The 72,089-nt window shown below is 38.0% G+C and overlaps 4 protein-coding genes and 2 pseudogenes across 13 annotated transcripts; all 6 read right to left on the bottom strand.

Annotated features, from left to right (window-relative positions):
* Nucleotides 1-13,511: 13,511 nt before the first annotated feature.
* On the bottom strand, nt 13,512-20,670 carry LOC141610577 (glutamate receptor 3.2-like). Of its 6 annotated transcripts, none has more exons than XM_074428736.1 (7): nt 20,280-20,670; nt 18,663-19,082; nt 16,512-17,848; nt 15,755-16,032; nt 15,611-15,642; nt 14,798-15,192; nt 13,512-14,356 (listed from the first exon to the last, which is right to left on the bottom strand). In XM_074428736.1, exons 2-7 carry the CDS (start codon nt 18,925-18,927, stop codon nt 13,931-13,933), a joined length of 2,733 nt encoding a protein of 910 aa, XP_074284837.1. In that variant the 5' UTR covers nt 18,928-19,082; nt 20,280-20,670; the 3' UTR covers nt 13,512-13,930. The 6 variants fall into 6 exon arrangements, with proteins under 6 accessions (XP_074284837.1, XP_074284834.1, XP_074284835.1 ...); XM_074428733.1 differs by having other exon boundaries at nt 18,663-18,933; XM_074428734.1 differs by having other exon boundaries at nt 18,663-18,921.
* Nucleotides 20,671-21,622: 952 nt separating this feature from the next.
* LOC141610578 (disease resistance protein RGA2-like) lies at nt 21,623-25,227 on the bottom strand (annotated as a pseudogene).
* A 2,089-nt stretch (nt 25,228-27,316) lies between these two features.
* Nucleotides 27,317-32,770, bottom strand: LOC141610576 (putative disease resistance protein RGA1). 3 transcript variants are annotated; one of them, XM_074428732.1, is made up of 3 exons: nt 32,621-32,728; nt 32,105-32,174; nt 27,317-30,961 (listed from the first exon to the last, which is right to left on the bottom strand). In XM_074428732.1, the coding sequence occupies exons 2-3, from the start codon at nt 32,137-32,139 to the stop codon at nt 27,565-27,567; spliced, it is 3,432 nt and encodes a 1,143-aa protein (XP_074284833.1). In that variant the 5' UTR covers nt 32,140-32,174; nt 32,621-32,728; the 3' UTR covers nt 27,317-27,564. The 3 variants fall into 3 exon arrangements, with proteins under 3 accessions (XP_074284833.1, XP_074284831.1, XP_074284832.1); XM_074428730.1 differs by lacking the exon at nt 32,105-32,174 and having other exon boundaries at nt 32,621-32,770; XM_074428731.1 differs by lacking the exon at nt 32,105-32,174 and having other exon boundaries at nt 27,317-30,953; nt 32,621-32,770.
* A 7,080-nt stretch (nt 32,771-39,850) lies between these two features.
* LOC141612552 (uncharacterized) lies at nt 39,851-53,787 on the bottom strand. Its single transcript, XM_074431363.1, has 7 exons — nt 49,024-53,787; nt 48,664-48,937; nt 46,687-46,884; nt 45,749-45,934; nt 45,410-45,620; nt 45,188-45,298; nt 39,851-44,218 (listed from the first exon to the last, which is right to left on the bottom strand). The coding sequence occupies exons 1-7, from the start codon at nt 52,363-52,365 to the stop codon at nt 40,702-40,704; spliced, it is 7,839 nt and encodes a 2,612-aa protein (XP_074287464.1). The 5' UTR covers nt 52,366-53,787; the 3' UTR covers nt 39,851-40,701.
* A 2,507-nt stretch (nt 53,788-56,294) lies between these two features.
* On the bottom strand, nt 56,295-64,601 carry LOC141610572 (putative disease resistance protein RGA1; annotated as a pseudogene).
* A 1,324-nt stretch (nt 64,602-65,925) lies between these two features.
* On the bottom strand, nt 65,926-71,707 carry LOC141610575 (putative disease resistance RPP13-like protein 1). Of its 3 annotated transcripts, none has more exons than XM_074428727.1 (3): nt 71,507-71,707; nt 69,487-69,804; nt 65,926-68,468 (listed from the first exon to the last, which is right to left on the bottom strand). In XM_074428727.1, exons 2-3 carry the CDS (start codon nt 69,784-69,786, stop codon nt 66,375-66,377), a joined length of 2,394 nt encoding a protein of 797 aa, XP_074284828.1. In that variant the 5' UTR covers nt 69,787-69,804; nt 71,507-71,707; the 3' UTR covers nt 65,926-66,374. The 3 variants fall into 3 exon arrangements, with proteins under 3 accessions (XP_074284828.1, XP_074284827.1, XP_074284829.1); XM_074428726.1 differs by having other exon boundaries at nt 69,487-69,801; XM_074428728.1 differs by lacking the exon at nt 71,507-71,707 and having other exon boundaries at nt 65,926-68,460; nt 69,487-69,797.
* Nucleotides 71,708-72,089: the final 382 nt, after the last annotated feature.

Below are 72,089 nucleotides of genomic sequence, written 5' to 3'. Positions count from 1 at the left end.
CATTATTTGAGGCTGAAATCGAACAGGTTGATTCCTGAAATGAGCTCGGACGCGTGATTGAAAAACAGGGAGAAAAAGAAACAGGGTCTGGTACGACGTTCCGAACGGCTGAAATTAAGTGTATAATACACGATTTTTCGGGATTCGGGGGTCCCGGAACAAAATTCTTCAGAAATCACATAGACAGTTCCTCGGGTCAGATAAAGCGGCCACGCAAAGTTTAAGCACCAACGGAAGACATTTGGGGTTGCCGGTGTGCCACAAACCAGCATTCGCCGAAACTCGGATTATCGTGAAAAATGTGTTAATGCTCGATATTTGAGGCTGAAATCGAACAGGTTGATTCCTGAAATCGAACAGGTTGATTCCTGAAATGAGCTCGGACGCGTGATTGAAAAACAGGGAGAAAAAGAAACAGGATCTAGTACGACCTTCCGAACGGCTAAAATTGAAGTGTATAATACACGGTTTTTCGGGATTCCCGAACAAAATTCTCCGAAAATCACATAGAAAGTTCCTCGGGTCGATAAAGCGGCCACGCAAAGTTTGAGCACCAACGGAAGACATTTGGGGGTGCTTGGTGTGCCTACAAACCAAAGATTCGCCAAACTCAAATTATCGTGAAAAATGTGTTAAAGCTCATTATTTGAGGCTGAAATCGAACAGGTTGATTCCTGAAATGAGCTCGGACGCGTGATTGAAAAACAGGGAGAAAAAGAAACAGGGTCTGGTACGACCTTCCGAACGGCTGAAATTGAAGTGTATAATACACGATTTTTCGGGATTCGGGGGTCCCGAAACAAAATTCTTCAGAAATCAAATAGACAGTTCCTCGGGTCAGATAAAGCGGCCACGCAAAGTTTGAGCACCAACGGAAGACATTTAGGGTAGCCGGTGTACCACAAACCAGCATTCGCCGAAACTCGGATTATCGTAAAAATGTGTTGAAACTCGTTATTTGAGGCTGAAATCGAACAGGTTGATTTATGAAATCGAACGGGTTGATTCCTGAAATGAGCTCGGACGCGTGATTGAAAAACAGGGAGAAAAAGAAACAGGGTCCGGTACGACCTTCCGAACGGCTGAAATTGAAGTGTATAATACACGGTTTTTCGGGATTCCGGGGTCCCGGAACAAAATTCTCTGGAAATCACATAGAAAGTTCCTCGGGTCAGATCAAGCGGCCCCGCAAAGTTTGAGCACCAACGGAAGACATTTGGGGGTGTCGTTGTGCCACAAACCAGCATTCGCCGAAACTCGAATTATCGTGAAAAATGTGTTAAAGCTCATTATTTGAGGCTGAAATCGAACAGGTTGATTCCTGAAATGAGCTCGGACGCGTGATTGAAAAACAGGGAGAAAAAGAAACAGGGTCTGGTACGACCTTCTGAACGGCTGAAATTGAAGTGTGTAATACACGATTTTTCGGGATTCGGGGGTCCCGGAACAAAAATTTTCAGAAATCACATAGACAGTTCCTCGGGTCAGATAAAGCGGTCACGCAAAGTTTGAGCTCCAACGGAAGACATTTGGGGCAGCCGGTGTGCCACAAACCAGCATTCGCCGAAACTCGGATTATCGTGAAAAATGTGTTAAAGCTCGTTATTTGAGGCTGAAATCGAACAGGTTGATTCCTGAAATCGAACAGGTTGATTCCTGAAATGAGCTTGGACGCGTGATTGAAAAACAGGGAGAAAAAGAAACAGGATCTAGTACGACCTTCCGAACGGCTGAAATTGAAGTGTATAATACACGGTTTTTCGGGATTCCGGGGTCCCGGAACAAAATTCTCCGGAAATCACATAGAAAGTTCCTCAGGTCAGATAAAGCGGCCACAGAAAGTTTGAGCACCAACGGAAGACATTTGGGGGTGTCGATGTGCCACAAACCAGCATTCGCCGAAACTCGGATTATCGTGAAAAATGTGTTAAAGCTCGTTATTTGAGGCTGAAATCGAACAGGTTGATTCCTGAAATCGAACAGGTTGATTCCTGAAATGAGCTCGGACGCGTGATTGAAAAACAGGGAGAAAAAGAAACAGGGTCTGGTACGACCTTCCGAACGGCTGAAATTGAAGTGTAATACACGGTTTTTCGGGATTCCGGGGTCTTGGAATAAATTCTCCGAAAATCACATAGAAAATTCCTCAGGTCAGATAAAGTGGCCACGCAAAGTTTGAGCACCAACGGAAGACAATTGGGGGTGCCGGTGTGCCACAAACCAGCATTCGCCGAAACTCGGATTATCGTGAAAAATGTGTTAAAGCCCGTTATTTGAGGCTAAAATCGAACAGGTTGATTCCTGAAATGAGCTCGGACGCGTGATTGAAAAACAGGGAGAAAAATAAACAGGGACCGGTACGACCTTCCAAACGGCTGAAATTGAAGTGTATAATACACGGTTTTTCGGAATCCCGGGGTTCCGGAACAAAATTCTCCGGAAATCACATAGAAAGTTCCTCGGGTCAGATAAAGCGGCCACGCAAAGTTTGAGCATCAACGGAAGATATTGGGGTTGCTGGTGTGCCACAAACCAGCATTCGCCGAAACTCGGATTATCGTGAAAAATGTGTTAAAGCTCGTTATTTGAGGCTGAAATCGAACAGGTTGTTCCTGAAATGAGCTCGTACGCGTGATTGAAAAACAGGGAAAAAAAGAAACAGGAAACGGTTCGACCTTCCGAACGGCTGAAATTGAAGTGTATAATACACGGTTTTTCGGGATTCCGGGGTCCCGGAACAAAATTCTCCGGAAATCACATTGAAAGTTCCTCGGGTCAGATAATGCGGCCACGCAAAGTTTGAGCACCAACGGAAGACATTTGGGGGTGCCGGTGTGCCACAAACCAGCATTCGCCGAAACTCGGATTATCGTGAAAAATGTGTTAAAGCTCGTTATTTGAGGCTGAAATCGAACAAGTTGATTCCTGAAATCGAACAGGTTGATTCCTGAAATGAGCTCGGACGCGTGATTGAAAAACAGGAGAAAAAGAAACAGGTCCGATTTACTTTCCGAACGGTTGAAATTGAAGTGTATAATACACGGTTTTTCGGATTCCGGTCCCGAACAAAATTCTCCGGAAATCACACAGAAAGTTCCTCGGGTCTGATAAAGCGGCCACGCAAAGTTTGAACACCAACGGAAGACATTTGGGGGTGCCGGTGTGCCACAAACCAAAGATTCGCCAAAACTCGGATTATCGTGAAAAATGTGTTAAAGCTCGTTATTTGAGGTGAAATCGAACAGGTTGATTCCTGAAATGAGCTCGGACGCGTGATTGAAAAACAGGAGAAAAAGAAACAGTCCAGTACGACGTTCGAACGGCTGAAATTAAGTGTATAATACACGATTTTTCGGGATTCGGGGGTCCCGGAACAAAATTCTTCAGAAATCACATAGACAGTTCCTCGGGTCAGATAAAGCGGCCACGCAAAGTTTGAGCACCAACGGAAGACATTTGGGGTAGCCGGTGTGCCACAAACCAGCATTCGCCAAAACTCGGATTATCGTGAAAAATGTGTTAATGCTCGTTATTTGAGGCTGAAATCGAACAGGTTGATTCCTGAAATCGAACAGGTTGATTCCTGAAATGAGCTCGGACGCGTGATTGAAAAACAGGGAGAAAAAGAAACAGGATCTAGTACGACCTTCCGAACGGCTAAAATTGAAGTGTATAATACACGGTTTTTCGGGATTCCGGGGTCCCGGAACAAAATTCTCTGGAAATCACATAGAAAGTTCCTCGGGTCAGATAAAGCGGTCACGCAAAGTTTGAGCACCAACGGAAGACATTTGGGGGTGCCGTTGTGCCACAAACCAGCATTCGCCGAAACTCGAATTATCGTGAAAAATGTGTTAAAGCTCATTATTTGAGGCTGAAATCGAACAGGTTGATTCCTGAAATGAGCTCGGACGCGTGATTGAAAAACAGGGAGAAAAAGAAACAGGGTCTGGTACGACCTTCTGAACGGCTGAAATTGAAGTGTGTAATACACGATTTTTCAGGATTCGGAGGTCCCGGAACAAAATTTTTCAGAAATCACATAGACAGTTCCTCGGGTCAGATAAAGCGGTCACGCAAAGTTTGAGCACCAACGGAAGACATTTGGGGCAGCCGGTGTGCCACAAACCAGCATTTGCCGAAACTCGGATTATCGTGAAAAATGTGTTAAAGCTCGTTATTTGAGGCTGAAATCGAACAGGTTGATTCCTGAAATGAGCTCCGACGCGTGATTGAAAAATAGGGAGAAAAAGAAACAGGATCTAGTACGACCTTCCGAACGGCTAAAATTGAAGTTGTATAATACACGGTTTTTCGGGATTCCGGGGTCCCGGAACAAAATTCTCCGGAAATCACATAGAAAGTTCCTCAGGTCAGATAAAGCGGCCACAGAAAGTTTGAGCACCAACGGAAGACATTTGGGGGTGCCGATGTGCCACAAACCAAAGATTCGCCAAACTCGGATTATCGTGAAAAATGTGTTAAAGCTCGTTATTTGAGGCTGAAATCGAACAGGTTGATTCCTGAAATCGAACAGGTTGGTTCCTGAAATGAGCTCGGACGCGTGATTGAAAAACAGGGAGAAAAAGAAACAGGGTCTGGTACGACCTTCCGAACGGCTGAAATTGAAGTGTAATACACGGTTTTTCGGGATTCCGGGGTCTTGGAATAAATTCTCCGGAAATCACATAGAAAATTCCTCAGGTCAGATAAAGTGGCCACGCAAAGTTTGAGCACCAACGGAAGACAATTGGGGGTGCTTGGTGTACCAAAACCAAAGATTCGCCAAACTCGATTATCGTGAAAAATGTGTTAAAGCCCGTTATTTGAGGCTAAAATCGAACAGGTTGATTCCTGAAATGAGCTCGGACGCGTGATTGAAAAACAGGGAGAAAAATAAACAGGGACCGGTACGACCTTCCAAACGGCTGAAATTGAAGTGTATAATACACGGTTTTTCGGAATCCCGGGGTTCCGGAACAAAATTCTCCGGAAATCACATAGAAAGTTCCTCGGGTCAGATAAAGCGGCCACGCAAAGTTTGAGCATCAACGGAAGATATTGGGGTTGCTGGTGTGCCACAAACCAGCATTCGCCGAAACTCGGATTATCGTGAAAAATGTGTTAAAGCTCGTTATTTGAGGCTGAAATCGAACAGGTTGAATCCTGAAATCGAACAGGTTGTTCCTGAAATGAGCTCGTACGCGTGATTGAAAAACAGGGAAAAAAAGAAACAGGAAACGGTTCGACCTTCCGAACGGCTGAAATTGAAGTGTATAATACACGGTTTTTCGGGATTCCGGGGTCCCGGAACAAAATTCTCCGGAAATCACATTGAAAGTTCCTCGGGTCAGATAATGCGGCCACGCAAAGTTTGAGCACCAACGGAAGACATTTGGGGGTGCCGGTGTGCCACAAACCAGCATTTGCCGAAACTCGGATTATCGTGAAAAATGTGTTAAAGCTCGTTATTTGAGGCTGAAATCGAACAAATTGATTCCTGAAATCGAACAGGTTGATTCCTGAAATGAGCTCGGACGCGTGATTGAAAAACAGGGAGAAAAAGAAACAGGGTCCGATACGACTTTCCGAACTACCAAATTGAAGTGTATAATACACGGTTTTTCGGGATTCCGGGTCCCAGAACAAAATTCTCCGGAAATCACATAGAAAGTTCCTCGGGTCTGATAAAGCGGCCACGCAAAGTTTGAGCACCAACGGAAGACATTTGGGGGTACCGGTGTGCCAAACCAAAGATTCGCCAAAACTCGAATTATCGTGAAAAATGTGTTAAAGCTCATTATTTGAGGTCAAATCGAACAGTTGATTCCTGAAATGAGCTCGGACGCGTGATTGAAAAACAGGAGAAAAAGAAACAGTGGTCTGTACGACCTTCCGAACGGGCCGAAATTGAAGTGTGTAATACACGATTTTTCGGGATTCGGGGTCCCTTAACAAAATTCTTCGAAATCACATAGACAGTTCCCGGGTCGATAAAGCGGTCACGCAAAGTTTGAGCACCAACGGAAGACATTTGGGGCAGCCGGTGTGCCACAAACCAAGATTCGCCGAAACTCGGATTATCGTGAAAAATGTGTTAAAACTCGTTATTTGAGGTCAAATCGAACAGTTGATTCCCGAAATCGAACAGTCGATTCCTGAAATGAGCTCGGACGCGTGATTGAAAAACAGGAGAAAAAGAAACAGGGTCCGGTACGACCTTCCGAACGGTGAAATTGAAGTGTAATACACGTTTTTTGGGGATTCCGGGGTACCGGAACAAAATTCTCCGGAAATCACATAGAAAGTTCCTCGGGTCAGAAATAGCGGCCACGCAAAGGTTGAGCAACAACGGAAGACATTTGGGGGTGCCGGTGTGCCACAAACCAGCATTTGCCGAAACTCGGATTATCGTGAAAAATGTGTTAAAGCTCATTATTTGAGGCTGAAATCGAACAGGTTGATTTCTGAAATGAGCGCGGACGCGTTATTGAAAAACAGGGAGAAAAAGTAATTGGGTCTTGTACGACCTTCCGAACGGCTGAAATTGAAGTGTATAATACACGGTTTTTCGGTATTCTAGGGTCCCGGAACAAAATTCTCCGAAAATCACAAAGAAAGTTCCTCGGGTAACATAAAGCTGCCACGCAAAGTTTGAGCACCAACGGAAGACATTTGGGGTAGCCGGTGTGCCACAAACCAGCATTCGCCGAAACTCGGATTATCGTGAAAAATGTGTTAAAGATCGTTATTTGAGGCTGAAATCGAACAGGTTGATTCCTGAAATGAGCTCGGACGCGTGATTGAAAAACAGGGAGAAAATGAAACAGGATCCGGTACGACCTTCCGAACGGCTGAAATTGAAGTGTATAATACACGGTTTTTGGGATTCCGGGGTCCCGGAACAAAATTCTCCGGAAATCACATAGAAAGTTCATCGGGTTAGATAAAGCGGCCACGCAAAGTTTGAGCACCAACGGAAGACATTTGGGGTTGCTGGTGTGCCACAAACCAGCATTCGCCGAGACTCGGATTATCGTGAAAAATGTGTTAAAGCTCGTTATTTGAGGCTGAAATCGAACAGGTTGATTCCTGAAATCGAACAGGTTGATTCCTGAAATGAGCTCGAACGCGTGATTGAAAAACAAGGAGAAAAAGAAACAGGGTCCGGTACGACCTTCCGAACGGCTGAAATTGAAGTGTAATACACGGTTTTTCGGGATTCCGGGGTCTCGGAATAAAATTCTCCGGAAATCACATAGAAAATTCCTCAGGTCAGATAAAGCGGCCACGCAAAGTTTGAGCACCAACGGAAGACAATTGGGGTGCCGGTGTGCCACAAACCAGCTTTCGCCGAAACTCGGATTATCGTGAAAAATGTGTTAAAGCTCATTATTTGAGGCTGAAATCGAACAGGTTGATTTCTGAAATGAGCTCGGACGCGTGATTGAAAAACAGGGAGAAAAAGTAACTGGGTCTGGTACGACCTTCCGAACGGCTGAAATTGAAGTGTATAATACACGGTTTTTCGGGATTCTGGGGTCCCGGAACAAAATTCTCCAGAAATCACATAGATAGTTCCTCGGGTAAGATAAAGCTGCCACGCAAAGTTTGAGCACCAACGGAAGACATTTGGGGTAGCCGGTGTGCCACAAATCAGCATTCGCCGAAACTCGGATTATCGTGAAAAATGTTTTAAAGATCGTTATTTGAGGCTGAAATCGAATAAGTTGATTCCTGAAATTGAACAGGTTGATTCCTGAAATGAGCTCGGACGCGTGATTGAAAAACAGGAGAAAAATGAAACAGATCCTGCATTTACCTTCCGAACGGCTGAAATTGAAGTGTATAATACACGATTTTTCGGGATTCCGGGGTCCCGGAACAAAACTCTCCGGAAATCACATAGAAAGTTTCTCGGGTCAGATAAAGCGGCCAGGCAAAGTTTGAGCACCAATGGAAGACATTTGGGGGTGCCGGTGTGCCACAAACCAGCATTCGCCGAAACTCGGATTATCGTGATAAATGTGTTAAAGCTCGTTATTTGAGGCTGAAATCGAACAGGTTGATTCCTGAAATCGAACGGGTTGATTCCTGAAATGAGCTTGGACGCGTGATTGAAAAACAGGGAGGAAAAGAAACAGGATCCGGTACGACCTTCCGAACGGCTGGAATTGAAGTGTATAATACACGGTTTTTTGGGATTCCGGGGTTCCGGAACAAAATTCTCCGGAAATCACATAGAAAGTTCATCAGGTCAGATAAAGCGGCCACGCAAAGTTTGAACACCAACGGAAGACATTTGGGGTAGCCGGTGTGCCACAAACCAGCATTCGCCGAAACTCGGATTATCGTGAAAAATGTTTTAAAGATCGTTACTTGAGGCTGAAATCGAACAGGTTGATTCCTGAAATCGAACAGGTTGATTCCTGTAATGCTCTCAGACGCGTGATTGAAAAACAGGGAGAAAAAAAAACAGGGTCTGATACGACCTTCAGAACGGCTGAAATTAAAGTGTATAATCCACGGTTTTTCGGGATTACGGGGTCCCGGGACAAAATTCTCCGGAAATCTCATAGAAAGTTCCTCGGGTCAGATAAAGCGGTCACGCAAAGTTTGCGCACCAACGGAAGACATTTGGGGGTGCCGGTGTGCCACAAACCAGTATTCGCCGAAACTCGGATTATCGTGAAAAATGTGTTAAAGCTCATTATTTGAGGCTGAAATCGAACAGGTTTATTCCTGAAATGAGCTCGGACGCGTGATTGAAAAACAGGGAGAAAAAGAAACAGGGTCTGGTACGACCTTCCGAACGGCTTAAATTGAAGTGTATAATACACGATTTTTCGGGATTCTGGGGTCCCGGAACAAAATTCTCCGGAAATCACATAGAAAGTTTCTCGGGTAAGATAAAGCTGCCACGCAAAGTTTGAGCACCAACGGAAGACATTTGGGGTAGCCGGTGTGCCACAAACCAGCATTCGCCGAAACTCGGATTATAATGAAAAATGTGTTAAAGATCGTTATTTGAGGCTGAAATCGAACAGGTTGATTCCTGAAATGAGCTAGGACGCGTGATTGAAAAACAGGGAAAAAAAGAAACAGGATCCAGTACGACCATCCGAACGGCTGAAATTGAAGTGTATAATACACGGTTTTTCGGGATTCCGTGGTCCCGGAACAAAATTCTTCGGAAATCACATAGAAAGATCCTCGGGTCAGATAAAGCGGCCACGCAAAGTTTGAGCACCAACGGAAGAAATTTGAGGGTGCCGGTGTGCCACAAACCAGCATTCGCCGAAACTCGGATTATCGTGAAAAATGTGTTAAAGCTCGTCATTTGAGGCTAAAATCGAACAGGTTGATTTCTGAAATCGAACAGGTTGATTCCTGTAATGAGCTCAGACGCGTGATTAAAAAACAGGGAGAAAAAAAACAGGGTCTGATACGACCTTCTGAACGGCTGAAATTAAAGTGTATAATCCACGGTTTTTCGGGATTTCGGGGTCCCGGAACAAAATTCTCCGGAAATCACATAGAAAGTTCATCGGGTCAGATAAAGCGGCCACGCAAAGTTTGCGCACCAACGGAAGACATTTGGGGGTACCGGTGTGCCACAAACTTGCATTCGCCGAAACTCGAATTATCGTGAAAAATGTGTTAAAGCTTATTATTTGAGGCTGAAATCGAACAGGTTGATTTCTGAAATGAGCTCGGACGCGTGATTGAATAACAGGGAGAAAAAGAAACAAGGTCTGGTACGACTTTCCGAACGGCTGAAATTGAAGTGTATAATACACGGTTTTTGGGGATTCCGGGGTACCGGAACAAAATTCTCCGGAAATCACATAGAAAGTTCCTCGGGTCAGAAAAAGCGGCCACGCAAAGTTTGAGCAACAACGGAAGACATTTGGGGGTGCCGGTGTGTCACAAACCAGCATTCGCCGAAACTCGGATTATCGTGAAAAATGTGTTAAAGCTCATTATTTGAGGCTGAAATCGAACAGGTTAATTCCTAAAATGAGCTCGGACGCGTGATTGAAAAACAGGGAGAAAAAGAAACAGGGTCTGGTACGACATTCCGAACGGCTTAAATTGAAGTGTATAATACACGATTTTTTGGGATTCGGGGGTCCCGGAACAAAATTCTTCAGAAATCACGTAGACAGTTCCTCGGGTCAGATAAAGCGGCCACGCAAAGTTTGAGAACCAATGGAAAACATTTGGGGTAGCCGGTGTGCCACGAACCAGCATTCGCTGAAACTCGGATTATCGCGTAAAATGTGTTAAAGCTCGTTATTTGAGGCTGAAATCGAATAGGTTGATTCCTGAAATCGAACTGGTTGATTCCTGAAATGAGCTCGGACGCGTGATTGAAAAACAGGTAGAAAAAGAAACAGGATCTAGTACGACCTTCCGAACGGCTAAAATTGAAGTGTATAATACACGATTTTTCGGGATTCTGGGGTCCCGGAACAAAATTCTCCGGAAATCACATAGAAAGTTTCTCGGGTAAGATAAAGCTGCCACGCAAAATTTGAGCACCAACGGAAGACATTTGGGGTAGCCGGTGTGCCACAAACCAGCATTCGCCGAAACTCGGATTATCGTGAAAAATGTGTTAAAGATCGTTATTTGAGGCTGAAATCGAACAGGTTGATTCCTGAAATGAGCTCGGACGCGTGATTGAAAAACAGGGAAAAAAAGAAACAGGATCCAGTACGACCTTCCGAACGGCTGAAATTGAAGTGTATAATACACGGTTTTTCGGGATTCCGTGGTCCCGGAACAAAATTCTCCGGAAATCACATAGAAAGATCCTCGGGTCAGATAAAGCGGCCACGCAAAGTTTGAGCACCAACGGAAGAAATTTGAGGGTGCCGGTGTGCCACAAACCAAAGATTCGCCAAACTCGATTATCGTGAAAAATGTGTTAAAGCTCGTCATTTGAGGCTAAAATCGAACAGGTTGATTCCTGAAATCGAACAGGTTGATTCCTGTAATGAGCTCAGATGCGTGATTAAAAAACAGGGAGAAAAAAAAACAGGGTCTGATACGACCTTCTGAACGGCTGAAATTAAAGTGTATAATCCACGGTTTTTCGGGATTTCGGGGTCCCGGAACAAAATTCTCCGGAAATCACATAGAAAGTTCCTTGGGTCAGATAAAGCGGCCACGCAAAATTTGATTAACAACGGAGGACATTAGGGGTTGCAGGTATGCCATAAACCAGCATTCGTGGAACCTCAGATATTCGTGAAAATTGGATTAATGCTCGTTTGATGCTCGTTATTTGAGGCTGAGTCGAATAGATTAACTCCTGAAATGATCTCGGACGCGTAATTGAAAAAATGGGAGAAAAAGAAATTGGGTCCGGTACGACCTCCCGAACGGCTCAAATTGATGTGTATATACAAGGTTTTTCGGGATTCCAGGGTCCCGGAACAAAATTCTCCGAAAGTCACATAAAAAGTTACTCGGGTCAGATAACGCGGCCACGCAAAATTTGAGTAGCAACGAAAGACATTTGGGGGTGCCGGTATGCCATAAACCAGCATTCGTCGAACGTCGGATAATCGTGAAAAATGTATTAATGCTCGTTATTTGATGCTGAATCGAATAGGTTAACTACTGAAATGACCTCGGACGCGTGATTGAAAAACAGGGAGAGAAAGAAACAGGGTTCGGTACGACCTCCCGAACGGCTCAAATTGAAGTGTATAATACACGGTTTTTCGGGATTCCAGAATCCCGGAACAAAATTCTCCGAAACTCACATAGAAAGTTCCTTGGGTCAGATAAAGCGGCCACGCAAAATTTGATTAACAACGGAGGACATTAGGGGGTGCAGGTATGCCATAAACCAGCATTCGTGGAACCTCGAATATTCGTGAAAATTGGATTAATGCTCGTTTGATGCTCGTTATTTGAGGCTGAGTCGAATAGGTTAACTCCTGAAATGACCTCGGACGCGTAATTGAAAAAATGGGAGAAAAAGAAATTGGGTCCGGTACGACCTCCCGAACGGCTCAAATTGATGTGTATATACAAGGTTTTTCGGGATTCCAGGGTCCCGGAACAAAATTCTCCGAAAGTCACATAAAAAGTTACTCGGGTCAGATAACGCGCCACGCAAAATTTGAGTAGCAACGAAAGACATTTGGGGGTGCCGGTATGCCATAAACCAAAGATTCGTCGAACGTCGGATAATCGTGAAAAATGTATTAATGCTCGTTATTTGATGCTGAATCGAATAGGTTAACTACTGAAATGACCTCGGACGCGTGATTGAAAAACAGGGAGAGAAAGAAACAGGGTCCGGTACGACCTCCCGAACGGCTCAAATTGAAGTGTATAATACACGGTTTTTCGGGATTCCAGGGTCCCGGAACAAAATTCTTCGGAAATCATATAGAAAATTCCTCGGGTCAGAAAAAGCGGTCACGCAAAAGTTGAGTAGCAACGGAAGACATTTGGGGTGCCGGTATGCCGGAGTTACCCTATTCAATTTCAACCCAAAATAACAAGCATTATAACATTTTTTTAACAACTATCCGATTTCCGCCGAAGATTGGTTTATCGCACACTAGCATCCTCAAATGTACTTTGTTGCTTGTCAAATTTTGTGAGGCCGCTTTGTCTGACCCGATAAATCATCCGTGTGATTTACGGACATTTTTCTTCCGGGACCTTCAAATCACAAAAAGCGTGTATTATACATTTCAATTAGAGTCGTTCGAGAGGCTGTACGGGGTCTCGTTTTTTTTCTCCCGGTTTTTCTACCATGTGTCAAGGGTCACTTCAGAAGTTACCCTATTCGATTTCAACCCAAAATAACCGGTATTATAACATTTTTAACGGGTCTCCGATTTCCGTTCAAGAATTTTGTGTTATGATGGAAAAAATCGAAAAGTTTGATGGAGTAATTTCGACAAAGAAACATTAGAACTAAATAAAAATTTATTATAAGAGTGATAATTACCGAAATTCTCTGGCACAGGCTCCCGGACCAAGCTGAGTAAGAGGGTGTCAGATGTAACGACAATTTCGCTGCAATTCACAGTAAGGATTAACACGTTAAAACAAGCTCACAAAAACATCCGCGCCTATAAGAGATAAAGAGAGAACATGAAGAAAACCGAATTTGCCAGAGAACTACAGCACGAGAAATTGAACATCAGAAGAGATGGCATCTCCTCAGTATATTACTCTCAGTATCGAGTAACCGCATCTTGTCAGCATATTATTGCAACAGTTACTGTCTTCCTGAAGACTGATCACAACATCTGACAGTAACATGAATCCACAAAAGAAATGATGCCAAAGGACTAAAGCAGTCTAATATTCCATAGCTTTTGAATGGCTTTATCAGCCTTTTAAGCTTTCCAAGCCAACTTCTGCAACAATACATACAAGATCAATCAACTCTAGTAGAATGCTCTCTTCATTTCCGTCACCAAGTCATTGTATGACCGGTATCTATGACCTAGGTTGAAACCCGTCAGCAGTAATTGTTAAACATAGCCGATATGATACAATTATACAAACATCAAGTCTTTCTACAGTCTAGATCAAGTCAATATGATCAGAATTCAGGAATATGAAGATTACAATTTTCATTTCTATTTCATCCCCCTAGTACAGTTCTGTCATTTACAGAGTTTAGTTGGTAAGTCGGTGCATGTAATTCAATGCATGTCACAATTGAAGCCCCAAGCCACTCCCTAGGCCTACTAATAATTACTATGTGATGACGACAAAGCCATAGTCCCAAAAATAATTTGGAGTCGACTATAATAAATCATAGCTTGGTACAGTCTGTGTACACACCAAATCTCTACATGCACCTATGCTATATATAAATATCCCCCACAAGAGTTACGGTTCTCATATATGTTGATGTTTTCTCTCTGAGATACGGAGTATCAACTCAAATTGTATCATGTATGTCAGTACCATTGACCGGCATTGACTCCGTGAATCGTTTCCTCTTTAGCCGTCTTTGTGACAGATCTTCCTTCTTATCAGCAAACGACAGAAACGTTTTCAGACGCACGGAACGAGAACTACCACTCATTGAAGGCTCCGCCTGTTGAGGCAAATGCCGCTGGAACTGGTAGAGCATTATGGAAAAGTATATGATTAGAGCCAGGATACAAGCAATCCCAGAAATGAGGAATAATCCAATGAAGTTGTCTAGCTTAAGCTGATCGGAATCATTTGTATTGCTCTTTGAGTTACACGCCTTCTTGCTACCGAGCCAATATTCAGTGATATTTTGTAGGTTGCCATCCTCCGATAATTCTAATAAGGCAGTTGACATATCCAGAGCTAAAGGAGAGTCTCTCGTAAAAGCCTGAGAAACAAATGAAATCCGTGTCATAATCAAAATTATTGCACAGTACACGGGACAAAGCTTCAGAATTTAGATAAAGAGGACACCAAGCAAAACTGACCCAACCCCAATAACTCAACAAGAATCCGAAACACAAATTGACCCCATCGGACTCGTAACTGGCCTACGAATTGTTGGACCTTTAATTGACCCGATCTAAAATAACTTGCAATGACTAATCTGAAACCCACTTAACTTTTTCGAAATAAAAAATGAAAAGCCTTGTAAAACCAGGACCCAAAATGACTAGAGACTCAAATTTGCCTAACCTAACCCACAACCATTGACCTGAAAATCATCCGGCCACAGGTATATAATATACCCTAACTGATCTGACTAGAATGTCAAGAATAACCAGATTGTCAGGTCGAGGAGGGAGTAATAGATTAGAAAGATACTCACAAAGCCCCAGCCGCTTTTAGTGAACTCCTGGCCTGCAACTGCAAACTCGCAGCGGTGCGAGAGGAACATATCTACATAAGGCTGTTCATCAACCACAGCAGCAACTCTTCGGCTTTGAAGAGCATCAGCGTACTCTTCTGGTGACTTTAGAGGTTTAAGCCTTGACTTTGGGATGTTTAGTTCGTCATGCAAATAGCTTTCTGCATAAGAGCCTACTTGGTATCCTATTGCCGCATTACTTGTAAGTAATGAGTCGATACCTTTTATTGAGGAGGATAGCTGCTGAACTGTGAGGAAAGAAGTCAAGCTAGCCGTGTAGCTTGACTGGATTATCAACACTACAAACAACCAGATGACTAGCACCACCCGACCAAGTGTGCTCACAGTATTTTCTCCTACAATTTGAAGGAATAAAGCAAGATATGAATTTATTATACAGTACTGGTCTCATCACTAAAATGATGTTGCATGACCCTGACTCCTGCATATATAACATGCAATTTCATAACGATAACGAACATATTTAAGTCAAGTAATATATCAAACTAGCAAAATTAATTACTCCGTGTTACTCAAATAGAAGTGCTTTGCCTCTTTGCTTTGTTAACTATAAGGCTTTTACTTCAATCCACTTATCCCGTCATTTGCGGGAGTTCTTGAGGCACTGATACAATGTTCTTGTTGATATAAATACTATTTGCTTAGTTTTTCCGTAAAACCGGGCAACTCTAGTTTTGGACCATTTCATGCTATAAGACTGTCGGGAGTGTCTTATTTTTCTAAATAACCATTCAAAAAGTCAAGCAAACTTACTGTGAGCAAAGAACAGGGTTGAGAAGCTGAACCTGAAAATACGGAGAGCAAAATATATCAGAGTTGTAGCAAAGAGGCGGATGCCACACACAGCCTAGAAATAAATTGACGATCAAACACAGAAAGACGAAAAAGAAAACATACCAAATGATAGTGATCAATTGGTTTCTAGGAGGGCCGCGGAATTCGTCATTTATTCTATGTTCTAATATCCAAATAACAGAACCAACAATGAGGAAAAATACAGCTGTGATCACCCACATGAGTGGAGTAAATGGTTTCAAGAAAGCCCAAGCACTCGAGGTCATCTTTTTAACCGGAGCCACCACAACAAGCCCTGAATCCGTAAACGGCTGTGTAAAGTCTGCAATTCTTGTCCGTTCAGTCACAATTGCAATGTCACCTACAGCAGCATCGAATTCCTACAAGCATCACCTAAATAATCAGTAACCAAAACCATTTATGCTTTATCTCTAGAACTGGCAAACAGGTTATTCGGAGTGGGTGCAGCCATGCAGGCCAGGTCAGTTTGGGGTATATTATGCACTTAGGATCAGTTGGGTCGAGTAGTTCTGGGTCACGTCATTTGGGTTTGGGTAGGGTTATTTCAGGTCATGCTTACTAAGATTTTTACCATTTCCTATGTGGACACATTTAATGTGATTTCAAATTAGACATTCTAGACCAGGTCATCTATGTGTTATATGGTTTTGGATCAGGTTATTCCGTAATAAGTCAATATTAAAACCAGTGAAGTTCCGTCAAGCTACAGGTCAAATTGGGCAAATCAGGTTTTGGGTCATTTTAGGATTCTTTATAAGTGTCCATGATTTTGTATTGGGCCTTGCTAGATCTACTGGTTTCTGTATCATGAAAATACCAAACAAATGTTTCTACTTACACCGACTGAGACTCTGCGCACGAGGTCAGAATAGTTGGGATTTTGATGCCCATCTCCAAATAATACGAACTCATAAGGAACTGCATAAGGAAGCCGTTTGACTGCAGCTTTGAAAACATCAATGCAATATCCAACGACAGCATGAGTGTGATTGTCTTGATAAACAAAGTACGGAAAGCTAACCCTACGAGGAACTCCAATCTGTAGTTTTTTTCCATCCCGTGAAAAAACCCATCCACGAGGCTTCTTCTTAGATCCTCCTGGCCAAACTACATTGGAAAGCTTCTGACTGGCAATTGAACGGTTCTGCTTTCTACTACGAAGTGTCTCAGGGGCCACAGTGGAAAATCCAGAATAGTTTGACCAGTACCCTATATGCTTCATTTGGCTACCAACTATGTTCACGATTTCATATGACGGATCAACAATTTGTCTCTCAGGAGTAAACCATAATGGGCCAGTTAGACCTGTCATATTTGTTTGCAATAAATCTTTAAGCAACTGGTTTCCTCCATCAAATACGCTTAATGCACTCAAGTTCATCTTCCCTCCTCCAAGAGCATTTAAAGTTGGGTTGTTGGAAAAAGAAATTTTGTTGCCACGATTTAGATATGACGTAACTGCGCGGGCAATTAACCAAACAGTGTCATAGGCATACAAACCATATACATTCAATCCAATTGAATTTTTGCTCAAGTTCTTCCACCTAGCAACAAATGCCCTTTTTCTTAGTGAATCACGAGTATGGAGTCGAAATGTGAGTAATCCTTGAGACATTTTGTAAATTTCCGGAGTTGGCTGAGAATCTAAGATGGAGGTCAGCCATGAAGCAGCTATCCAAACATACCCATCCCCCAGCATTCCAAGTTTTTCGGCTATTTTCAGAACCACTGGCCCATACAAAGCATAAGTTTCAAGAACAAAAACCCTAGATTCCATCATCTTCACCTTTTTTAGTTCTTCTTCTACTACATTATAATTTTCAGAAATATTAGGAGGGAGTACTGCCTTGTAAGATATCTTACAGCGCTTTTCTGCAAGCTTATCAGCCAAAACAGTTATCCCATTTCGACTTTGCTCTTCGTCAGTAAAAATAGCAATGACCTGAGACCACTGAAAGTAACAAATCATGTCAGCAATGGCAGTCATCTGAAATTGATCACTAGGTGCTGTTTGGAAAAAGTATGGGTATTGGATAGGAGAGAGTGTAGGATCAAGAGCGGTAAATGACAAAAATGGAACAAGGAGTTCAGTTGCTAAGTGTGAAAGAACATGCGCCATTGTAGAAGTCTGAGGGCCAATGACAGCAACAATATCCCTCTCCATGAACTGCAAAGCTGTGATCAACAGACAAATCACATTACAGAAAAAAAAAAAAAAAAAAAAAAAAAGAGTTCATTTGCATAAATAAATGATTTCTGTAACGGATATTTTTTCCAAGGATACCTAACATCTACATCACTTTGCACCAAGGTATCTAACATTATTTTTGCCCAAAGGTACCTAATGTTTACATTCCATTTGCTAACAATTGTCCCGTGCTATATGTGTCGGAAAAAAAAAAGTCAATATTCCATCTTGACATGACAGTGAATCCTTTTTTTCTTTCATAAAAATTTCCCCCTCCATTTTTTCCTCCTCATTTCTCTTCAATGATGGTGGGAAAAGGACAAATAATCGTCCTTCTATTTTGAATTATTTATAATCTTTTTCTCTACCTATTTCTTCTACCTAATCTCTCCTTCCTAATATTACTCGTCCCACGAGCCTCAATCTCCTTGTATTATCAAGCTTTACTGGAATTTGTGACAGTTTCAAAGTATAATTCATGTGAACCGACCCAAATCATTTGGGGATTAAGGCCTTGACGTTGTTGTACTCTAAATTCACCATATAAGATGAGCCGAAATATATACTTTATATAACAATCCAACTACATAATTTAAGACCATCACAAATAAGCAAACAAAAGATTGAACAAAACCAAATGCAATAACAAGCGAACAAAAGTATCAAAGAAAGAGTATTTACACATAAAAATTTGTACAACACCCCGGTCCCCAACAGGCTGGAAACGAGACCAAATACCCAGTTGGCAGGATGTTGGGGACAGGGATGCTGGAGTAAGAGGGAAAATTTTTCGGAATGTACCTCCCATTATGCTGATGAACCCACTATACATGGAATCATGAATGTCGAGAGACAGGTTACGGCCACCAAGTAAGCTCGGATCAGAATTTATATCTTCCACAGCAGCATTCATAGCTAATTTGGCAACCTTGCCGTGGATTGTATTCACAGTGAATATAGCTCCAATGTTCACTTTCTCTAACCCCGAAGTTTCTCCCAGATAAAACATGACATATAGAACTATAAACCAGGGCACAATACGAACACGTTTCATAGTGAACTGCATACGAAACTGTCCACAATGTCAGAAATGATGCAAAATTGGCATGCCTTCACTTCAGGGAACCGACAAATATATTCTTAAATCCTCATACAAAGTACAAATTAGTATATATTATCTCCCTAAGAATCAGCTTTCTTCTTCCATCAGTAACTTGAAACCTAAATAACAAAAAGAAAGTAATAAAATCGTTTTTGAAAAATATTATAGTTCAAAGGTAACAGAATCTAGTGAAAGGTAAAAACTAAGGCAACCCAAAAGCAGAACAAGAAACTGCAAACAACAAAGCACCATTAAACAAGTTTCTAAAGCAATAAATAAAATAAAAATTTCTGACTCAAAGTGCTAAAACTGCCCTGAGTAAAGCAAGGGATCAGCTGTATAAAATCCATATAAAAAGACAGCTGTTTTTAACAGTATACTATAATGTATCATGTATTTCCCATGTAACATTAAATATGCTTCATCTTGAACAACAAAAAAGTGATTATATCTGAGGCTTGTGAGTATATTAATTATAAAGTGTCATGAAATTGACATACAACCTTACATAAATTACTCAAGAAAAAGACCCTTTGGAGACCTATAGTACAGGAACAAATTAGACTACTTAGAGATAGTCATCCTCCAATATTAAACATTTTTCGAAAGTTCTTATATGAGACGGTCTCATACGTTTTCTTTTACTCCTTAGGTCTCAATCATTTATTGAACTTTGATTAAAATACTTCTCACAACAAATATAAAAGTTAAACAAATGACTACAACGGAAGGAGTACAGTCTTTAATCAAATAGGATAAAATATATAACTGAGGGTAGTTAGTCTTACTTAGGACAGACATATCCGTTTTACCCCTAAAATGAACTCAAATACTAGGGCATAAGGAAAGTAAAGACAACTTTTTGCTAATTCCTAAACAATTTACTTTATCAAATGGCATCTATTTAACCCGTCTTGAAAGTAAAACGAATATTTCTTGTCCTAAACAAGAATTTGTGAATAAGAGGGGGAAATAATCAAATAATTGACATAATTAAATCATTGACATGAAAGCAGTGAACAGTTAAGCACCTGGTTAATCAAGTTGCAAAACCAGGTTTATTCCCACAAAACACAACAAAATAATAAAATAAACTGGACCAATGAAACAACTGCAGCAAGCAGATTGTTGCAAAAGAGGGGCAACAACCACATGATTAAACAATTACATCCAACCACCTTAACCCGCAATTTGCAGGAGCCAATGAGTCATTGAGGCACGAGGATAATGTTGTTGTTGTCGAGACAACAGTCAATATTAAACAAAACCCAGTATGAAAAAAAAAAAAAATAAGAAAGAAAAAGTGAAAGACTCACAAGGGAAGCAAGAACCCACCATTTTAGCTCAAAAAAGTCGGCTTTTTTCATCACTTGAATCCTTAAGAACTTCTTAAAGTAAGAAAGGTAGCAACTTTTTGCAAACCAAGTTCATTTTAATGGTTAGGGAGTGTTTGATTCCTATTTAAGATTAGATTTGAGAGAAAATGACGAATTTTGTGGAGAATTATATGAATTGGAACTTGGAAATTAAGAAGGATACAAATAAGTTGGAAAAGGAGTTGTCTTTCTCAGTAATTTTTGTAATTATTTGTGTGTAATTGGCAATTGAAAAGGAAAGGATGTAACACTGTAGCAGTGTAACAGTAAGAGTCCCTTGTGTTTGGTGTGCATGAAATGAAATCAACAAATGTGACTTGTGTGTCCGACCTCATTGTGTTCTTACATAGTTCTATGCGGATTAATATTGGCAGAAATAGATTGCAAAAGCAGATTATGTCTAACAGATTATATTAGCGGGTTTAACAAAAATATATAATTAGCAGAATTTGTTAATGGTGTTTGGTAATTAGCAATTTAAGATTAACGGATTATTTTTTTATGTAAAATAAAAAAATAAAAATTGAAGCTTTTAGTTGCAATTTCCATATTTTTTCCTACTTTACACTATTAAGTTACTAATAGTTTGCCCCGCTGAAATTTCTCGCCCCTCTAATATAAAATCCCGACTCCCGGGCTTACTTGTGGCATGCTTATTGGAGCACACACTAATTTGTGGACTTGTGGTCCAAACAAGAGGTCTTATGTAATTGTGTTGCATTTTATCAGTACCATCAACAGTGCAGCAATTCATCATGCCATGCTTGCCCAACTTCCACAAGATAGGGCCCATTATATGGAGTATTTCACTAGCAAATGTCACATTTTTTGTAGGGATTAATAATTTCATATGCTAAGGAATTGTGTGGACAGAAATTGCTTATAGTATGTCTCATTTTGTCATCTACAGTCATGAATTTTGTCAATAATATAGAGAAGACTACAAAAACTAGGTGGTCAAGTGTTCAGGTCCGGTACGTGTATGCTCGTTTTATAAAAGATAAGTAGTACACAAATTCTCATTATAGACGGCAGATATTCGTCTATAGTTATAGACGGGTCAAATATCCACCTACTTTAAACATAAGACAAGCAACAAGTTGCATGATGGGGCCTAAAAATGTCACCACTTTAAGCATATTTGACCCGTATTTTACTTTAGACGGATATATCCGTCTATAGTGAGACTAATTGAAAGAAGTATGACCAAACTGTCTAGCAATTTCAAGATTCATAATAAACCAGTGTTAAGCATGATCATTGTATAATCACAATTGGTATACTATTAACAGACGAAATTTCAAAAATCATAGAATTTTCCAAAATTGTACACAACAAAAGAAAGACCGTCTTACATGTGAGACGGAACATTTATCATATAATTAAATGACAGATATACAAGTGCAGATAGTGCAAACTTACTGTGACAGTATGACAAAAGAAAAACATTTACTGAATACAGATGTGCTGAGCCAATTTCACTGGACATGAAAAACTCATGGAATTGATTACTTAATCTGCTCGGATGTCAGCCGAGGGTATATGTCGGAGCTCGTCCCAATCCTCCCCGTCAGGATCTTGGAATCTTTCAGCTATAAGCGGACATTCCCTCACCTCCAGCAACTGCAAGGAGGTAAGGGCCCGGACAATACCTGGATTCAGTTGTAACTTATGGCAGGTAAGTATGCGAAGGGATCGTAGAGAAGCCAAGGAACTTATCCACTCGGGAAGGGATATAAGAGAAGAACACCAGTCAATTGTTAAGTTTTCAAGGTAAGTCAAGTGTCGCATCCCCTTAGGGATAGTCTCCATGTCCAAATGTGATAATTGCAGGGATCGGAGTCTTCTCCCAATGGATCTCCATGGCATCCCATCATTATTATCATCACCACCGTCTTTTTCTTTTTCTGTTTCCAGGAATGTCAAACTGGGTATTTCACTTAATAGTAGTGCATCCAAAGCTGTTAGATGCTCCCACCCTGCTCCTTCAAGAGACCTTAACTTAAGACATTTCTTAATCGCAAAGCTCCGTAGGGAAAGACAGCTCCTGAATGTCTCCTCTAGTTCTGACAAACTCTCGATATCATCATTTCTGTTTATACAGATGCTAATTAGACCTTCTGTGGGCAATTATTTTAGGTAATCCAGGTCGTCTAAATCCACCTCCCTTAATTTGATCGAAACGTTGTTCTTATCCCAACTCATGATCTGTAATTCTTTGTGCACGCCACACAAACTCAGCTTTTCTAGGCCTATACAAGCAGGAAATGATGTCAGATTGCTACAGTTATAGATATTCAACTTAGCAAGCCGCGGAAAACAAGGTTGCCAACAATTGTAGCAGTCTATGTTTTCCCCTCTCCACCATCCTTTCAACTTGCTCATAGAATAAATGTTCAGTTCCTCGAGAGAAGGAAAAAACACTTGTGTATCACCGCCATTATGGGCTGAATCCTCTATGTACTCCAATTTACCCATACAATAAAGCGAGAGTGATTTGAGATGAAGCAGTTTGCTCATTGAAGGCAAATGCAGAAAGTTGGAACACATATCAAGCGTAACCCGGACAAGATTGGGAAGAAAGGTGGCCCAATTATCATCATTTCCGGCTCCACGCCACCTTGATGGAAATGCGGCTTCATTGTAAAAACTCATACTAAGTCCCTTCAGGGAAGGAGGTGGTTCAAATTTTTCAAGCAAAGTTGCATGGTTTCCAGTTCCCCACAACTCCATGGTTAATTTTTCAAGATGCTTCATGCTTCTTAAATATCCTTTTGTACTTGCCGTGGCAACCACGGAAGTTTCATGGATTTTAATTCTAATGCTTCCTCTTAGATTCTTCAATGCTTGTAAATTTTCAAGCAAACCAACTGAACTTCCTTCTCCGACTACAAACTCCGGAAGAACACATAGGCAGCTCAATTTTTCTAGCCCTGAAGGCATGTGACTCAACCTATAGCACCCAGATATACCCAAGTGTGTCAGATTTGCCAATTTAGCTAAATCCTTCGGCAACTCTTCCAAACCCGAGCACTCACATAGACTTAAGGTTCGCAGATTATACAGCTTAGTGATTGAATCAGGTAGTATCATTAGATACTTATTACAAGATAAATCGAGATACCTTAAATGTAATAGTTTACCAATTGAATTTGGCAAAGTCCGGATGTCTAAGTCATGCAAATCTAATGTCCTAAGAAAGGTCCAATTCTCTACCAGTTTTGCTACCGGAAAGCTGAACTCAAACCCATCTCGAACATAAGATCGGATCTTACACTTCGAAAAAATGCTTCCTTTACATTTACTTCTTATGTGATATAAGTGATGAGCTTCATCACCTAAATTGGATTGAAAAGAATTTAGTGTGACAACACTCTTCCCAGCTACCTTTTGAGCAACATCGTGAATCAAGTCATGGATGCAAAACGAAAAAACCCCTCCAAATTCATCCTTTTCTACATCTTGGAAGAAATACTCCTCCCCAGCATCTTCCAAGCTCTGGCCTACATGAAAACGAACTATGTATCCTTGCGCCATCCAAAGCCTGATCAACTTTTCCTTGTTTATTCTGAAATCCTTGGGAAACAATGCGCAATAGGTAAAGCAAGTCTTTAATGGAGATTCAAGGTTATCATAGCTAAGTTTCAGAATGGACATAATCTTATTATCTCCATTATTAAGCTTGGCTAATCCGCATTCTTGAAACAATCTCCACTTACTTTCATTCTGACCATACAAAAGTGTTCCCACAACTTTAATAGCGAGAGGAACATTGGAGCATTGTTCAACAATATTCTCACCAATTTTAATTAACTCAAAAAGAATTTACGTCTTTTCTCAACTTTTCCCCAAATGCTGTCATCTCAAATAAACGCCATGAGTTTTCAGGAGACAATCCTTTTAGCTCATATTTAATTTCCTCATCAACAATTGTTGCGGTCCTGTCAGAACGGGTGGTTACCAAAACCCTACTTCCTGCTCCACCCCCCATTAGGAATTTTTTTAAACCAAGCCATTTCTCACGATCTTCATTCCATACATCATCAAGTACAATCAAGTACTTTTTCCTTCCAAGGAAACCTAGAAGTTTCCTCTGTACCAAATCCATTGTAAAACCATCATGCTTGTCATCAGACGCTGATTCTAGAATCTTAGCAAGAATGGTTTTGACATCAAAATCTTCCCCGTTTTCATCAGAGACACATGTCCATAACCTTAAGGGAAACTCAGTTTTAACTCTCTCATCATTATACACAAGTTGGGCAAGTGTTGTTTTCCCCAACCCTCCGACTCCTACTATAGAGAGGAAAGACACACTATCTTGTGAACCAGAATCCAAAAGCATACGGACAACCTCATTAAGATCACATTCCCTCCCGATCACCTCATCCGAATAAACATACGAACAAGTCTCCTCCCTTCTCTCCCTAATAGGTTGGGAGTCGACACTAAACCCAAATGTGATATGATTACTAGCAATACCATCCAGTTTCTTCCTAATCTTCTTAACACCTTGAGACAGAGAGTAGGCAACACTAAGGGTATTTTTCTTAGAAGAAAAGAAGTCGCGTAACTTTTCAGAGAGTTTACCATCTTTGTTGTGCTGCTTAAGCTTAGCTAGAGTAAGAAACTCATCGAATAAATCATCAGCATCATAAACAGCATCCTTGAGCTTCCAAATATAGTCTTGTGCTTCGTGGGTGAGCTGATCTTTGGACTCAGCATCAAGGAGGACTTTCCTGATAGTGGTGATGGTTTCTTTGAGGTCATCAAGCTGAGAATTATAGCCCCGAATTGAGCAAATCTCTCTGATCGCCTCAGATCCCACCACTTCAATCAGTCTTCCTGCAAGAGTGATCCCGATTTCAGCCATTGTTTTTCAAAGTAAGAGTAGTTATGTTTTTGGGGTAGTAGTGTGAGGCAGTGGAGGGGAGATTTGAGTGCCAGTTTAAACAATTACTACCTCTTAACCCAAAAGACAGTTTAAACAATTACTGGAATAAAAAGCAGGTAATATAAAAATATGCAAGTTTTTCCAAACAATGAGGTTCACAGGTATAATATTATTGATTGATTACTCCGAAGAAAAGAGGGAACAAAGAGCTCAAAGAGAGGGCACACGCTATTAAAAAAGAATCAAAAAGTTGTTTGGGAAGTGGAATTCAGGGCATGTAAGAGCAGTGGTGTATTAAAAATGAGTCACTTGTACCTACTTAAGATTAATAAACAAGGTGAAAATTCAGGGCATCTTTCCAAACAACAAGATTAATATAATTGATTGATTACTCCCAAAATAAACGAATAAGTTGAGAGTGGTATTAGCCAAGTGCCAAGGATCTGAGTGCATCTGACCACTCTGACCATTAAGGTACTTAAACAAGGTGTGAAAACGAAATAAACAAGGAAAAGTTGACCTATGTTTACCCTTTTTTTTGGTTACCTTTTTTTTTGGTTTCACTCTGTCATGTGCAGGACGATACGAATGTATGACCTATGGTCCGATTAAATTCAGGTTTGTAAAGCCACTCAAAGAATGAGCGCTTCTGCTCCGTACCTAGAAAAACTAGGTGGGGCAGTTAATTTATTAATTTGCAGCGGTTTAAAAATGGCTCACTCTTGATTTTTGAAAGCCATACCAACTGCAGATCGCACTGCATTAAGTTCGAGTATATGCAACAAGAATAAAATAAGTAATCTTCTGAATAGAAATAGCCAAACCAAATACTCTTATAGAACCTTTGTTTCATAGTCTGAAGGTCAAACCTGGAAAATCAGATTCGGAGAGCAACACTGTTAATGTCATTAAACCTCATCTCATCTGCTTTACCCTTGGTCTCATCTGCAATCATCAATTTCTCCATATCAGCTTGTTCGAAAAATTAGCTTACTGGTGACCAAACTCCTCTACTTCAACCGCATGACAAGATAAACCTCACTCAAGACGCACAAGGATAAACATATTTTCTGCAGCTATTTCTGGTAAGAAATATCTTACCTGTCCACAAAACACTTGCTAGTTTAGAGTAAAATAAAACTCGCAAAAGAAGCAAACAAAATGATAAAAGACAAGTATCTCCATACGCAAATCTGGAATGAAGAAATTCTAAGAATGTGAACCCACTATAACTGGAATCATGAATGTGAAGAGACAGATTACGGCAATCAAGTACGCTGGCAATAGAATTGATATCATCAACAGCAGCCCTCTGTCCCGGCACCCTTGCCATGGGTTAAATTCAGTAGAATATAGCACAATGTTCACTTCCTCTGGAAAATGACAGTCTTAAATAACTAATCCAGGAAAAGAGCTTTTGAGGACATATAATACATACATGAACAAATTAACAACTAAGACTATATACCAATAAATGTACTTCCGCTATCTCAACTATATCGTCCCCATTTGTTTTACAGGTTTCCTAAAATTATTGTCCTCCATCAAACAAAACAGAAATCATCCCATATTACTCCATTTTGACAATAGTGATATAAGTACCAATGCTTCATCCCGATTCTATTGTCCCCATTTCATTAGCGGCAAGGCTAATGATATTTCATCTCTTTTTCTAGAATACAATCTTAACTTAAATACAATATTTAGTCAAATGAACAATATAAACAATAGGAAGATAGAGAAATGATTAGAAAATTAACACATGATTAATCAAGTTACATGACCAATTAAATTCCCAAATTGTCCAATGAAACAATTGCAGGAAGCACTAAAGCAGGTTGCAAAAGAGGGACAAGAATTTCATGATTAGACGATTACAGAAACCCAAAAGGCAAAAAGTGGAATACTGATTAAACAAAATACAGGACACGCCATTTTAGCTCACAAAAGTACATGTAAATTTGACAAAAAAACAACTTAATCCCAGTTAATATGTAGCCTACAACAGAGTCGAGAATTAGAGTTACGGGTAAAAATAACAATTGAATATTTGAGGGAGGAGTTATAAACACAATAGAGAAACTTGGAAAAAATAGAAAATTTAGATCGTAATAAGTCATATTTTGCATTCTTCAAGGGCAGTTTCAAGAATTATATAAAAACAATGTACCAAAAAAAAAATTATATAAAAACAGAAAATTAAATGACAAATATAATACAAGTACCATTGGTCTCACATGAGAGCATTGTTTACATGACGGTATTTATCTATGAGAGTAATATAATGATTTAGAAAAGTTAAGTGTGCACCGTGGTTTGGCAACTAAAAACTTAATTTGCCCGGATGTCAACCGAGGGTATATGTCGGAGTTGGGCCCAGTTCTCTCCATCCGGATCCTGGAATTGTTGAGCTATAAGTGGACAATCCCTCACCTCCAGCAACTGCAAGGAGGTGAGGTCCCGCACAATATGTGGATTTAATTGGAGCTTCTCGCACTCATCAATGCGAAGGGATCGAAGAGAAGACAAGCAACTTATCCATTCGGGTAGGACTTCCAGATTCTCGAAACATTCAAGTTCTAAGTTTTCAAGGGAGGTCAAATGTCGCATCCCGTTTGGAAGGGTTTTTATCTTCTTCAGCGACGATAATTGTAGGGTGCGAAGTCTTCCTCCAAGAAATTTCCATGGCATCCCATTACCATCACCATCACCATCACCATCACCATCACCATCATTAGTTCCCGAGAATGTCACATTGTACAATTTACGTAATTCTAGGGAATCCAAAGCTGTCAGATGCTCCCACCCCGCTCCTTCAAGAGACTTTAGCCTGTAAGAACTTACAATCGCAAGGCTTCGTAGGGAAACACAGCTCTTGAATGTCTCCTCAATTTCTGACAAATTCGTTACATCTTTATTTCCCGCTATACAAATGCTAATTAGATTTTCCATGGTCCATGATTTCAGGTGATCAAGGTCGTCTAACTGCACCTCCCTTAATTTGAACGAGTTGTTCTCCTCACCCAAACTTGTGATCCTTAATTTTTTGTTCACATGATTTAAACTCAAGTCTTCTAGGCTTTTAGAACAAGCAGGAAACAATGTCAGTTGAAGACAATCGTAGATCTCCAACTCAGAGAGTAGGGAAAAACAAGGCCGCGACCAAGTGTCCTCCTCGTCAAGCACAATATTGGAGTCTATCTCTTCCCCTCTCCACCATCCTCTCAAGTTGTCCAAAGATGAAATGCGAAGCTTCTCAAGGGAAGGAAAAAACACTGGTCCATAATTGCCATTAAGGATTGAATCTTCTATATACTCCAATTTCTGTAAATGAACAAGATAGAGTACCTTGAGATGAGGTAGTTTGCTCAATGAAGGCAGATACAGCAAGTTGGAACACTTGAAAATTTCAACCCGAACAAGATTGGGGAGAAAGGTGACCCAGTTATCTTCTTTTCGTGCTCCCCACCGCCTTGCTGGAAGTGTAGCTTCATTGTAGTAATACAACTCGAGACTCTTCAGAGAAGGAGGTGGCTCGAGTTTTTCCAGAAAAGCTTCAGGGTTTCCACATTTCCAGAAATCTATGTTTAGTCCCCCAAGATGCTTCATACTTTTCAAATATCCTTCACTACTTTCCATGGCACCAATGAAGTTTTCAGGAGCTCGGATCATAATGCCTCCTCTTAGGTTCTCTAATGCGTGACGATTTTCTAGCAGTCCAACTAAACCTCCTTCACCCATCACATACCGTGTAACAACACACAGGTGACTAAATTTGTCAAGAGCTGACGGCGTGTAAATCAAACGTGAGCACCCAAATATATCCAACTGCCAAAGATTTGCCAATTTGGCCAAACCCATTGGCAACTCTTTCAACTTTGAGCACCCACTTACATCTAAGATTTGCAGATTATACAGCTTTGTAATTGAATCTGGTAGCGCCACTAGAAGGTTATTATCAGATAGATCAAGAAACCTTAAATGCAATAATTTCCCTATTGAATTTGGCAAAGTCTTGATGTCTAAGTCATGCAAATCTAGTGTCCTAAGAAAAATCCAATTTTCTACCAGTTTTGCTACTGGAAAGTCTATCTCAAACCCATTTCGGAGATAAGAACGGATCTTAGACTTTGAGAAAATGCTTCCTTTACATTTGCTTCCCATGTGAAATAAGTGATGAACTTCATCACCTAAATTAGTTTGGATAGAATTAATCGCAACAACGCCCTTTCCTGCCACCTTTTGAGCAACATCGTGAATCAAGTCATGAATTTTAAATGATTCAACCAATCCAAGATCATTCTTTTCTACATCTTGAAAAAAACATCTTCGTAGCAGGATTGACATATACTCCTCTCCAGCCTCTTCCAGGCTCTGACCTACATCCAACGGAATTATGTATCCTTGTGCCAACCAAAGCCTTAGCACCGTAAGCTTTTTTATTCTGAAATCCTTGGGGAACAATGCGCAATAAGTAAAGCAAGTTTTTAATGGAGATTCAAGATTATCATAGCTAAGTTTCAGGATGGACATAATCTTATTATCTCCATCATTAAGCTTGGCTAATCCACATTCATGAAGCAATCTCCATTTACTTTCATTCTGACCATATAAAAGTGTTCCCACAACTTTAATAGCGAGAGGAACATTAGAGCATTGCTCAACAATCTTCTTGCCAAGTTTAATTAATTCGGCATGATTCACGTCTTGTCTATCTTTTTCCCCAAACGCTGTCATCTCAAATAAACGCCATGAATTTTCAGGAGACAATCCTTTTAGCTCATATTTATATTTCTCATCAACAACCACTGCAGTCCTTTCAGAACGGGTGGTTACCAAAACCCTACTTCCTGCTCCACCACCCATCAAGAATTTTCTTAAACCAAGCCACTTCTCACGATCTTCATTCCATACATCATCTAGAACTATCAAATACTTCCTCCCACTTAAAACACCTAAAAGTTTTCTCTGTACCGAGTCCATTGTAAAGCCATCATGCTTGTTATGAGACGCTGATTCTAGAATACTAGCAAGAATTGTTTTCACGTTAAAATCTTTAGCATTCTCATCAGACACACATGTCCATAACCTCAAGGGAAACTCATTCCTAACTCTATTGTCATTAAAGACAAGTTGAGCAAGCGTAGTTTTCCCTAGCCCTCCAACTCCCACTATAGAGAGGAAAGAAACTTTATCTTGCGAACCAGAATCCAAAAGCATATGAACAATATTACTAAGATCACATTCTCTCCCAACAATCTCATCCATATACACATAAGAACAAGTTTCCTCCCTTCTCTCCCTAATAGGTAGGGAGTCGACACTAAACCCAAATGTATTATGATTACTAGCAATACCATCTAGTTTCTTCCTAATTTTCTTAACCGCTCGGGACATAGAATATGCGAGACTAAGGGTATTTTTCTTAGAAGAAAAGAAATAGCGTACCTTTTCAGACAGTTTATCATCTTTGTTGTGTTGTTTTAGCTTAGCTAGAGTAAGAAACTCATCAAACAAATCATCAGCATCATAAACAGCATCTTGGAGCTTCTGAATATAGTATTGTGCTTCGTGGGAAAGTTGATCCTTAGCTTCGGCGTCAAGGAGAACTTTCCTGATGGTGGTGATGGTGTCTTTGAGGTCCTCTAGCTGAGATTCATAGCCCCATATTGAGCAAATCTCTCTGATGAGCTCAGACCCTACCACTTCAATCAGTTTTCCTGCAAGACTGATCCCGATTTCAGTCATCGTTTTTCAAAAACAAAAATCGAGGTTATGATTGTGTGGGAGTTATGTATGTTCAGAAGCAAATGTATCACTGAGTAATGATTTGCTACCTTTTAACCCAAAAAATTAAGGCTGGAATAGTATAGATTGTTGCTAATTTTATCGGTTTGGTTGAGTGGGACTGGGTGTTCTACCATCTCTGTTCCCTTAGACTATTTATACTAAATTTAAATGCTAATTACCTGCTCCCACCTATTATTAAGACAAACAAATAACAAAAAAGTTGACGCGCAAAAATGATAGGCATCTTCCTGGAAATCCTGCTATACCTAACATATTAAGTACTGCTATTTGCGAGTAAAGTCCACTACAAGGACCCAAAGGGTATCCTTTTATATTTGTAAAGATTTGCACATCACTGATGTGATTACTACTCTGTGTGTATTTTAATCAATAGCTACTGTCTGATACGTATTTGATGGTTACTAGCGAACTATTCTTACGCAAGAGCTAACGACATATTAATCCTTACAGATATGAATAGATATCAAACATTAATCAGAACATGAATCAACAACTTAATTAGTACTTGAACACCTTAATAATAGTAGGTATTAATACTCCTGTTACTGAGATATGGCAATGGTTCCGCTTATTTGTTTGCCTATTTTGAGTGTTCAATCATTCACACCTAGCTGGTATAAAATCATTCGACAAAGAATAAAAAATAAACAAATCACTGGCGCGGAGGGGGTCATTTTTACAAAGAATCAAGGAACGTGGAGGTTAGAAGGGGACAGTGTATCCATCGCCACCGCGAGCAGTGGAAAAATTTAAAAAGTAAAAACTACTCCATCCATTCCACTCCACACTATCACTTTCTTTTTTCACGTTTACCAACGCGTCTTTTACGCGCTAAATATCGTTAGCTACGTATTTGCAAAAAATATAAAAGTTAGATTTTTAATGTACTCGTAAAGACGAATCAAACAAGATCGCACATGAATATATTTCTACTTACGTATTGAGAAAAAATTGAAATTAAATGTGTAATTGTGAATAGTGTATAAAATAGAAAGTGGTAGCGTGGAGTTGAATGGAGGGACTAATTGATATGAAATTCTCGATTTTCTTTCGAGTTTACCTTATTCCACTAAAGGCTCCCCTCCGAAGAGTCATAACCACAATTCATGCTTTCGCCGCTGCTTTTACGCCTATTTTTTTAAAAAGAATAAATTACAGAAAAATCTCGGAGCTATACCATTACCATAGACTTCCGATTCCGTCTCAGACATTTGTTTACCATTTATATTCATTCATTGTGAGAAATATTTTAATAAAAGGTAAATAAATGATTGAGACGAATCTATGGAGAGAGTATTAAACAATTAGGGAGCAATTGAACATGAATTAACAACTTAATTAATACTAATACAACAACTCTACAGTAAAATTAAATAAAAAGGTTATCACATGGCTAAAATTGTGAGCTAGATTTATAATGTAATTCAAGTTAATTCATTAAAGATCGTTCAAAAGCAGAGGAAATCGAAATTTAACACAGCAAACAAATTTCAATTATTAACAGAAATATTGCACAGAAAGGAAATATTAGTTTAAAAAATAATAAGTCTCTCTTAAGACGAAAAATAACATGAACCTGTTTTCAAAGCGGCTCTGTGTTTTCTTCCTGACAATAATTTGTGCTGGAATCGCATTCGTCATTGTTATGTCTGTCACTCCAGTCGCACGTCCCAATCCACTGCTCTAGTTTGTGGCCTTGGAGTTTATGGGTTGGGTTGAAGTCGTTAGGTCATATCCGGACAAGTTCGATTCACCTAATTTTTGGATTTTTAACACGGTTGTATTTAGGGTAGACCTGTCAAATTCTGACCGACCTGAAAACCTGACCGATCTGTTTTTTCAGGGTCAAGATCCGAAAATTTTGACCCGATGACTCGTTTGAGCCGAACCCGAAATAAACCGTTATTTTAGGGTCGAGACACGACCCGAACAGGTAGACCCATAGGGCCAAAGGTAAATTAAGAATTTTATTAAAATATTAATATTTATACGGAATTACTTTTTTACATACGAATTTTACTCTTTCCCCTACATTTAGAATCTAATGGTTATAAAAACTTGAATAATGTATTATAATTCTGTAATTAATGTACTACTTTTGTTGTTTAGCAATTATTAATACGTTTTGCTTAAATTATTAGAGTTTGTCAATTAGTAAACTATTATGTTAACTTGTTAATTATATCAATTAGGTTTATGGTTGGTGGAAGGCTTGGTGGTTTGGGTGGTGAACGGTGATTCTGAGTCGTGCACGGTGGTGTGTGAGGGTGGTTAACTAGCACGAGGAGTGGTACTATCCTAGGTCGTGGTAGCCGGAATTGGGGAGTCAACGACTGACAACAATGTTGTCTACTCACACCCCAAAGGCAAAAAAACTAAAAAAACAAAAGGGTTATTAACAAATTCACGCACAAAACTAGATAATATTAGTATTCCACATTTAATTCACGCACAAAACTCAAGGATATATACATTTAATTTCTGCTACTATTCCGGTAAGAAATGAGAGATGAAATGTTCAGAGGGGTTTTGTAAGCCCTTTATTTGGCAAAAGGCAAAGCACGATTTTACAATCTTTATCCATTGGGACAATATAAACAATAATGGGGGAGAGGAATAATATTTGACTAAGCTACATGTTTCATACAGACTTGAGCACATGATTAATCAAGTTGAAAGACCAATTAAATCCCCACATTACATAACAATCACAGAGACATTATTCAATTATTTAAATGAAGCCCAAAAGAATAAAAAATACTAAGAGAGAACACACCCATAGCTACAAACTACAATAAGAAAGGTGTTTAAGATTAGATTACAAAGAGATCGAAAAAAAAGTCTTGGAATGCAAAGGAAAAAAAAGAATGCCGCAAGGATATCTCATTAGGTATTACTAGGGCGGATGTCAACGGAGGGTATATGTCGGAGCTCGGCCCAGTCCTCTCCATCCGGATCTTGGAATCTTTCCGCTACAAGTGGACAATTCCTTACCTCCAGCAACCAGTTCATAGACTATACATCCGAGGTAATACCTCTTATTGTTTAGTTTTTGAGTTCTGCTTTAGTATAAAGTTTTTGAGCACATTTACTAAAACATTACACTAAAAAAATATAATATTGCTCAAAAACTATATTTATAAATGGTAATATGCTCAGAAAAAATGTGTATATGCTCAAAAACTACAAGGTCTGAGGTACTACCTCAGATGCGTAATCCTTTTTCTCGTGGGGTTGGATGGAAAAAAAGGATTGTACACCAAATGTACTACAACATACTTAATGACTTTTTAAGTTCTTGTGTATTTTTTTCGAGTACTATAGAGTTTATAAATTATATTTTAGTTTTATGATGTCAAAAATCAAATTTTTTTGAGCTTATATGTAATTTTTTTTGAGTTATAATGTAACTTTTTGAGATTAAAGTTTAAGTAAATAAACTCAGAAACTTTATAATAAAACTCAAAAATTTTAGATTAAAACTCAAAAACTTTATCTTAATGCTCAAAAACCATACCATCTGATGTAGTATAATCCACTTACTATGTTAGAGAGAGTGATACATAATTAGAAGTTAAATAAAGAATTGTGGGGCCAAAATATTAAGGAAAATAATAAAATAAGAGTAAAAGAGTTGTGCGAGGTTTGGTGATAGGAGGGATAGATGAATAAAATAAGAGTAAAAGTTACCAAAAAAAAAGAAAGGAGAACATTAGTTGAATAATCGATTTCGAGAAAGAGTGAACATTATAATGAATAGGGGGAGTATGATTTAACAGAAATTGGTTGTGGTCAAGTATATTATGAATGAATAAAGCAAAAGCAAATACATAGGAATATAGGATGTTACGGTTCAAGACTTCAAATATATGAATTAAACAAATGGGTTGTATTTAAGCATTTAATACCCTTTCAAATTTGGTATTAATTTAGAAATTAGAGAATAAATTACACATAAATCCATGCAATTAATGCATATATTAAGTGTTTATTTCCTTTTTTAGTTTCTTAAATACAACTCATTGGGTTGTATTTATCATAACCCTTAAACAAAAGTATATGAGCCGGGTAGGATTATTAAGGCGGTAAAGTTCTCCCTCATGAATTTTAACACAGCTACATTCCCAGGGCTCGAACACGAGATCTCTGATTAAGCTAGAACAACTGCTTGTCAGTTAATCTATGTGCATATGGATAGAATAAATGAAATGTGGGATGTAGAATGTGGAATGTTTTAGAGTTTAGACATACAAAAGATAATAGAGGGAAAATAATCTCTACATATCTAAATCATAAAGTAAAAAAAATGACCAGTACACCAAGTAAAAAAAGTAACATTAACTGATGACCAAGACAAAGGGAGTGTCTATAGGCCGATTCTATAAATCTTTTTTAAGGGGTCAATGACCTCAATGTTACATCTTGGTTTTGAGAAATCGCTATTACAAAGGACTGTCACATACTGAAACACCGGGAAAAAAGAACATACACTGAATGTACTACCTTATATCTTATTTGTTTTTGAATTTACGTGTATTTTTTTTTTAGCTTAATAAAGTTAATCTTATTTGTTTTTGAATTTACGTGTAATTTTATTAAATATCCCTTGCATTTCCCCTTCATTTTCTCTCTTTAATTTCTCTCTAATTTCACCTCTCTCTCATTTTACCTCATCTATACTCCCCAATTGTACAACGTAGATAAAAAAAAAAAAAAAAAAAAAAAAAAAAAAAAAAAAAAAACTCACTTAGTTACATCAAATCATAGTGTGGGTAAATACACCCTTGTGATAATTAATCAAGCAATTTAATAAATTGAATTGAAATTTTTGTAATTAGACTATTTTACACTTGAGATTCTTTGATGAAAATCTAATGGCAACGCAACAACTCCATACTCAGTAACCATGGCAGTCACCTTGTAAATCTATCTATCTATATATATATATATATATATATATATATATATATATAAAAGAGAGTTTTTTCGAGCGATCTGAGAGCGTCCACATCATCAAAAATAGATTTAAGAAAGTATAATTTTTGATGTAAAAAATAAAGTGGAGAATCTTTTAATTATTATAATATGTATATTTCCTAAGTTATATTCAAGTGATATTTCCAATTTTTATATCAAACTTTTACATTTCATTTGTCATAAAAATATCGTTAAAAAAATTATGAAAATAATATAGTTAGCTTTGTGGTAAAAAATGCTATCATTAGAGTATAAATTTCATATTATTTGGACATATTAAAGAAGGTATAGTCCTTAATATATAAAATTGTGTACTTTTTAGTATGTTTTGTCCCACATTGGAAAATAAGTAGGTGTGGTGAACATACTATATAAAAAATAGTAGAATTGTCCCACATCGAAAGATTAGTATAAGGTGGGTGATTCTATAATTATAAATAGGAGGCATACTTGGAACTTAGGCATCAACCTAAAACTTTTTGAGTCTCTTAAGTATTGTCTTGGAGAACTCTTAAAAGTTTATATCATTATATTTTCTACCTATAGATTTTATATGTCCCACATTGAAAAATAATGTAAGTGTGGTAAATATACTACGTTTAAATAATATAATTATAATTGTGTTAAAAAAATTCTATCATTAGAGTATAGGCTCATATCATTTGCACATATTTTAATTATGATAAAAAAAATAAAAATAAACGTATGAATATTAATAGATAATATAGTATTTGCTTATTATTAAATCGGGTTGGATGTCGAATTAGGTTCAAAAAATATGGTGTACTTTTAAATATGTTATTCGTCTCACATTGAAAAATAATGTAGATGTGATAAATATACACTACGTATAAATAGTTGAATTGTCCCATATCATAAGATTATAGTTTTTTCGAGCAATCTGAGAGCGTCCACAACATCAAAAATAGATTTAGGAAAGTATAATTTTTGATGTAAAAAATAAAGTGGAGAATCTTTTAATTATTATAATATGTATATTTCCTAAATTATATTCAAGTGATATTTCCAATTTTTATATCAAACTTTTACATTTTATTTGTCAAAAAAATATCGTTAAAAAAATTATGAAAATAATATAGTTAGCTTTGTGGTAAAAAATGCTATCATTAGAGTATAAATTTCATATTATTTGGACATATTAAAGAAGGTATAGTTTTTAATATATAAAATTGTGTACTTTTTAGTATGTTTTGTCCCACATTAGAAAATAAGTAGGTGTGGTGAACATACTACATAAAAAATAGTAGAATTGTCCCACATCGAAAGATTTGTATAAGGTGGGTGATTCTATAATTATAAATAGAAGGCATACTTGGAACTTAGGCATCAACCCAAAACTTTTTGAATCTCTTAAGTATTGTCTTGGAGAGCTCTTAAAAGTTTATATCATTATATTTTCTACCTATAGATTTTATATGTCCCACATTGAAAACTAATGTAGGTGTGGTAAATATACTACGTTTAAATAATATAATTAGAATTGTGTTAAAAAAATAGAGTATAAGGTCATATCATTTGCACATATTTTAATTATGATAAAAAAAATAAAAATAAACGTATGAATATTAATAGATAATATAGTATTTGCTTATTATTAAATCGGGTTGGATGTCGAATTAGGTTCAAAAAATATGGTATACTTTTAAATATGTTATTCGTCTCACATTGAAAAATAATGTAGATGTGATAAATATACACTAAGTATAAATAGTTGAATTGTCCCACATCATAAGATTATCATAAGGTGGGGTGATCCCATAATTATAAATAGGATTTATCCTTGGAACTTAGGTATCACCCCAAATATATTGAATCTCTCAAAGTATACTTAGTATATAAGAGACTTTAAAGATAATCTTGAATTTAATGTTAAATTTTTAAAGTTGTAACATTTTTTTAGGTGTGAGAAAGATCGATAAAATGGTCAATATTATAACATATTTTAATTATGAAAAAAATAAAAAACAAACGTATGAATATTAATAGATAATATAGTATTTGCTTATTATTAAATCGGGTTGGATGTCGAATTAGGTTAAAAAAATATGGTGTACTTTTAAATATGTTATTCGTCTCACATTGAAAAATAATATAGATGTGATAAATATACACTACGTATAAATAGTTCAATTGTCCCATATCATAAGATTATCATAAGGTTGGGTGATCCCATGATTATAAATATGATTTATCCTTGGAACTTAGGTATCACCCCAAATATATTGAATCTCTCAAAGTATACTTATTATATAAGAGACTTTAAACATAATCTTGATTTAAATGTTAAATTTTTAAAGTTGTAACATTTTTTTAGGTGTGAGAGAGATCGATAAAATGGTTAATATTATAACGGAAATTTTTCATGGTATCCTCGAATTTTGTTAGATTACACATCGTACCCCTAATTTTAAGTTTGTACATATAATACCCTTGTGTTTACTTTTTTCATAACGCCGTTATTCCTATGAGTAACTAGAGGAGTAATTGAGCATGTCATGCTATTTGTGTTTTGTTATTTAGATATTAAATGTTAGTTTATTAAATAAAATATGGATTTAAGAATTAGATTATGAAGTGTGTGTGTAATAGATAACAAAAGAAAAAGGAGTCAAAAGTCATAGGAGTAATGACGTTATGATAGAAGTTGTCAAATGGTATTCAGGGAAAGAAAAAGGTGAACACAGGGTACTATTTGTAGAAACTTAAAATTAGGGGTACCATGTGTAATCTATCAAAATTCAAGGATATCCGTACCAATAAAACAATAAAGGAGGTATTATTTTTTAATTGTTATTTTATTGTCACGCCATCAAACTTAGCGTCCATTTAACAGCCTTTACATTAGAGGGTACCATGGGCAAAAATATGGAATCTCAAGGATACCATAGGCAGATTCTAAAAAGTAGGGGTAACATGGAAAATCTAACAAAATTAAGAGGTACGACGGGAAATTTCCATATCTCAACTATGATAAAAAAAAATGAAGAAAAACAACGACAAATATTAATGGATAGTACTTAATCATATTATTAAATTTAAATATAACTATTAGATATAATGAGTAGCAATTGTCCGTATTCGGTATTCGGGATCTGGTTGAATGTTGAACTAAGTGCAAAAAAGATGGTGTAATTCTGAGTTTGTTATTTGTCCCACATTGAAAAACAATGCAGGTTTGATGATATACTACAGATAAATAGTAGAATTGTCCCACATCAGAAAAATAATCCAAATTTGGTGAATATATTACTTATAAATAGTAGAATTGTCCCACATCGAAAAATTAGTATAAGGTGGGTTGATTATATGATTATAAATAAGAGTTAACCCACGTATATATTAATCTTAGATTTTTTTTTGAAAGAGATATTTTAATAATATGTAAACAAATCATTAGACATAGAATGTAAACATTAAACCCTTATAACGTTTTTTTTTTTTGCATTAAAAATAAGTTAATTACCCCGTTGCAACGCACGGGCATTCAAACTAGTTGTTTCTAAAGTAAACTTCTATACCTCAGTGATAAGTGAATGATGATGCATCATATCACTGATAAGTGAATATCAAAAGTAAACTTCTAACCAATGGCCTAATTAAAACAAATAATATTACAAAAACATAAGAGAAAAACATTATTTTGATAAATAATTTGCAATTATCTAATTAAATACATATTTCAGATTCAAATTTTCATCTACAATTGAAAAAAAATGAATAATTTGAGAGGTTATACGGATAGGAATTGAAAGAATTAGGTTTAGTCATTTTTTTTGTTAGGGGTATAATAATGGAAAGACTCGTACAAAAAGTACTGAGTTGAGTAAAATTTGTTTGTACTGCGAAAATAAATTACGTATAATTAAACGTCAAATATACAAATATACAAGTATAATTGGTCTCACATGATACCGTTTCTTGCCTGAGTCACGAGTCACGACGATATTAATCTACGTGAGGGAATAGTAAAATTATCTACTTCGCTATAATCCTAACATATAAGATTTAAAAAGGAAAATGTATTAAGCAAAACACCAAGTGGCCTGGTATCCTGATTGATCGTATCCTGCAAAACATCATACATGGCCTGGTTCGACTCTCACTACAAAGAGGAAATAAACTGTGCACCAAGTCTCAGCAGTGAAGTTAAATTACTTAAACTGCACTTATGTCAACGGAAGGTATGCGTCGAAACTCGGCCCAGTCGTCCTCATTTGGATCTTGAATCTCTCAGTGATAAGCTGACACTTGACAGTACCTGGTCTGCAGCAGCTGCAAGGGGGTGAGGTCATATATGCGAAAGAACCAGAGAGAACCAAGCAACTTATCCATTCGGATTGGCTACCACTCATGGCACCATCTCGTTTTTTTGGTTGCTATTTTATTACAATTACACAGAACAGCCTGCAAACTTCTGCAAAACCTTTTGCCAAGTGTTCAGAAATCACTGTCTGAAGCTTATTGTTCAATCTCGGTAAACAGAATTTGGAATTCAATGCAGTGAAAGGGTCTGAAAAAGTTATCTCCATCTTCTACATAGTCGTAAACAAATACTCCGTATATAAATCTCAAGTCAAATACCATAAACAAACTTGTGCTTTTCGCGAATGGGATAACAGAATGCCGTGAGGATATCTTGATTCGGTATCTTGCAAAGCATCATAGATGGAATTCAACTGGCAGGGTGTCATCACCTGACCGGATGTCAATAGAGGGGATATGTCGGAGCTCGGCCCAGTCCTCCCCATCTGGATTTTGAAATCTTTCAGTTACCAACGGACACCCTTTCACCTCCAACAGCTGCAAGGTGGTAAGGTCTCGCAATATACCTACATTTAATTGGAGGTTCAAACAGAATCTAATGCGCAAGGATCGGAGAGAGGACAAGCAACTTATCCATTCGGGGAGGGATATAAGAGTCCATATCCACTCAATTGTTAAGTTTTCAAGGGAAGTCAAATGTCTGATTCCTTTAGGGATGGTTTGGAAATTCAATTCTAATAATTCCAGGGACCGGAGTTTTCCCCCAATGGATCTCCATGGCATCCCATCCCCATCATCGTCATCATCTTCTACTTTTGTTCCTGAGAATGTCAACACGGGGAGATACTTTAATCGGAGTGAATCCAAAGCTGTTAGATGTTCCCACCCTACTCCGTCCAGAGATCTCAACCTACCACACATCGTAATTGCCAGGCTACGTAGGGAACGAAATCCCCTGAATGTCTCTACAAGTTGTGACAAACTCTCTATTTCATCATTTCCATGTATAAAAATGCTAGTTAGACCTTCCGTGGTCAACGCTTTCAGGTAATCAAGGTTGTCTACTTGCACCTCCCTTAATTTGGTCCAATCGTCCTGCTGACCAAAATTCGTGATGGATAATTCTTTGTTCACATCATACAAATTCAGCATTTCTAAGCTTATACAAGCGGGAAATGATGTCAGTTTTTTACACAGAGCAATGTTTAACTTGGAGAGCCGAGAAAAGCAAGGTTGTACATGATTGTTCCAGTCTATATCTTCCCCTCTCCACCATCCTCTCAACTCCCCAAGACATGAAATTTCAAGTTCCTCGAGGGAAGGAAAAAACACTTCTTTACTACCACCAATATGGGTGAAATCCTCTATGTACTCCAATTTATCTAAATATTCAAGTGAGAGTGACTGGAGATGAGGTAGTCTGCTCAATGACGGCAAATGCAGCACGTTGGGGCAATGGTAAAGCCTACAGTTGACAAGATTGGGAAGATAGGTGGCCCAATTACCTACTTTTCCCGCTCCCCACCAACTAGATGGAAGTGTAGCTCCTATGGAAACTGACAAATTGAGTTGCTTTAAAGAAGGAGGTGGCGCGAGTTTTTCTAGCAAAGTTTCATGGTTTCCATCACCTTTCATCCATATCTTTAGTGCCTCGAGATGGTCCATGCTTCTCAAATATCCTCCCTTACATTTCACGGTACACAGGAATTCATGGTTGATTCGAATCTGAAAGCTTCCTCTTAGATTTTTCAATGCTAGCAGATTTTCTAGCTCCACAATGGAACTTTCTTCACCCACAACAAAATTGGTAAGAACACATAGGCAACTCAATTTGTCTAGACCTGAAGGCATGTGACTCAACTTAAAGCACCCAGCTAAATCCAAGTGTCTCAGATTTGCCAACTTGGCCAAACCCTTTGGCAGCTCTTGCAAACTTGAGCAATACCTTAGATCTAAGGTTTGCAGATTATACAATTTTGTAACTGAATCAGGAAGCACCAGTAGACGAGAATTGTAAGATAGATCAAGATACCTTAAATGCAATAGTTTACCTATTGAATTTGGTAAAGCCTTGATGTCTAGGTCATGCAGATCTAATGTCCTAAGAAACTTCCAATTTTTCACCAGCTCAGCAACTTGAAAATTGAATTCAAACCCATCTCGAACGTAAGAGCGGATCTTACACTTCGAGAAAATACTTCCTTTACGTTTACTTCCTATGTGAAATAAGTGGTGGGCTTCATTTCCAAAATTGGTTTGGATAGAAGTTACTGCCACAAACCCCGTTCCTGCTACCTTTTGAGCAACATCATGAATTAAGTCATGGATTTTAAATGATTCAACACCTTGAATGTCATTCTTTTCTACATCTTGAAAAAAACATCTTCGTAGCAAGATTGAAATATACTCCTCCCCAGCATCTTCTAGGCTCTGACCTATATCAAATGGAACTATGTATCCTTGTGCCATCCAAAGCCTAATCAACTTTTCCTTGTTTATTCTGAAATCCTTGGGGAACAATGCGCAGTAGGTAAAACAAGTCTTCAATGGCGATTCAAGGTTGTCATAGCTAAGTTTCAAGATGGTCATAATCTTATTATCTCCATCTTTAAGCTTGGCTAATCCGCATTCCTTAAATAATCTCCACTTTCTTTCATTCTGACCATATAAAAGTGTTCCGACAACCTTAATAGCGAGAGGAACATTGGAGCATTGTTCAACAATCCTCTTGCCAAGTGTAATCAATTCAGCATAATTCACATCTTGTTTCTCTTTTTCCCTAAATGCTGTCATCTCAAATAAACGCCATGAATTTTCAGGAGACAATCCTTTTAGCTCATACTTATGTTCCTCATCAATCACCATTGCAGTCCTTTCAGAACGTGTGGTTACCAAAACTCTACTTCCTCCTCCACCACTCATTAAGAATTCTTTTAAACTAAGCCACTTCTCAAGATCTTCATTCCATACATCATCTAGAACTATCAAGTACTTCCTCCCTCCAAGAAAACCTAAAAGTTTCCTATGTACCAAATCCATCGTTAAACCATCAAGTTTGTTATCAGAGGCTGATTCTAAAATCTTAGTAAGGATTTTTTTCACTTTAAATTCCTCTTTATTTTCATCAGACACACATGTCCATAACCTAATGGGAAACTCAGCGGTAACTCTATCATCATTAAACACAAGTTGGGCAAGCTTAGTTTTCCCCAATCCACCAATTCCCACTATAGAGAGGAAAGACACTCTATCTTGCGAACTAGAATCTAACAGCATATGGACAACCTCATTCAGATCGCCTTCTCTCCCGACAATAACCTCATCCGAATACGCATAAGAACAAGTGTCCTCCCTTCTCTCCCGAATAGGTTGGGAGTCGACACTAAACCCAAATTTGTTATGATTATTAGCAATACCATCCAGTTTCTTCCTAAGTTTCTTAACCTCTCGGGACATAGAAATCATGACACTAGGCGTATTTATCGTGGACGAAAAGAAGTTGCGTACCTTTTCAAAGAGTTTAGCATCCTTGTTGTGCTGCTTAAGTTCAGCTCGAGTACGAACCTCATCAAACAAATCATCAGCATCATAAAGAGCATCCTGAAGCTTTTGAATATAGTGTTGTGCTTCGTGGGAGAGTTGACCCTTTGATTCGGCGTCAAGGAGGACTTTCCTGATGGTGATGATGGTCTCTTTGAGGTCATCAAGCTCAGATTCATAGCCCCTGAATGAGCGAATCTGTCTGATGGCCTCAGACCCCACCATTTCTATCAGTTTTTCTGCAATACTGATCCCGATTTCAGCCATTGTTATACAAAGTAATGAAGGTTGAGATTGTGTGGAAAAGAGATTTGAGTAGGAATGTATTTCAGAGAAGTGAACTGATATCTCGATCTTAAACCAAATGACTTCTTAAATAATAGTAGAGTCAAGATATGAAGAATTAAAAATGCGCGAGACTATCAAAGCAGGTAAGATCCGACAAACAAGTAAAGTGTAGGCCTTATAAAATACAAATACAGCACTTCAAACCAGCCAGTTTTCTGGGCATCTTCCTAAACATCTAGATATACATTTATTATTGAATCATTGACTGAATTCAGACCCTCAGTAACAGATAATCATTGACTGCTGTTGACTTGTTAAGGATTTATGAAAAGCATGTCCTCCCTTTGTCTCAATCATTTGTTTACGTTTGATTAAAATACCCTTCACATATCATATACTCCCCCTGTCCCGGTCAATTGTTGTCCTTTGGTTTTGGCACAAAGACCAAGGAAAGAGGAAGGGGCCAATTACTAAGTGACAAGTGGAACAAATTGAGTGTGAATGATCAAATTGTTCATCAAGTTCATTCTTAAAATAAAAAGGACTCACTGAGACACCCCAATATGGAAATGACAACAAATGACCGGGACAGAGGGAGTAAAAGGTAAGCAAATGAATGAGGCGGAGGGAGTAACATTCATCTGGACCTTATGTTTCATTTTGTTTTTCCGTTGCACTTTACCTGCATTTATTTTAAATTTCCGAACATTGTAAGAAAAACTAATCTCAAAACTACTGCATCACTGTTGACAGAGTCTTCTGTAAAACCATAGGTCGCAAACTCGCAAGACATTAATATATCCTTTGGAAAACTTATTATGTTTTCTTTATATCAGATCTTATGTTTCTTTATAGATAATTTGTAAATTGTTTGTCAAATACTTCTGATTCAGATGTCTATAAAAAGCTACTGCCTCCATCCCAATCATTTGAAGAGTATTTTAATCAAAGTTAAACAAATGATTGGGATAGAGGGTAGCCTTTTTTAAAAGACATAAGGTTGGTTCAATATAAGTATCAGTAAATTTCCAAAACGAAAAACAAAGCCAAATACTGTAATAAAATCTTTATTTCATAGTAGTTGAAGGTCAAAGGCGGAAAATCAGACCCAATGAACAAAACTGTTGGCCTTATTCTCATCTGCCTATCCTTTGCCTTAACTGCCCTGAGTAAAGCAACATTAAAAGACAGAAGTTTTAACTGTATACTTATGTCTAATTATTTTTGGTGTCAATGAAGATTAAGGCCTTCATCTCATCTGCTTCCACAATTTCACCCAATCAAATCATGCAAAAATTTAGGCTGTGAAGCAAAATGGAACAGGAGCTCACGATAGCATATACCTGAAAACTGGCGGTCAATGCCATGGTAGCATATACCTGGAAATTGGCGGTCAGTAATGGCAAGGATAGTATCAATTTCATAGGACGAAACTCCCTGTTTCAGGAAGAAGTAAGCATTATCATCAAAGTGATCAAACACATTTTCTGAACCAATAGTCAACATTTGATAAGTTTAGGGACGTTCAATTTCAACTCACCCTTGTTCCAGCTTCTCTCCTTACACCATCTCCATCCCCGGCCACATCTCCGAACTCCCACCTCTAACTAGAAACCCCGCCTTCCAGCATCCAGCCCAATCCGGACCACCACTCTATACATAGGCCACCAAAAGCCCCTGCAAATCTCTGTCCATAACCGATCACCTTGTAACACAATTAGAGAATTAATCTGGAAATTGGCAACAAGAAGAAAGATTAGCACAGAAATTCCCAAAATCAAGAAGAGAGCTCTTTCCAAATCTGTAAGAGGAGAAATCTAGAATGTACCTACGATGAATCCATAATGCTGATGAACCCACTAAACATGGAATCATGAATGTGGAAAGACGGGTTATAGCCACCAAGTATGCTGTCATAGTGTCATCAGAACTGATATTATCCACAGCCTAACCACACCGACTACAAATTCCACCTCCAGTGTCCAACACCCTTTATTTAGGCCACTGAAATAGTGAAATTCTTGCAAATCCAGCCTTCACTGACCTCCTTATAACACACTTCAGGTCATTCACTGATTAAATCCGGAAAATGACTGCAAAAAGAAAGATCAACACAGGAACTCCCAAATTCAACAAGTCTCAAATGAATATCAATGTTTATTAGCTTCAATTTTAAAGATTCCAATTTTATTCTATAATTGATAGAGAGTTACGTAAGAGAGTATGCAAAAACTGTAACTACATTAACAAAAGCTTCTGGACAGCTTCCTCCTCACCAACTAACAGTGCATAACAGAATGGACATGGTATGACATAGCAATTCTGTTACATACTTACATTAGGATGTGACTTTTCGCAATATACTTCAACCTTTATTAAATTGTACTCTTGTCTCAAAATTTCTACATGTCAGACAATCTCCGAGGAGACTACTTGTCCACGCAACACTTGGTACTTTAGAGTAAAACAAAACTCAGAAAATAAGCAAACCAATTGACAAAAGAAAGAGTGTCTAAATATAAAAATCTGTAAGCAGGAAAAAATTCAATTTACCTGTCATGATGCTGATGAATCCACTATAATTGGAATCATGAATGTGAAGAGACAGATTAAGGCCATCAAGTACGCTGGCATTAGAATTGATATCATCAACATCAGCCCTCGTAGCTCTATCCTGGCACCCTTGCCATGTGTTAGATTCAGGTAGAATATAGCACCCATGTTCACTTCCTCTAGAAAATGACAGAGAATCTTACATAAACATAAAGAATCCAAAAAATGACTTTCTGCGGACTTATAATACATGAACAAACTAAGACTAGATCAAATATACCAAATAATAATAAGAGTCGGTATGTCCGAGTGGTTTAGGAGACAGGCTTGATATCTGTTATAAAAACTGTACATGGTATGCAAAAACTGTAACTACATTACAGTTTGCAGGCTATCACGTATACCCAAGAAAAAAATACCAAATAATACAGTTACCACTATATCGTCCCCATTTGTTTTCCGGGTTCCTCAAAATTGTCGTCCGATTAAATCAGTAAATAAAACAGCAACTAGTGAGTCCCTATCCTGACCAAAACCAAATTTCCGTCACTTTTGCTCCATTAAGTAGCGGTATACCTAGGACATCAAATACTGCAATTTGCGCGTTCCTGATGTATTTTACTATTTTACATCCAATTCCCCCAAAACATCAGAAAATTCCTTCGAGCTTTTACTGAATAGCTACAGGTGAACTACTCTTAGTGCAATTATTAAACAATTACACAACAATAAACATGAACTAACAATTTAACTACAGTAACAGTTATCATCAAGTAAGCCATATATTTATTGTACATTAACAAAATTAAATTAAAAAATTGCACAATCACAAAGGTGAAATTGTGAGCTAGATTTAAAAATGTCACAAAACTGAGAGGCATATTTATGAAAGACCTGGTATACCTAGCCCATTAGATGTTGCCATTTGCACGTTACTGATGAGTACGCCCTCCGTCCCAGTCATTTGTTTACCTTTTTTATTCTTTGTGAGGGGTATTTTAAATCAAAGGTAAACAAATGATTGGGACGGACAGAGTATTTTATGTATACAAATCAGAAGACTTCAGAAAATATCAAGCAATAGCGCTATCAAAGTATTACTACTACGTATTAATTTGGCTTTGAATGTGTATTTAATAGCTACAGTTGGATATTTCATAGTTACTGAAGAACTATTATTAGTGCAAGGGCCAATGACTTCAAACATTAATAAGCTTTTAACATGAATCAACAGCTTAATTAGTACTTAAAAACCTTGACAATAGAGAGGAAAGATACTCTTCCAGACTCCCTTGAGAACCAGAATCTTGAAGCATAGTCTCTGTCATTTGTTTACCTATTCTATTTGGCGTATTTCAGTCATTTGTTTATCTTTGTTTTTTTTTTTGAAAAAGCTTTCATTTTCTAAGTTACTCTATTACATTAATAATTTGCCACAATTTTTATTCTTATTTTGTATGTTTAGCCTCTAACTATAAATATCAAACCCCGGAAAATCTGGTGTAAAACGGTTTCACACCTTAATAGTGTAAAACCATAATAACAAAACACCTACATTGCTGGTTAAAATTAGCTACTTAAGTACGGATATATAGGTAAATTAACACGCAGACTAGAGTGTTAAACCCCCTTACAAAGGTATTCAAGGTCATTTTCACACGACAGCCGATCAATCACCTAGTTATGAAAAAAGTAAAACTTCAATTGAATTTTTCGCTTTTTAGTTCTAGTTTACCTTATTCCATTAACAGTTACCCTTCCCTAAACCTTTTTGCCCTCTAACCACAAATCTGGTTTCACCACTTCTTTCACACCTATTTTAAAGAGGACTAAATCACACGAAATCTTCGCTGCGAAAACGATAATCAACCTAATCCTTAAGGAATCTAAAAGGTACTGTATCGAATAATCAGGCAGCAGTTAACTTGAATTAAGACAATTAAACAACTTAATTAGTACTAATATACACCTCTCCACCTGTAAAATTTTCAACCCAGCAAGCCGGAAAAAAGAAGGTTGCCAACAAGTGTTGCAGTCTATATCTTCCCCTCTCCACTATCCTTTCTGCTTTTTCATAAATAAAACCAAGTGTGTCAAGGGAAGGCAAGAAGGCATCTTTATAACTGCCATTATGGCCAATTCCGGCAAAAAAGAATAGTGAGAGTGACTTGAGATGAAGTAGTTTGCTCAATGAAGGCAAATGCAGCAAGTTGGAAAAGCAAAATGCCAAGTGGATAATTGGATTAAATGTCTTTCAAAGCAAGAAAAATGAACAAGAAGCTACGCTAAGCAGAAAAAGTAAGTGTGCATGTTTCCGTAGTTAAGACATCAATCGGCCCGGATGTCAACGGAGGGTATATGTCGAAGCAACGTCCAGTCCTCCGCATCCGGATCTTGAAATCTTGCAGCTATAAGCGGACAATTCCTCACCTCAAGAAACTGCAAGGAGGTGAGGTCCTGCAAATTACTTGAAACTAATTGGAACTTCTCGCAGTAACGTACACGAAGTGATCGAAGAGAAGACAAGGAACCTATCCATTCGGGGAGGGCTAAAAGACACGCGCAGTTGTCAATTGCTAAGTTTTCAAGGGAAGTCAAATGTCTCATTCCTTTGGGGATGGTTTCCAAATCCAACAATGATAATTGCAAGGATCGGAGTCTTCCTCCAATGGATCTCCATGGCATCCCATCATGATCACTGTCCGTCAAACTTGGTAATAGACATAACTGTAGCGAATCCAAAGCAGTTAGATGCTCCCACCCTGCTCCTTCAAGAGACCTCAAACTCTCACAATCCACAATTGCAAGGCTTCGTAGGGAAAGACACCCCTTGATTGTCTCACCAAGTTCTGACAAATTCTCTATATCCTGATTTCCCGCTATACCAATGCTAATTAGACCTTCTGTGGGCAATGATTTTAGGTAATCAAGGTCGTCAAAACTCAACTCCCTTAATTTGATCGAGTCGTTCTCCTTATCAGAACTCATTATCCGCAAATCTTTGTGCACACCACAAAAAGTCAGCTTTTTTAGGCTTATACATGCAGGAAATGATGTCAATTTCTTACATCGTTGAATCTCCAACCGAGACAGCCGGGAAAATGAAGGTTGCCAACAACTGCTGCAGCCTATGTCTTCCCTTCTCCACCATCCTTTCAGCTCATTCATTAATGATATCTCAAGTGTCTCAAGGGAAGGAAAAAACACATCTCCCTCACTCCGATCATGAGTTGAATCCTCTATGTACTCCAATTTCGGCAAAAAAAAAAGTGAGAGCGACTTAAGATGGTGTAGTTTACTCAATGAAGGCAAACGCAACAAGTTGGAGCACATGTTAAGATCAATCCGAACAAGGTTGGGGAGAAAGGTGGCCCAATTATCTACTATTCCCGACCCCAACCACCTTGATGGAAGTGTAGCTTCATGGTAAGAATCTAACTGGAGTCCCTTCAGAGAAAAAGGTGGTTCCAGTATTTCAAGCAAAGTTGCATGGTTTTCATGGCTCAACAAGCTTATGGCTAGTGCCTCAAGATGCTTCATGCTTCTCAAATATCCTTCCCTACTTTCCATGGCACCCATGAACTTTTCAGTGATCCGAATTCTAATGCTTCCTCTTAGGTTCTTCAATGCTTCTAGATTTTCTAGGATGCCAGCTGAACTTCTTTCCCCTACCACAAACTCAGTAAGAACACATAGGCAACTCAGTTTGTCTAGACCGGAAGGCATGTGACTCAACTCATAGCACCCAGATATATCCAAGTGCCTAAGATTTGCCAATTTGGTCAAACCCTTTGGCAACTCTTTCAAACCTGAGCACCCACTTAGATCTAAGGTTTGAAGATTATACAGCTTTCTAATTGAATCAGGTAGCACCACTAAATGCTTATTATCAGATAGATTAAGGAACCTTAAATGCAATAATTTACCTATTGAATTTGGCAGTGTCTGGATGTCTAAGTCATGCAAGTCTAATGTCCTAAGAAAATTCCAACTTTTTACCAGTTTAGCTACCGGAAAGTTGACCTCAAACCCAACTCGGACATAAGAGCGGATTTTACACTTCGAGAAAATGCTTCCTCTACATTTACTTCCTATGTGAAATACGTGATGAGCTTCATCTTCTAAATTAGTTTGGATAGAATTAACTGCCGCAATGCCTTTTCCTGCTATCTTTTGAGCAACATCGTGAATCAAGTCATGTATTCTAAATGATTGAACCCCTCCAAATTCATTCTTTTCTACATCCTGAAAAAAACATCTTCGTAGCAAAATTGACAAATACTCCTCCCCAGCATCTTCCAGGCTCTGACCTACATGAAGTGGAACTATGTAACCTTGTGCCATCCAAAGCCGAATCAACTTTTCCTTGTTAATTCTGAAATCTTTGGGAAACAATGAGCAATACGAAAAGCAAGTCTTTAAAGGAGATTCAAGATTATCATAGCTAAGTTTCAGAATGGACATAATCTTATTATCTCCATCATTAAGCTTGGCTAATCCGCATTCTTGAAATACTCTCCACTTACTTTCATTCTGACCATATAAAAGTGTTCCAACAACTTTAATAGCGAGAGGAACATTAGAGCATTGCTCAACAATCTTCTCACCAAGTTTAATCAATTCAGAAGAATTCGCCTCTTGTCTCCCCTTTTCCCCAAATGCGGTCATCTCAAATAAACGCCAGGAATTTTCAGGAGATAATCCTTTTAGCTCATAATTATATTCCTCATCAACAACCATTGCAGTCCTTTTAGAACGGGTGGTTACCAAAACCCTGCTTCCTCCTCCACCCCTCATTAAGAATTTTCTTAAATCAAGCCAATTCTCACGATCTTCATTCCATACATCATCTAGAACTATCAAGTACTTCTTTCCTCCAAGAAAGCCTAGAAGCTTCTTCTGTACCAAATCCATTGTAAAACCATCATGCTTGTCATGAGATGCTGATTCTAGAATCCTAGCAAGAATTGTTTTCACGTCAAATTCCACCCCATTTTCATCAGACACGCATGTCCATAACCTCAAGGGAAACTCGGTCCTAACCCTCTCATCATTAAACACAAGTTGGGCCAGCGTAGTTTTCCCCAACCCTCCGACTCCCACTATAGAGAGGAACGAAACTCTATCTTTTGAACCAGAGTCTAGAAGCATATGGACAACCTTTTCAAGGTCACATTCTCTCCCAACAACCTCGTCTGAATACACATAAGAACAAGTCTCCTCCCTTCTCTCCCTAATAGTTTGGTAGTCAACACTAAACCCAAATGTGTTATGATTACTAGCAATACCATGTAGTTTCTTCCTAATCTTCTTAACCCCTCGAGACATTAAGTAGGCAATACTAAGGGTATTTTTCTTAGAAGAAAAGAGGTGGCGTATGTTTTTAGAGAGTCTACTATCCTTATTGTACTGTCTAAGCCCAGCTAGAGTACGATACTCATCAAACAAATCATCAGCGTCATAAACTGCAGCCTTGAGTTTTCGAATATACTCCTGTGCTTCGTGGGAGAGTTGATCCTTAGACTCTGCATCAAGGAGGACTTTCCTGATGGTGGTGATGGTGTCTTTCAGGTTGTGAAGCTCAGATTTGTAGCCCCATATTGAGCAAATCTCTCTTATGGCCTTAGACCCTACCACTTCAATCAGCTTTTCTGCAAGAGTGTTCCCAATTTCGGCCATCGTTTATCAAAGAGATGAAGTTTTTGGTTTGAGTACTAATCTACTGCTGAGTAGTTATTTGAGTACTAAATAGTTGTTGATGATATGAGAGGGATAAGTAAAAATGCATGAATCTATCCAAGCTATAAAAATGAAATGAGATTCAAAAAAGGAGTGCAGTGTAATTCCTATAAAACTCTAATAGAGCACTTAAAAGTGTAATTTTCAAGGCACCTTCCTCGCTAGTTAGGTATCCATACAGGTGTAATAACATTAGTAATTGGCCATTGACTTGACCAGCATATCGTTGTCAATCTATATCGCCTTATCAACACACTCTGAGGCTCTAATATTTGGAACTAGAGGTTTGAAATGTTTACATGTATTTTTTTAAGACCTACCACATGGTATTTTACATTAAGAAAAAGTAAATATTCCGTCTTAACACAGTGGAAGACGGGATGTTTCCTCTCCACATTTTTCTTCTTCTTATTCTCATTTCCGAATGGTGCTGGTTAATATAATCATCCTTTTACTCTCTCCGGTCTCCACTCTACCTCAAAGCTACTGTACTTTAACAAACAGGCTCTACCTTTAACATGAAGATGCAGTAATGCTTCTTCAGTGAAGTACAGACCCCACTCCAAAACTCCCCAAAGAAAAGTCCTTCCCTTGTAGAAAACTCTAAATTAAAAACAGTGTTTTCCCACTGATACAGCTCAGTTCCGGACTTTTCTAAGTCCGCCTACTTCATTTTTATTTAATTCCTAGTCGTATCACTCAGCTCTATTAGTGAGTCCCAATCGTGTCCACAACCAAATTTCCGTCACTTTCAAATAACACAAAAAGTCGATTGTAACACTCAACTCTATTCGCGAGTCCCAATCGTGACCACAACCATTTTTTTCTTCTAATTGCTACCCGCTCAGTTTTCAACTTTTCTAAACTGTACGCTTACTTTTCTGTTCTTTTCTTTTTTTTGTTAATCCCTAATCGTATCAACTCAACCCTATTAGTAAGTCCTAACCGTGACCAAAACCAATTTTCCGTCACTTTTGCTCTATGTTACTCCTGCGCTTCACTTAACTTCCGTGTCGCGTGTCAAACACATGTCGGTGTCCGACACGACATGACACTTCAACACTTCAATTTAGACCACAAAACAGGAAAATTCACCCCAAATAGCCGTGTCCGACACGCCGACACGTGTCAGACACGGACACGTGTCGGCGTGTCTAAGTAACACAGCTTTTGCCTATACCTAGCACATCAAGTACTGCAATTTGCGCGTTCGCGACGTATTTAATTCCCAATTCTCAACAAATATCAGAAAATTCCTTCGAGATTTTACTGAATAGCTACAGGTGAACTACTCTTAGTGCGATTAATTAAAACAATTACGCAACAATAAACATGAATTAACAACTTAATTACTGTACATTAAAAAAAAATTGCATAATCACATAGGTGAAATTGTGAGCTAGATTTAATAATGGCGATTATTTTAATTCATTTAGCAGAATTTAAAATGATGATGAAATTAAAATTTAACAAAGCAAAGAATATTCAATTTTTAACGGCAAAATTCAAAATTGAATTGAATGTAAAGAGTAAAGGATGAGTAAAAAAAAAACCTGTTCTTGAACAGGAATGAAATTCGTGAAATCGAAATTACGCATCTCTTGCATTATTGCGCAGGGATCATGTCCATGGTGGAATTATTGCTCTCTCCGTCCCGATCATTTGCGTTTATTTTATTACATTTATACTTGTGTTGGAATCCAACAAGTATGTTTTAGAGTTTACATAGACGGCCAAATTAACAAATTGGTAAAAAAAAAGTGAGTAGTTGATAAATTGGTAAAAAAAAGTTTTTTTTTTTTTTTTTTTTTTTTTTTTTTTTTTTACAAATGCGCCAAAAAGGAATTGTAATCCAATTAATTAGTACTCCCTCCTATTCCGAATAAGTGTCCCATTTGGACAATGGCACGAAAATTAAGGAATATAGTTAAAATAATGAAAATTATTTTATAGGGGTAAGAATATAAGAGTTAAATAATGAAAAGTATTGAATATGATGGATTAGGGGTGGTGGGGTGGTAAATAAAGAAAAGAGTCAAGGGTAGGAAAGTAAAAAATCATGTCCAAATATGGCAAATGGGACAGTTATGTGAATAGACGGAAATGGCAAATGAGACAGTTATTCAGAATAGGAGGTAGTACAAATTATCATTTAAAACGGGTATGTCCGTGTTAAGTTTAATACGGGTCAAATAGTCCGAATAAAACAAGAGTAAAATGCATGATAAAAACCAATTGTTGGTTGGCGCAGTGGTAGCATGAGGCTGCGCTTGGTAGGGAGGTCTGCGGATCGATCCCCCACAACTGCGATTGGGAGGGGTTTAAATACCGTAATCCTTGGACACGCCCCGAAATCCGGATTAGTCGGCCCAATGTGGTTCGGATTACCGGATGGTTTAGACAAAAAAAAAAACGCAACAATTTTGTCTTATATGCAGACGTGAGATATACTCGACCTGTTTTAATCTTAAGACGGACATAGTTGTTCATGGGTTCGGGACGAGTCAGTTAGGGTCGAGTTAATTTCGAACTTGTTGGTTTCGGATCGGGTTATTCTGGTTCAGGTCATTTCGGGCCAACTATTACCAAGTTATTCGTGGATAATAACCCGTTTGACTCTACTCGGCGTGAAATGACCCGAATTTTTTTGACACGTAAATGACCCGGCCCAAAATGACTCGATCCAAGATCACCCAACCCAAAAAATGAGCCGACAAAATCTGACTTTAATTTAACCAAAAAAACTTGAAATGATTTTTTTATCTTAATCATTCACCCGAAAATGGGCCGAAAAATATATCGCACATACCCGAAACCAAAAATGACTCGACCCGAACTAACCCGAAAAAAATGCAAAACCGAACTAACTCGACCTGCGCTGGCCTAACCCGTTTTGCCAGATGTACCGAATAAACCCAACCCGAACTCGACCCGACACCCGAACTCAAGCCCGAAACCCGAATTAACCCAAACCACAGTAACCCGACCCGAATATTTATTGTTGCAAACCGGTTATAAACCATGAATAACTTGATATTAGTCGGCCCGAAAAGGACCTCAACCCGAGATAACCTGACCCGATCCGAAACTAGTAAAGCCGGAAGTGACTCAATCCGAAGTCCGAACCCTTAAACAACTATATCCGTCTTAATATTAAAACGGGTCGAGTATATCTTATTGCATTTTTCTCATGCATTTTATTTTTGTTTTATTCTGACTACTTGATCTGTATTAAACTTAATACAGATATACCCGTCTTAAATGATCATTTGTTCTAACTATTTGGATAACACAAATTCTCATTGAAGACATGACATATCCGTCACAAGCTTGTGACGGATACCACTTTACCTCACAATGTACCCACTTTTTCTCTCTCTGCAACACTATTCATGTGGTCCCCTTTCTCCACTAACCCATTTTGTTACCATTTTATTTCACAAAATATCCGCAACAAATGATAACCTGTCACAAGAGAGACCAATTGTTTGGATAATCATTCTTTTTTTGGTGTATTTGTCCATCCCTCCATTTTTTTACCAATTTGTCCAAAATAAAACTTTTTTTTACCAAATTGTCCATTACCTCTTACTTTTTTTACCAATTTGTCAATATGGCCGACTTTATACATACTACAAAAGATATAAAAGTAGGTCTTTGGAGAGACCGTCTCTCAATAATTTATTGAGAGACTATTTTACAAATTACTTGTATGATTTAAGAGAGACATTTATTGAGTAGGTCTTTGTTCTTTGTATCAATGTTCTGTACCTTTTTAATAACTATTGAAATGAATGAAATTTGCTCACTAAGTATTTGTTCCTCCTATCAATGTTGCATTACTTGTATAGTTGTATGGCTTCTTTACATTAGTCATGAAAACATCCAATTATCAGCAAAATGTACAAAATCATGGCTAAATTCTTTATTTTTCAGATGATACACTTCTGAAGCCCAAGATAAATTGCCAGACAATGTCCTCAACTTTCATGACCAACTATTAGTCACATTAGACCCTGAGAAAAACAGGCAAAAGCCCATAACTTAAACCACAGCCCACTATCAATGGAAAATGAGCATGAGAGTAATTCATAGGAGTTTCACCATAGAGAAAGAAACCGGTACTCGGTTCATAAACTCGTTCGGGCCGTATGAATCTCGGCAAGCTTCTTTGAGAGTTGAATCTCCCACTGACATTGCCAATAGGCATACACAACTAACACAAGCCTGGTGGTTAGGGGTTGGGGAGTTGTAGTAAGAAATGACTATTGCTACACCTAAGCCTACTCACAAGTCACAAGAACCTTTATAGTACCTTTCCCTTGTGACTTGGGCAAGACTAATAAAGTCGACGAACATATTCAGCCGAACTGGTTCAAGGAAGCGGCAATGACTGTAAAAGACCAGCAGGGCTTTGCAGCATAGGTTTTTCATATTGATGCCTCAATGTCTGATAAGATACCTGATGGCTTGAATGCCTTCACCCAAACTCGTGATCTGTAATTCTTTGTTAAATAAAGTAGTCTCAGACTCTCAGGAGTATATCATATAGTTGATTACAGTTGAAAATAATTTTGGAGAAATGTTTACCTTTTTAGAACCATATTCAGGGTTTGAACACTAAGGAACATCTAAGTTGAAGCCCAAACCGGGATAATTAAGCTCCGAGAACAAAACAGTTAGCCTTAATATCATCTGCTTTTTCCTTTGTCTCGTCTGCATTCACCAATTTCACCAAATAAACTTGTGTGAAAAATTAGCTTGCTAGTAACCAAACACCTATACATCAACCTCATGGCAAGTCAAACTTAATTCAAACAATACATATATTTTTCTGCTGCTATTTCCGTAAGAAATGAGAGATGAAATGTTCAGAAGGGTTTTATAAGGAATAAGACCTTTATTTTTGGTAAAATCCGAAGCACTAGTTTACATAAAATGAAATCACAGACAATGGAGTATTTGATTGCCTCCTCCCCGACTATAGCAGAATATGAACCAAAAGTTAAATCAGACTGTCACTTCACTGGGCTTTTTAAAAAAAAAATCTCTCAGCCAAATCACTCTCATGCAGCGAAACAAATCTACAATAGACAGAATGCATTAAATAGGTAACCGGGGGCCAGAATTATTAAAGTGTATCCAATGTCATGACAGCATATACCTGGAAACTGGCAGACAGTAACGGCGAGAAAGAGTATGAAATCCTCAGAGTGAACTACCTGTTTCAGAAACAACTATGAATTATCATCAAACACATGATATTAACTAGTAGTCTGCAACGACATAGGCAACCAAAAGCCCCGTGAATCCTGTCCACCACATATCATCTTTTAACACACTTCAGGAATTTATCCAGAAAATGGCGGCAACAAAGATCAACACAGGAATTCCAAGATCAAAAAGAGAATATGTATAAAAATCTGTAAGAGAGGAGAAATTCAAGAAATTTACCTCCATGATGCTGATAAACCCACATTAATTGGATTCATGAGTGTGACAAGACACATTACGGCCATCAAGTACGCCGGTCCCCGGCATTAGAATTGATATCATCAACAGCAGCCCTCATAGCTATCTCGGCACCCTCGCCATAATATTTCACTTCCTCTGGAAAATGACATAGAATCTTAAAATAAAATCCACAGAAAGGCCTTTTTGAGGACCTGTAATACATGAACAAATTAAGACTACTAGAATACTTCCTATTGTAATTACTCAAGTACCACATAGTATACTTCCGCAATCCCAACTATATCGTCCTCATTTGTTTTGCGGGTTTCCCAAAATTATTGCTCTCTTCCTAAATCTAGTAAATAAAAATAGCCACCATCCAATATTACCCCATTTTGCTAATAGCTAAGTACTAATACTTTGACCCAATTCTATTGGTCCCATTTCTTTCCGGCAAGGGTAATGATTTTCATCCCTTTGTTCTTCAGTACAATCTTTAATCAAATGAGACAATATTAAGAGAGCAGAATACTTGAAAAGTCGACATAAGCTTCAGGTTTCAAACTAACTTAAGCACGTGATTAATCAAGTCGCAAAAGCAAGTAAATTCCCACCTTACATAACAATTGCAGGAAGCAGGTAGCGAAAGAGGGACACAAATCACATAATTAAACAATTAAAAAAAAAAACAAATAATAAAAATAAAAAAAGTTGTAAAATGGAACAATTGCAAGAAGCAGGTAGCGAAAGAGGGACACAAATCACATAATTTAACAATTACAGAGACAACACAGAATTCAAACTTCTTACCTCATTCTCGTGATATTACTGTACAAGCCAATAAAGACCAAGAGGGTTGTTGAATTATGGACTAAGCATTAATCAAGAGCCGTGAGAACGACGGAACCCATTAAGATTAAATCCAGCTACACCAATTACTTGGGCTGTATGAGACTATGAGGTGTCATTTGTGAGCATTTGGATGGTGGAAGTTTAAGATAATACAATTTGATACTGTTATAAAAGAAGATCCGTTCTAAGAGTAACTTCATAAACATATGATCAATATTTTCCGTAAGAAAATACAGTAATCTTATACATTGGATATAATTCAAAACAAAATATACAAGTATCCAGATTGGAAAATCAACAAAAAGTAAAAACTAAAACTATATAAATGAATAACATGATAAGCTGATAAGAAGAAAACTTAAGTGCACACCAAGTATCAGTAGTCAATTTCATCTGCCCGAATGTCAACGGAGGGTATATGTCGGAACTCCTCCCTATCCGGATATTGGAATCTTTCGGTTACAAGCGGACAAGCCCTCACCTCGAGCAATTGTAAGGAGGTGAGGTTCCGAAACATAACTGGATCTAATTGGAGGTCAGAGCAACAATTTATACGAAGGGATCGCAGAGAAGACAAGCAACTTATCCATTCAGGAAGGGCTGTAAGACACCAACAGTTGTCAATAGTTAAGTTTTCAAGGGAGGTCAAATGTCTCATCTCTTGAGGGATGGTCACTATAGGCAAAAATGATAATTCCAGGGACCGGAGTCTTCCCCCAATTGATCTCCATGGCATCCCATCATTGTCGTCATCGTCAAAGTCATTGTCACCATCATTAGTTGCATCATTAGTTGCATCATCATCATCATCATCATCATCATCATCATCATCATTATCATCGGAAGCATCATCGTCGTCGTCATCATCGTCGCCATCATCATCTTTTTTTGTCTCCAAGAATGTCGGATTGCTTATACCACGTAATCGTAGAGAATCCAAAGCTGTTAGATGCTCCCACCCTGCTCCTTCGAGAGACCTCAACCTCTTACAACTATCAATTGCAAGGCTCCGCAGGGAAACACAGCCCTTGAGTGTCTCCCTTAGTTCTGATAAATTCTCTATATCATTATTTTCATCTATACAAATGCTTATTAGACCTTCTGTCGGCGATGATTTTAAATAATCAAGGTCGCTTATACTCACCTCCTTTAATTTGATAGAGACTTCATCCATATCCGAACTTCTGATCCCTAATTCTTTGTTCACATCACACAAAGTCAGCTTTTCCAGGCTTAAACAAGCAGGAAACAATGTCAGTTTCTTACACTGACGAATCTTCAACACAGATAGCTTTGAAAAAGAAGGTTGCCAACCATTGTAGGAGTGTATGTCATCCCTTCTCCACCATCCTTTCAACTCACTCATTACCGAAATGTCTAGTTCCTCAAGGGAAGGAAAAAACACCTCTCTATAACTGTCATTATAGGATGAATCCTCTATGTACTCCAATTTATCCATGGAACAGAGATAGAGCGACTTGAGATGGAGTAGTTTGCTAAATGAAGGCAAACGCAGCAAGTTGGAAAACACGAAAAGATGCACCCGGACAAGATTGGGAAGAAAGGTGGCCAAATTGTCATCTTTTCCCACTCCCCACCACCTTGCCGGAAGTGTAGCTTCATTGTAAGCATACAAGTTGAGTCCCTTCAAAGAAGACGGTGGCTCAAGTTTCTCAAGCACAATTTCATGGTTTCCATGTCCTGACAACTCTATGGCTAGTACCTCAAGATGCTTCATGTTTCTCAGATAACCTTCACTAGTTTCCATGTCCCCAAGTAAGTTCTTCGTGATTCGAATCCGAATGCTTCCTCTTAGGCTCTTCAATGCTTGCAGATTTTCTAGCTCCCCAACTGAACATCCTTCGCCCACCACAAACTCGGTAAGAACACATAGGCAACTCAATTTGTCTAGACCTGAAGGCAAGCAACTCAACCCACGGCACCCATCTAAATCCAAGTGCCTCAAATTTGCCAATTTGGCTAAATCCTTTGGCAACTCGTCCAAATCTGAGCACTCCCTCAGATCTAAAGTTTGCAGATTATACAACTTTGTAACTGAATCAGGCACCTCTTGTAGATGCCTATTATAAGATAGATCAAGATACCTTAAATGCAATAGTTTACCTATTGAATTTGGCAAAGTCACGAGGTCTAAGTCATGCAAATCTAATGTCCTAAGAAAATTCCAGTTTTCTACCAATTTAGCTACTGGAAAGTTGATCTCAAACCCATCTCGGACATACGAGCGGATCTTACACTTTGAGAATATGCTTTCCTTACATTTACTACCTATATGAAATAAGTGATGAGCTTCATCTCCTAAATTCCTTTGGATAGAACTTACTCCAACGACACCCTTTCCTCCTACCTTTTGAGCAACGTCGTGAATCAAGTCATGGATTTTAAATGATTTAACCCCTCCAAATTCATTCTTCTCTACATCTTGAAAAAAACATCTTCGTAGCAGGATTGACACATACTCCTCCCCAAAGATCTTCCAGGCTCTGACCTACATCCAATGGCACTATGTATCCTTGTGCCATCCAAAGCCTAATCAACTTTTCCTTGTTTATTCGGAAATCCTTGGGGAACAATGCACAATATGAAAAGCAAGTCTTTAATGGAGATTCAAGATTATCATAGCTAAGTTTCAGGATGGACATAATCTTATTATCTCCATCGTTAAGCTTGGCTAATCCGCATTCTTGAAACAATCTCCACTTACTTTCATTCTGACCATATAAAAGTGTTCCCACAACTTTAATGGCAAGAGGAACATTAGAGCATTGTTCAACAATCTTCTTCCCAAGTTCAACTAATTCAGAAGAATTCACACCTTGTCTCCTGTTTTCCCCAAAAGCTGTCATCTCAAATAAATGCCATGAATTTTCAGGAGATAATCCTTTTAGCTCATATATATGTTCCTCATCAACTACCACTGCAGTCCTTTCAGAACGGGTGGTTACAATAATCCTACTTCCTGCTCCACCTCCCATTAAGAATTTTCTCAAACCAAGCCATTTCTCACGATCTTCATTCCATACATCATCTAGAACTATCAAGTACTTCCTCCCTCCAAGAAAACCTAGAAGTTTCCGCTGTACCAAATCCATTGTAAAACCATCATGCTTGTCATCAGACGCGGATTCTAGAATCCTAGCAAGAATGGTTTTGACGTCAAATTCGTCCGCACTTTCATCAGACACACATGTCCATAACCTCAAGGGAAACTCGATCTTAACTCTCTCATCATTAAAGACAAGTTGGGCAAGCGTTGTTTTCCCCAACCCTCCGACTCCCACTAGAGAGAGGAAAGACACTCTATCTTGCGAACCAGAATCTAAAAGCATATCGACAACCTTATTGAGATCACATTCTCTCCCGACAACTTCATCCGAAAAAACATAAGAACAAGTCTCTTCCCTTCTCTCCCTAATACGTTGGGAGTCAACACTAAACCCAAATGTGTTATGATTACTAGCAATACCATCCAGTTTTTTCCTAATCTTTTTAACCCCTCGAGACATAGAGTATGCGACACTAACGGTATTTTTCTTAGAAGAGAAGAAGTCGCGTACCTTTTCAGACAGCTTACCATCCTTGGTGTGTTGCTTAAGCTTAGCAAGAGTAAGAAACTCATCGAACAAATCATCGGCATCATAAACAGCATCTTGGAGCTTTTGAACATAGTCTTGTGCTTTGTGGGAGAGTTGATCCTTAGACTCGGCGTCGAGGAGGACTTTCCTGATGGTGGTGATAGTATCCTTGAGGTCGTCAAGCTCAGATTTATAGCCCCATATTGAGCAAACCTCTCTGATGACCTCAGACCCCACCACCTCAATCAGTTTTCCTGCAAGACTAATCCCTATATCCGCCATTGTTTTTCAAAGAAATGGAGGTTGTGATTGTGTGGGAGAAATGTAAGACAAAGGTGGAAAGATTTGAGAGCTAATGTACTGCTGAAAGATATCAAAATATTTCTTCAATAATTACTTAAGAGGAAACTAAAATGCATATGAGTATTTCCCTCAAAAGAAAAATGCATATGAGTAGGTGGTCTTCAAACTCTGTTCCCTTAGACTATTTATGCACAAATAATGACCTAATAATTGAGTATTAAAATTATTTGACGCAACAACTTGCTGTGCAACCAGACACCCATATGATCTGCAACTTCAAGTGGTTATAATAAAATATATTAATAAAAAATGATGAGTGAAAATGCAAGGCATCATTCTCCAGGTTCCGGTATAAGTGAATTACCGAGTAACTTGGTAAGTAACATCGATTATACAAAACTATATACAATGAGGATATAAGGGAGCCATGAGTCACTTTCACACCTTTCGAGTTTAATATGATACTCCCTAGGTAAAAACTATAGAAAACTCATAAAAACATTGGACCAGAATCAACGCTATCACACTGTAAAACGTTAATATCTGAATTCATTAGCCATTAAAAACAAAATTAAATTGTCACGGGCCTATAAATATATAAATCAAGTGACAATTATTCACTTGTTTGAACTTATTAACATTTCCTCATATTTTCAATCACTTACTTAAACCATAAACATCTCTTATGATAACTAGGTAAGAGGAGACCCGAGTCTTTCATCGATTTCTTTAACAGTGTTAAAGTCCCGGCCAATAACATTTACAGAAAGACCAGCAGAACAGTACAATGCAGTTGATTGCTTTCTCAAAGAATTTCTAATGCCTTTGCACCTAGCCTTACACCTAGTGTAACATCGTCATTTTCATAATGGCTCCCAATTATAACTCGGAAACAAAGTCGGGTGTACATGAATCCACCCATGGGTTGAAAAAAATACATGTTAGGTCCAGCATAATCAGTTTTAAAAACTGCCTCAAAAATTACATCAATCGACGACTGCTGGGGTAAATGTAAATGCTTACCTGTACCCCCTATTGTTAAGATAAACAAATTACAAAAAAGTTGACTCGGAAATATAATAGGCATCATTCCGGAAGACCTGGTATATATACCTAGCATATTAAGTACTACTCCCTCCGTCCCGGTGAATTGTTGTCCTTTGATTTTGGCACAAAGACCAAGGAAAGAGGAATGAGTAGTTGAACAAATTGAATGTGAATGATCAAATTGTTCATTAAGTTCATTCTTAAAATAGAAAGGACAAGAACTCACTGAGACACCCCCAACATGGAAAAGGATAACAAATGACCGAGGCGGAGGGAGTACTATTTGCACGTCACTATTCACTAATGTATTTTACAAATCAGGAGACTTCAGAATATATCAAGCAATGACTTTATTAAATAATTACTACTCCGTATTATTTTGGCTTTTACTGCGTATTTTAATTTTAATTAATAGCATCATTTTGATACGTATTTGATAGCTACTCGAGATCTATTGTTAACGAAAGAGCCAACTACCATCCAAATCCTTACAGAAATACAGACTTGAATAGATATCAAACATTAATACCAATTATTCCTTGGGATTTTAATTCAATTGCTCCTACCGAATACTCGGTACTCTCTCCGTCCCAATCATTTGTTTAAAATGAATTTGACGGAACATGGAGTGAGTATTTGACTTCAAAGGTAACGAACAATTAGATAGCGAGTTCATCTTGTCTAAGACCGTCTTAACATTAATAAATCAAATTAAAATATATAGAATGAAAAGAAGTCGTCTTAACACGATCTTATTCTATAATTTGTGAAAAATGGGAACAATTAACAAGCATTAACAATATAGTATAACTAAGCAAAGAAATCAATTAACAATAGTATATAATTAGTAATTGAATCAATCAACATGAATTAACAATTAATTAACAGAAGAATTGAAAAAAAAAAGTGTCAAAGATGAACGAAATCAAACACCTTTGATTATGAATGAGGAATTGAAATTCGCAATTTCTCGCAACAATTTGAGCTGGATTCATATCCCATCATCGTTAATTACTCTTTGTAAGTCCGATTTCTCAATTTGTTAAGTGGTGAAATTTGTAAATTAAAGAACACAATCCGTTTTTCTATATACGAGTACCTAGGTAGCACCAAAACGGTCATGGACCCGGACCCGGACCCGGACACGTGACACGACATCCCACGAAATATAGGACACATGACACGTTATTTAAATTTAATAAAATATATATTTTATAATTATAAACATTTGATTTTTTTTATAAAAGTATTTGATATTAAATTTAAATAAGTGAAGAAAACTTGCCCTTAGTTATAACCCATTTTCATTTACCGTCCAGATGCATCTTCTAATCAATCTTTTTCGACAGCTCAATTCTCATTTAAAGAACATCATTCACCCCAAATAATGTCCAAATGTCATGGACACGCGTTGGACACGCCCAAATACCAGGGACACGCGTGTGACACGTGCCCGAATAAATGTAGAAAGTTAGACACGGCTTTATAGGTGTCCGACACGTTTTGGCGTGTGTCCGAGGAATGTCGGTCGGATATAGGACAGCTGATTGGGAGAAGTGTCTGTACTACCTAGCTGAGTACTTGCTTGTCTTATTAGCTATGACCTGAGCACGGGTGTAGACGAGCCGATCTCAGCTGGCTGGAGTGAACTCGGGAAGATTTTTCGACTTGACTAAAATATTGAAATTTGAGCTCGGTTTGTTATTATGTTCTTTTCATCTACTTATCTTTAAATGTAACTAAAAAAGAATTATATTTAAATAAAAAAAACAAAGGCTAAATTTTTGATTTTTTTCAAGTTTTTTCTATGACATTGCTCATTCGGCTGCAATGAAATTTTTCGCCTCCCCAAAGTGTAAATCTTGACTCCACTAGTGCTTATATACGAGAGGGTGAAACTTGAAAGATTAAAAACCGAGGAAGAAATTTAACGACTCTTCGCTTCGGCTATTGTCCATTTATTTTCAACTTAGCCTCATTGGTCACTTTTTGCAAGGAGAAAAAATACTCCTACAAGACTAACAACAACAACAACAACAACAATAACATTACCCCACTATCTCAATGGCTCGCTCTTGCAAATTATGGGATAAGGAGGTCAGATGTACGCAGCCTTACCTTTCTGTTAGCAATACAAAGAGGTTGTTTTCGAATGACCCAAGATGAAAATTGCGTCGAAAATTGCATTGAAGGACTACTTTAATGAGTCATTTTGATTTATTCCATTATAATCATGACAAGATGAACATTTTAAAGCTATTTCAATTAGTTGCAAGTTGCAAAAAAATTACAAATAGCACATTTATACAAATTAAATGACAAATATACAAATATACAAGTACAAAGATTGGTTTCACATAATACCGTTTCTTACATGACTGACGACGATATTAAACTATAAAGATTGATTATATCCTGCAAGTGCAGAGTATCAATGTGGAGTGTGCACCAAGTTTCAGCAGTTAATTACAGAGCACTTTAACTGCCCTTATATCGACGGAAGGTATGTGTCGGAACTCGGCCCAGTCCTCCTCATCTGAATCTTGAAACCTGTCAGTAATAAGCTGACAGTGTACCTAGATTGCAGCAGCTGCAAGAAGGTGAAGTCCCGCACAGTACATGGATTTAGTTGGAACTACACTGGTAAAGCAGAATGCCGGCCGCGAGGATATCTTGATTACCCCATCTTGCAAAGCATCATAGATCAATATCACCTGGCTGGATGTCAACATAGGGTATATGTCGGAGCTCGGCCCAGTCGTTCCCATCTGGATTTCGGAATCTTTCAGTTACCAACGGACATTCCCTCACCTCCAGCACCTGCAAGGAGGTAAGGTTTCGCAATATGCCTACATTTAATTGGAGTTTCAAACAGTATGTAATACTCAGGGATCGGAGAGAAGATAAGCAACTTATACATTCAGGGAGGGATGTAAGATGCCGTAACCGGTGAATTGTTAAGTTTTCAAGGAAAGTCAAATGTCTGATTCCTTTAGAGATGGTCTTCATGTCAAAAAATGATAATTCCAAGGATCGGAGTCTCCTCCCAATGAATCTCCATGCCATCCCATCATTGTCGTCATCTTCTTCTTTTGTTGAAACTAAGAATGTAAAATTGGGGAGTGAGGTTAATTCTAATGAATCCAAAGCTGTTAGGTGCTCCCACCCTACTCCGTCGAAAGATCTCAACCTACTACAAAATGAAATTTCCAGGTTCCGTAGGGAAGGACAGCTCTTGAATGTCTCCGTAAGTTGTGACATATTCTCTATGACATCATTTCCCAATATATGAATGTTAGTTAGACCTTCCATGGTCAACAGTTTCAGATAATCAACGTTGTCTCCTCGCAGCTCCCTTAATTTGATTGAATTATTCTCCTGACCCAAAGTCGTGATCCATAATTCTTTGTTCACAGCCAACAATCTAAGCTCTTCTAGGCTTATACAAGCAGGAAATGATGTTAGTTTTCCACACATACCAATGGACAACTTTGAGAGCCGGGAAAAGCAAGGATGTACATGATTGTTGCAGTCTATATCTTCCCCTCTCCACCATCCTCTCAATTCACTCATAAATGAAATTCGAAGTTCCTCGAGGGAAGGAAAAAACACTTCTCTACTACCATTATGGTTTGAATCCTCTATGTACTCCAATTTCTTCAAAGAATATAGTGTCAGTGACTTGAGATGAGGTAGTTTGCTCAATGACGGTAAACACAACAAGTTGTGACAATTGTAAAGCTTAAACTGGACAAGATTTGGAAGAAAGTTGACCCAATTATTTAGCTTTCCCGATCCCCACCATTTTGATGGAAGTTTAGAACCATTGTAAACATACAAATTGAGCTGCTTTAAATAAGGAGGTGGCTCCAGTTTTTCTAGCAAAGTTTCATGGTTTCCATCACCTTCCATCCATATCTCTAGTTCCTCGAGATGGTTCATGCTTCTCAGATATCCTCCCCTACATTCCACGGTACCCACGAATTTATGAGTGATTCGAATTTCAAAGCTTCCTCTTAGGTTCTTCAATGCTAGTAGATTTTCTAGATCTCCAATAGAACTTTCTTCATTTATAACAAACTTCGCAACAACACATAGGCAACTCAGTTTGTCTAGACCTGAAGGCATGTGTTTCAACACATAACAACCAGATATGTCTAAGTGCCTCAGATTTGCCAACTTGGCCAAACCCTTTGGCAACTCTTTCAAACCTTCGCACCTCTTTAGATAGAGAGTTTGCAGATTATACAGCTTTGTAACTGAATCAGGAAGCGCTAATAGACGCTTATTGTCAGATAAATCAAGATACCTTAGATGCAAAAGTTTACCAATTGAATTTGGTAAAGTCTTGATGTCTAGGTCATGCAGATCTAATGTCCTAAAAAACTTCCAATTTTCTAACAGTTCAGCTACCGGAAAGTTGATCTCATACCCATCTCGAACATATGAGCGGATCCTACACTTCGAGAAAATATTTCCCTTACATTTACTTCCTCTGTGAAATAAGTGATGAGGTTCATCTCCAAAATTGGTTTGGATAGAACTTACTGCCACAACACCGGCACCCTTTCCTGCTACCTCTTGAGCAACATCGTGAAACAGGTCGTGGATTTTAAATGATTCAACACCTCCAATATTATTCTTTTCTACATCTTGAAAAAAACATCTTCGTAGTAAGATTGAAATATACTCCTCCCCCGCATCTTCCAGGCTCTGCCCCACATCCAATGGAATTATGTATCCTTGTGCCATCCAAAGCCTTATCAACTTCTCCTTGTTTATTCTGAAATCCTTGGGGAACAATGCACAATAGGTAAAGCACGTCTTTAGTAGCGAGTCAAGGTTATCATAGCTAAGTTCCAATATGGACATAATCTTACTATATCCATCTTTAAGCTTGGCTAATCCGCATTCTGTAAATAACCTCCACTTTTTTTCATTTTGACCATATAAAAGTGTTCCCACAACTTTAATAGCGAGAGGCACATTAGAGCATTGCTCAACAATCTTCTTGCCAAGTGTAACTAATTCAGCATAATTCAAATCTTTTTCCCTAAATGCTGTCATCTCAAATAAACGCCATGAATTTTCAGGAGACAATCCCTTTAGCTCATATTTATGTTCCTCATCAACCACCATTGCAGTCCTTTCAGAACGTGTGGTTACTAAAACCTTACTTCCTCCTCCACCACTCATTAAGAATTTTTTTTAAACTAAGCCACTTCTCAAAATCTTCATTCCATACATCATCTAAAACTATCAAGTATTTCTTCCCTCCAAGAAAACCTAGAAGTTTCCTATGTACCAAATCCAACGTTAAACCATCAAGTTTGTTATCAGAAGAAGCTGATTCTAAAATTTTAGCAAGAATTCGTTTCATTTTAAATTCCTCTGCATATTCATCAGACACACATGTCCATAACCTCACGGGAAACTCAGTTGCAACTCTGTCATCATTAAACACAAGTCGCGCAAGGGTAGTTTTCCCCGTCCCACCAACTCCCACTATAGAGACGAAAGACACCTTATCTTGCGAACTAGAATCTAAAAGCATATGGACAACCTTATTAAGATCGCCTTCTCTCCCGACAATAACCTCATCCGAATACACATAAGAACGAGTGTCCTCCCTTCTCTCCCTAATAGGTTGGGAGTCAACACTAAACCGAAATGTGTTATGATTACTACACCCAAATGTGATATGATTACTAGTAATACCATCAAGTTTCTTCATAAATTTCTTAAACTCTCGGGACATAGAAATCACGACACTAGGGGTATTTATCGTATACGAAAAGAAGTTGCATACCTTTTCAGAGAGTTTAGCATTCTTGTTCCGCTGCTTAAGTTCAGCTCTAGTACGAACCTCATCAAACACATCATCCGCCTCATAAAGAGCATCCTGAAGCTTTTGAATATAGTATTGCGCTTTGTCCGAGGGTTGACCCTTAGACTCGGCGTCAAGGAGGAGTTTCCTGATGGTGATGATGGTCTCTTTGAGGTCGTCAAGCTCAGATTCATAGCCCCTTAATGAGTGAATCTGTCTGATGGCATCAGACCCCACCACTTCAATCAGTTTTCCAGCAAGACTGATCCCGATGTCAACCATTTGAAAGCTAATGTACTGCTGAAGAGAAATCAGAAGATTTCTTGAATAATTACTTAAGTAAGATGGGGAATCTAAAACGCATAAGTGTAGGATTATGGCTGGAATGAGTAGGTAATCTACAATCTCTGTTCCCTTAAGACTATTTATGCACAAATAATCAACTAATAACGGAGTATTAAAATTAGTTGACACAACAACTTGCTGTGCAATCGGAGTCCCATATGGTCTGCAACTTCAAGTGGTTATAAAATATACGGTATATAGAAAAATTGATGAGCGAAAAATGCAAGGCATCATTTTCCAGACCTGGTATAAGTAAACTACGGAGTAACATCGAATATTCAAAACTATTGAGTATTTACATTGAGGATATTAGGGAGCCATGCTTCACTTTCACACCTTTCGAATTAAAGTTGTCACATTGTAAAATGTTAATATCTGTATTAGCCATTAAGAACAAATTAAATGGTCACAGGCCTACAAATAAATCAGGTATCTTATAAAACTTCTCATATTTTGAAACAGTCAATTAAACCACCACCATTTCTTACGATAACCAGGTAAGAGTAGTACTGGAGTCCTTCATCGACTGCTCAGCAATGATTGGAAGTATTACAATGCCGGCCATTAACATTTACAGAAAGAACAGCAAAAAAATACAATGCAGTTGATTGCTTTCTCAAAGAATTTCTAATGCTTGTTAAGATTAGGTGGGACAGGGGATTAGCCTTATGCAATATGTATATATATACAATGTAACATCGTCATTTTCATAATGGCTCCTAATTATAACTCAGTAAGAAAGTCGGTATACATGAATTTGTTCCATAATCAGTTTCAAAAACTGCCCCAATGGACCGCTGGGGTAAATGTAAATGCTTACTTATTCCCACCTATTGTTAAGACTTAAGATAAACGAATAACAAAAAAGATGACTCGGAAATATGATAGGCATCTTCCTGGAAGACCTGGTATATTTAGCATATTAAGTACTGTTATTTGCGCGTCACTGATATATTTGTACAAAACAGGAGACTTCAGAAAAGATCAAGCAATGACTTTATCAAATAATTAATATTACTACTCCGTATTATTTTGGCTTTTAGCGCGTATTTTAATTTTAATAGTCACTGTTTGATACGTCTTTGATAGTGTCTCGAGAACTATTCTTAGCGAAAGAGCCAACGACATACTAACCCTTACAGAAATACAGACTTGAATAGATATCAAACATTAATCAGCTTAAGTACCGCCATTAACGCATTTCTGAAGCATTCTACACACAGAAAACTCCAAAAAATCAAGAATAAGAAGTACAAATTATTCCTCTAGAGTTTAATTTAATAGCTCCTGTGGAGTACTTGGTACTCTCTCCGTCCCAATCATTTGTTTAAAATGAATTCGACGGGACACGGAGTGAGTATTTGACTTGAAAGGTATCGAACAATTAAGTAGCGAATTCATCTTGTCTAAGACCGTCTTAACATTAAATAAATCAAATTAAAATACTCCATATAGAATGAAAAGAAGTGTCGTAACACGATCTTATTCTATAATTTGTGAAAAATGGGAACAATTAACAAGCATTAACAGTATATAACTAAGCATAGAATTAATTAACAATATATAATTGTGAATTGAATCAATCAATCAAAATGAATTAACAATTAATTAACAGAAGAATTGAAAAAAAGAAACAAAGATGAGCGAAATCAAACACCTCTGGTTATGAATGAGGAATGAAATTCGCAAATTCTGGCAACAATTTGAGCTGGAATCAAATCCATCATCGTTAATTACTCTTGTAAAGTTGTAAGTCCGATTTCCCAATTTTATTTAAGTGGTAAAAGTTGTAAATTACAGAATCCGTTTTTCTATATACGAGTGACCGAAACTCCGAAAGGGTGTAAACAAACCGATTTGAGTTTGAGTGAGCTTGGAACTAGCTCGTAATTTTAAGCGTGAGTTTGGGCTTGGCTTAGAGCTAGTCGAGCTCATAAAATCCAAGCTTGAGCTCGAATTGAACTCGGTGTGTCGTCATTTTGTTCCTTTTATTTACTAACTAGTTTAGATCCCGCGCAATGAATGCGCGGTATTTATAGAGTTTTTACTTTTATCTCACTTAATAATGCTAAATTAATATCTAATTAATTTTTCATATTTCATGTTATTATATTTTGATATGAGAAAAAAATTGAACTGTAAAATTATTCAAGAAAACCGAGTAAAATTGAACTGCAAATCATTTTCTCGTTATTGTATATTTTTCCGAGAAAAAAAATTAAAACTGAAAATAAGTCAAA

The sequence above is a fragment of the Silene latifolia genome, chromosome 11 (genome assembly GCF_048544455.1).
Source record: "Silene latifolia isolate original U9 population chromosome 11, ASM4854445v1, whole genome shotgun sequence".
NCBI classification, from domain to species: Eukaryota; Viridiplantae; Streptophyta; class Magnoliopsida; order Caryophyllales; family Caryophyllaceae; genus Silene; species Silene latifolia.
This window is presented reverse-complemented; position numbering and strand designations above follow the sequence as displayed.

What these genes read in the sequence shown, in the direction of transcription:
- LOC141610577 (XM_074428733.1), bottom strand. Translation starts at nt 20,330, where the DNA reads ATGAAAAAAGCCGACTTTTTTGAGCTAAAATGGTGGGTTCTTGCTTCC. An exon ending in GTTCATCAGCATAATGGGAG is followed by an intron (nt 17,849 to 18,662) that starts GTACATTCCGAA and finishes TGTTGATCACAG; the next exon opens with CTTTGCAGTTCATGGAGAGG. An exon ending in CAATTGATCACTATCATTTG is followed by an intron (nt 15,643 to 15,754) that starts GTATGTTTTCTT and finishes CCGTATTTTCAG; the next exon opens with GTTCAGCTTCTCAACCCTGT.
- LOC141610576 (XM_074428730.1), bottom strand. Translation starts at nt 32,685, where the DNA reads ATGACGAATGCGATTCCAGCACAAATTATTGTCAGGAAGAAAACACAG. An exon ending in CAGAGCCGCTTTGAAAACAG is followed by an intron (nt 30,962 to 32,620) that starts GTTCATGTTATT and finishes AATCGGGATCAG; the next exon opens with TCTTGCAGGAAAACTGATTG.
- LOC141612552 (XM_074431363.1), bottom strand. Translation starts at nt 52,365, where the DNA reads ATGGCCGAAATTGGGAACACTCTTGCAGAAAAGCTGATTGAAGTGGTA. An exon ending in TACCCTCCGTTGACATCCGG is followed by an intron (nt 48,938 to 49,023) that starts GCCGATTGATGT and finishes TTGCTTTGAAAG; the next exon opens with ACATTTAATCCAATTATCCA. An exon ending in ATTCATCAGCATCATGACAG is followed by an intron (nt 45,935 to 46,686) that starts GTAAATTGAATT and finishes CTCCTCTTACAG; the next exon opens with ATTTGGAAAGAGCTCTCTTC.
- LOC141610575 (XM_074428727.1), bottom strand. Translation starts at nt 69,786, where the DNA reads ATGGTTGACATCGGGATCAGTCTTGCTGGAAAACTGATTGAAGTGGTG. An exon ending in ATGCTAAACTCTCTGAAAAG is followed by an intron (nt 68,469 to 69,486) that starts GTATGCAACTTC and finishes TTGTTCCCCAAG; the next exon opens with GATTTCAGAATAAACAAGGA.